At 42.4% G+C, this 53,628-nt stretch overlaps 3 protein-coding genes, 1 long non-coding RNA gene and 1 pseudogene across 5 annotated transcripts; 1 reads left to right on the forward strand and 4 right to left on the reverse strand.

The window, feature by feature from the left end:
* The first annotated feature begins 5,735 nt into the window (after positions 1-5,735).
* On the forward strand, positions 5,736-29,234 carry LOC106571704 (uncharacterized). Of its 2 annotated transcripts, none has more exons than XM_014145122.2 (4): positions 5,736-5,870; positions 6,300-6,389; positions 8,514-8,685; positions 17,456-20,017. In XM_014145122.2, exons 1-4 carry the CDS (start codon positions 5,841-5,843, stop codon positions 18,973-18,975), a joined length of 1,812 nt encoding a protein of 603 aa, XP_014000597.1. In that variant the 5' UTR covers positions 5,736-5,840; the 3' UTR covers positions 18,976-20,017. The 2 variants fall into 2 exon arrangements, with proteins under 2 accessions (XP_014000597.1, XP_014000662.1); XM_014145187.2 differs by lacking the exon at positions 17,456-20,017 and adding an exon at positions 28,994-29,234 and having other exon boundaries at positions 5,745-5,870.
* adf1 (Transcription factor Adf-1) lies at positions 26,042-28,425 on the reverse strand. Its single transcript, NM_001146419.1, is given in 2 exon segments — positions 26,042-27,276; positions 28,240-28,425. Coding segments are annotated over 2 exon segments (600 nt in total). The 5' UTR covers positions 28,373-28,425; the 3' UTR covers positions 26,042-26,809.
* On the reverse strand, positions 29,219-36,882 carry heatr4 (HEAT repeat containing 4). The gene is made up of 17 exons (XM_045714858.2): positions 36,417-36,882; positions 35,374-36,154; positions 34,992-35,179; positions 34,738-34,896; positions 34,462-34,665; positions 34,110-34,253; positions 32,150-32,326; positions 31,737-31,906; positions 31,480-31,584; positions 31,236-31,354; positions 30,969-31,149; positions 30,730-30,799; positions 30,365-30,554; positions 30,074-30,152; positions 29,832-29,985; positions 29,593-29,654; positions 29,219-29,347 (listed from the first exon to the last, which is right to left on the reverse strand). Exons 2-17 carry the CDS (start codon positions 36,135-36,137, stop codon positions 29,219-29,221), a joined length of 2,895 nt encoding a protein of 964 aa, XP_045570814.1. The 5' UTR covers positions 36,138-36,154; positions 36,417-36,882.
* Positions 36,883-37,178: 296 nt separating this feature from the next.
* Positions 37,179-41,033, reverse strand: LOC123741655 (transmembrane protein 151B pseudogene; annotated as a pseudogene).
* A 413-nt stretch (positions 41,034-41,446) lies between these two features.
* LOC145864384 (uncharacterized) lies at positions 41,447-44,975 on the reverse strand. The gene is made up of 2 exons (XR_014382950.1): positions 43,710-44,975; positions 41,447-41,626 (listed from the first exon to the last, which is right to left on the reverse strand). It is a non-coding gene; the product is annotated as an uncharacterized LOC145864384 (long non-coding RNA).
* Between the last annotated feature and the right edge of the window lie 8,653 nt (positions 44,976-53,628).

Raw genomic sequence — 53,628 nt, forward strand, 5'->3', positions numbered from 1 at the left:
CTTTATTCTAAACGTTCCCTCATCAATCTACACACAATACCCCATAATGACAAAGCAAAAACTGTTTTTTTATTTTTTTTTTGTTGCAAAAAAAAACCCAACAAAAACCGGATACCTTATTTACATAAGTATTCAGACCCTTTGCGATGAGACTCAAAATTGAGCTCGGGTGCATCCTGTTTCCCTTGATCATCCTTGAGATGTTTCTACAACTTGATTGGAGTCCACCTGTGGTAAATTCAATTGATTGGACATGATTTGGAAAGGCACACACCTGCCTATATAAGGTCCCACAGATTGGATTTACTATGGATCCCCATTAGCTGCTGCCAAGGAGGCAGCTACTCTTCCTGGGGTCCAGCAAAATTAAGGCAGTTTAAAAACATTACAAAACATTCACAGTTTTCACAACACACTGTTCCCTCAGGCACCTACACCACTACCCCATATTTACAGTACAAAATCCATGTGTACGTGTGTGTATGGTGCGTATGTTATCGTGTGTGTGTGTGTGTATGCATGTCTGTGCCTATGTTTGTGTTGCTTCACAATCCCTGCTGTTCCATAAGGTGTATTTTTATGTTTTTAAAATCAAATTTGACTGCTTTCATCAGTTACTTGATGTGGAATTGAGTTCCATGTAGCCATGGCTCTATGTAGTACTGTGTGCCTCCCATAGTCTCTTCTGGACTTGGGGACTGTGAAGAGACTTCTTATGGCATGTCTTGTGGGGTATGCATGCGTGTCCGAGCTGTAGTTTAAACAGACAGCTCAGTGCATTCAACATGTCAACACCTCTCATAAATACAAGTAGTGATGAAGTCAATCTCTCCTCTACTTTGAGCCAGGAGAGATTGACATGCATATTATTTATATTAGTTCTCTGTGTACATCTGAGGGCCAGCCGTGCTGCCCTGTTCTGAGCCTATTGCAAATTTCCTAAGTCCCTTTTTGTGGCACCTGACCACACGCCTGAACAGTAGTACAGGTGCGACAAAAATAGGGCCTGTAGGACCTGCCTTGTTGACAGTGCTCTCAAGAAGGTAGAGCAGCGCCTTATCATGGACATACTTCTCTCCATCTTAGCTACTGTTGTATCAATATGTTTTGACCATGACCGTTTACAATCCAGGGTTACTCCAAGCAGTTTAGTCACCTCAACTTGCTCAATTTCCACATTATTTATTACAGGACTTAGTTGGGGTTTAGTGAATGATTTGTCCCAGATACAATGCTTTTAGTTTTAGAAATATTTAGGACTAACTTATTCCTTAAACTCTGAAACTAACTGCAGCTCTTTATGGGTTTCAGTCATTTCAGTCACTGTAGTAGCTGACATGTATGGTGTTGAGTCATACCAATGCATAGACATACTGGCTTCGCTCAAAGTCAGTGGCATGTCATTAGTAAAGATTGAAAAAAGTAAGGGGCCTAGACAGCTTCCCTGGGGAATTCCTGATTCTAACTGGGTTATGTTGGAGAGGCTTTCATTAAAGAACACACTCTGTGTTCTGTTAGACAGGTAGCTCTTTATCCACAATATAGCAGGGTGTGTAAAGCCATAACACATATGTTTTTCCAGCAGCAGACTATGATTAATAATGTCAAAAGCCGCACTGAAGTCTAACAAAACATCCCCCCCAATATTTTTATCATCAATTTCTTTCAACCAATCAGTCATTTGTGTAAGTGCTGTGCTTGTTGAATGCTGGAAGTTTATACATTTGTTTACTGTAAAATAGCATTGTATCTGGTCAATCACAATTTAAACATTTTTTTTTTACTAAGGGTTGGTAACAGGCTGATTGGTCTGATGACTTTTTCTTCCCTCCAAGCCTGGGGGCACACACTTTCTAGTAGGCTTAAATTGAAAATATGGCAAATAGGAGTTGCAATATTATCCTCAGTAATTTTCCCTCCAAATTGTCAGGCTCCAGTGGCTTGTCATTGTTGATAGACAACAATCATTTTTTCACCTCTTCCACACACACTTTACGGAATTCTAAATTTCAATGCTTGTCTTTAATAATTTGGTCAGATATACTTGGATGTGTAGTGTCAGTGTTTGTTCCTGGCATGTCATGCCTAAGTTTGCTTATCTTGCCAATGAAAAAATCATTAAAGTAGTTTGCAATATCAGTTGGTTTTGTGATGAATGAGCCATTTGATTCAATGAATGATGGAGCTGAGTTTGCCTTTTTTCCCAAAATGTCATTTAAGGTGCTCCAAAGCTTTTTACTATCATTCTTGTCATTTATCTTTGTTTCATAGTGTCGTTTCTTTTTATTCAGTTTAATCACAGGATTTCTCAATTTGCAATACGTTTGCCAATCGGTTGTGCTCCCAGACTTATTTGCCATTCCTTGTGCCTCATCCCTCTCAACCATAACATTGTTAAATTCCTCTTCAATCCACTGGGATTTAACAGGTTTTTATAGTCATTTTCTTAATGGGTGTGTGCTTATTAGTAACTGGAATAAGCCATTTCTTAAAATGTGTCAAGTGCAGCATCTGTTTACTCCTCATTACACACCATGGACCAACAAATATTCTTTACATGAACAAAATAGGAATCACTAAAAAACTTATTGTATGACCTCTCATACACTATATTAGGCCTAGCCTTTGGAACTTTGGTTTTCCTAGGTATAGCTCCTATATTGTGATCACTACATCCGATGGATCTGGATACTGCTTCCAAGCTCATTTCTGTAGCATTAGTAAAGATGTGATCAATACATGTTGATGATTTCATTCCTGTGTTGTTTGTAACTACCCTGGTAGGTTGACTGATAACCTGAACCATGATGCAGGCACTGGTTAGTTTGAAGCTTTTTCTTGAGTGGGCAGCTTGATGAAAGCCAGGCAATATTTAAATCACCCAGAAAATCTACCTCTCTGTTGATATCGCATACATTATCAAGCATTTCACACGTTATCCAGATACTGACTGTTAGCAGTTGGTGGTCTCTTGCAGCTTCCCACCAGAATGGGCTTTAGGTGAGGCAGATGAACCTGTAGCCATATTAATTCAACAGTATTTAACATGAGATCATCTCAAATCTTTATATTTTTAATATATACTGCTCAAAAAAATAAAGGGAACACTAAAATAACACACCCTAGATCTGAATGAATGAAATAATCTTATTAAATACTTTTTTCTTTACATAGTTGAATGTGCTGACAACAAAATCACACAAAAATAATCAATGGAAATCCAATTTATCAACACATGGAGGTCTGGATTTGGAGTCACACTCAAAATTAAAGTGGAAAACCACACTACAGGCTGATCCAACTTTGATGTAATGTCCTTAAAACAAGTCAAAATGAGGCTCAGTAGTGTGTGTGGCCTCCACGTGCCTGTATGACCTCCCTACAACGCCTGGGCATGCTCCTGATGAGGTCGCGGATGGTCTCCTGAGGGATCTCCTCCCAGACCTGGACTAAAGCATCCGCCAACTCCTGAGCAGTCTGTGGTGCAACGTGGCGTTGGTGGATGGAGCGAGACATGATGTCCCAGATGTGCTCAATTGGATTCAGGTCTGGGGAACGGGCGGGCCAGTCCATAGCATCAATGCCTTCCTCGTGCAGGAACTGCTGACACACTCCAGCCACATGAGGTCTAGCATTGTCTTGCATTGGGAGGAACCCAGGGCCAACCGCACCAGCTTATGGTCTCACAAGGGGTCTGAGGATCTCATCTCGGTACCTAATGGCAGTCAGGCTACCTCTGGCGAGCACATGGAGGGCTGTGCGGCCCCCCAAAGAAATGCCACCCCACACCATGACTGACCCACCGCCAAACCGGTCATGCTGGAGGATGTTGCAGGCAGCAGAACGTTCTCCACGGCGTCTCCAGACTCTGTCACGTCTGTCACATGTGCTCAGTGTGAACCTGCTTTCATCTGTGAAGAGCACAGGGCGCCAGTGGCGAATCTGCCAATCTTGGTGTTCTCTGGCAAATGCCAAACGTCCTGCACGGTGTTGGGCTGTAAGCACAACCCCCACCTGTGGACGTTGGGCCCTCATACCACCCTCATGAAGTCTGTTTCTGACCGTTTGAACAGACACATGCACATTTGTGGCCTGCTGGAGGTCATTTTGCAGGGCTCTGGCAGTGCTCCTCCTGCTCCTCCTTGCACAAAGGCGGAGGTAGCGGTCCTGCTGCTGGGTTGTTGCCCTCCTACGGCCTCCTCCACGTCTCCTGATGTACTGGCCTGTCTCCTGGTAGCGCCTCCATGCTCTGGACACTACGCTGACAGACACAGCAAACCTTCTTGCCACAGCTCGCATTGATGTGCCATCCTGGATGAGCTGCACTACCTGAGCCACTTGTGTGGGTTGTAGACTCCGTCTCATGCTACCACTAGAGTGAAAGCACCGCCAGCATTCAAAAGTGACCAAAACATCAGCCAAGAAGCATAGGAACTGAGAAGTGGTCTGTGGTCACCACCTGGCGAACCACTCCTTTATTTGGGGTGTCTTGCTAATTGCCTATAATTTCCACCTGTTGTCTATTCCATTTGCACAATAGCATGTGAAATGTATTGTCAATCAGTGTTGCTTCCTAAGTGGACAGTTTGATTTCACAGAAGTGTGATTGACTTGGAGTTACATTGTGTTGTTTAAGTGTTCCCTTTATTTTTTTGAGCAGTGTATTTAACCTTTATTTAACTAGGCAAGTCAGTGAAGAACAAATTCTTATTTACAATGACTGCCTACACCAGCCAAACCCGGACGACGCTGGGTAAATTATGCGCCGCCCTATGGGACTTCCAATCACGGCTGGTTGTGATACAGCCTGGAATTGAACCAGGGTGTCTGTAGTGACGCCTCAAGCACTGAGATGCAGTGCCTTAGACTGTTGCACAACTCGGGAGCCCCTTCACAGGAATGTGGTTCTGATTATGAACAGCAACACCTCCACCATTGGTACTTCATGTAAATGTTATAACCTTGTATTGCTACAACTGTATCATCAAAGGTATTATCTAAGTGAGTTTCAGATATAGTCAGATTATTAATGTCATCTGTAACTAGCAAATGATTGATTTCATGAACCTTGTTTTTAGGGGGTAGAATTTGTAAAGTATATAATAAGTATGTTTTACCTATTAGTGATCTGAGGGTCTCTCTCTGTTCCTGAACCTTCATCAGTCTCTGTTTTGCACTCTCTTCCTCTAGCTTCTATCTTCTCTAGTCTCTTTCTCTTTATCTAATAATGGCCTCCTCTGTTTCCTGACACCGTTTCCTCTATCTTCTCCAGCAGCTCTGTGACATCATTTTTCAACAAGACACTGGAGGACCTTCCCTTCACTCTCAATGTGCTGCTCAATGATTGTGTCTCCCAAGTGGTGAACAGCACTACAGTATAGTGTGACTCCAGACTCTCTCATTAAGAAGCTCCAGGTGTCCCTCTCTGGGGTATTGTGTGTAGATTGATGAGGAAATAAAAATATATATTTTTTAAGAGTAAGGCTGTAACGTAACAAAATGTGGAAAAATCTAAGTGGTCTGAATACTTTCCGAAGGCACTGTATGTTTAAAATGCATGATTATCATGTTGCTATCTGAATGTTTAAAAACGTTTGTCGTATCCCACTTTGATTTTGTTGGATCACATGATTTTCTGTGAATAATTCGGGATGAGTTTGGCCTAAAATTGTGTAGCATGACCACTTCATGAGGATAATAGAATCTCTTAGGAAATGTATTTTGTGACTCCCAGATGTCATTATACTCCCGTGCGGACAGAGGGCGATATTGCGTTGCACCAGTAACTCACTGCACACACTAGCAAAGAGAGAGGATGAGAAGCTTCTGTTCGTGCTACGATGGCGTCAGAAGTGAAACCTGTTTTTGAGGTACGTTTCCACTCAGCAAACTTTAAAGATAAAATCAGTTAGAATTTATATATAAAAAATGTACATAAAAATGATCAGAATAAAATATTGCGTAGTGTATGAACGCTCGTGCATGATTACTAACTAATTGTGTTTGTTGTGGAATGCAGCTAGCCACGCGGCTGTAATTTCATCTGGCTGGCTGTTGGCTTCTTGTATATGTTCAGTGTGCAATTGGTTGCGTATTGCAGAAGTGCATAATTGTATCGATTTATGTCAGAATTATTTCATTTTTCAACAAAAAAACTCATTTGTCTTTTTATAATTCTAAATTGAGATGTCCTATCATCAGTGAGGGTTTGATCGTGCTACTCTGTTGCACTTTTGATGGTTTCCTTTGTCTTGTTTGTTGTTATGATGCTTTTAACTAATAAATGTTTTCTGCAACAGGAGAACACTGCACTAGGATTCCTGTATAGGCTGATGAATGGAGCGTTTCAGGACAGAGACTCCAAAGATTGCGTTCTCTCCAAGGCTAATGTAAGCACTGCTAATCACATCAGCGTTGCGTCGGCAACACTAAAAAAGTAATTCCGGGTTACGGAATTTCAGAAATTGCCCAAATATAAGTCCCCCACGTAATAGTAGAAAATTATAATTAACCTGCATTTATTTATGATACATGTAAAGTAATTGTCTAAACATGAACCATTATTAATATTTGTTCATATTTAAGTGACATTTGCATTACATTTGGGGTTTAGAACATCTTCCATGGTCAAATAAATGCCCCCAATGCTAATCATTGTATATGGAATACATATTGGCTTATGCCTGCCCATACCATAACCCCACTGCCACCACGGGGCACTCTGTTCACAACGTTGACGTCAGCAAACCTCTAGTCTGCCATCTGCCCGGTACAGTTGAAACCGGGATTCATCTGTGAAGAGCACACTTCTCCAGAATGCCAGTGGCCATCGAAGGTGAACATTTGCTCACTGAAGCCGGTTACGACGCCAAACTGCAGTCAGGTCAAGAACCTGGTGAGGACGATGAGTATGCAGATGCGCTTCCCTGAGACGTTTTCTGACAGTTTGTTCAGAAATTCAATGGTTGTCCAAACCCACAGTTTCATCAGCTGTCCGGGTGGCTGGTCTCCGACTATCCTGCAGGTGAAGGAGCCGGATGTTGAGGTCCTGGACTGGCTTGGTTATACGTGGTCTGAGGTTATGCGGCCGGTTGGACTTGTTGGAGGTGGCTTATGGTAGATAAATTAACATAAAATTCTCTGGCAACAGCTCTGGTGGACATTCCTGTAGTCTGCATGTCAATTGCACACTCCTTCAAAACATCTATGGCATTGTGTGACAAAACTGCACATTTTTGTGGCCTTTTATTGTCCCCAGCACAAGGTGCACCTGTGCAATGATCATGCTGGTTACTCAGCTTCTTGATTTGCCACACCTGTCAGGTGGATGGATTATCTTGGCAAAGGAGAAATGCTCACTAACGGATGTAAACAGATTTGTTTACAATCTGAGAGAACTAAGCTTTTTGTGTGTATGGAACATGTCACAGATGTTTTATTTCAGCTCATGAAACGTGGGACCAACATTTTACATGTTAAGTTTATAGTTTTGTTCAGTGTATATGGTCATTATATATATATATATGGTCATTTCATGGGGCTCTGAATAATAGGCAGTGATTACATAAATGCTTCAAAATTTAAAACAAGTGATGTTAGCTGATGAAGATGATCACATAGAACAAAATGTTAACTTATGAAGATGATCTCATACATCACTTGTTTTACATTTTGAAGCATTTATGTAATCATAAAGGTCATGTTAACAGACTGATATTATCTCATAGAACAAAAAGGTATAAGAGATTTTAATCCTCTGTTAACCTCAGATTGCTTTTGCTGTTTATCCCAAAACCCTCCCCATAGGCTTTGTCCAATGAACCATGGCGGAGTTAGTGCCTACAAAAAGACACTATTACTATTGCTCTCTATTGAGGGCTTCCACCGTTTTAATGTAGTCGACTGGGTGGGACTTCCAACCTCTATTGGCTGATCCCTGTTGGAGTCATGTCTAACCTACCCTGTTGGTCGTCAACAACCAGGTGTTCCGGTTTTCAGGGAAATGGAAGAGACCCTGTGACGTGACTTCTGTTTTTGGACTTTAACAAGGCGACAATATTAACTCCTCCACATTTACTGGATTGGTTGAACAATGCAGAAGAGAACATTCTCGTCAAGACCAGAATGTGGGGGATCTAGTTTCAGGCATTTCTTTTACGCCTGTTAAGTTAGGATGTCTAACCAGGTCATCAGAAGGGATCAGCCAATTGTGAAGAAAATGTACTACTTTAAAATGGAGATGGCCTTAATGGGGCTGCCCATGCTGTCACAGATGCCATAATGGCACGGACACAATGAGGCATCTTTCCATCTGCATGGTTAGCCCTGACATCTCATCTGAATGAATATAATCCTCTTTGAATGATACTTTCACAGTAAGTTTATGTAAAGTATGAAATATACCTGCTGTGCTTTTGGTGTCTCCATTCTCTACAGGAGTATACAGCCCAAATTATTATGGAGAGCGCTGTAGATTACTTACAGTAAATGTTTTTTTCCGCCCTTCACTCCAGGATTGTAAGGACAACTTCAGCATATCTCCGCCCCATCACGCAAAAGACAAACCGCCCCTGCCGACTCTTAGAAAGGTTTCAGTGATACTGGAGGACTGCAGGAAATTACTGGGAGACCGTTTCAGACAATGTGAAAGAGAGGAGAATGGATTTGAGGCTTCAATTCCTCTTGGTAAGTGTATTTGTTATGAAGTAGTGTAAAAAGCAGCCTATTCAATGTGCCAAACTGGGTCAAAATATATATATTTTTGGGGTATTCTGTTTATGTTGTGTTCTTTATAATAACAATTCTGAGATAAAAGTGCTTGGAAAGTATTTGTGCGCCTTAATTTTAGAAGATATAATAAGAGTTAACAAATTTCATTGAATTATTCCATTGTTTTGAATTGAAGCCATTATCGTTTTTTATATGGCGTGACTACTTTTGCGGATTTTTCTGGAACCCGAAGGTTCCGTGGTTAAAGATACTGAGATTTCTGTGCATGTGCAGGGTTGAATTTTTTTAACGTAGCTGCTGCCTACTCCGCTACCTACGTGGCTGTTGCTCGGGACTGCTCGTGCTTTGCTGCCGCTTCCTCCCCCTCCTTGATCGACGATGAATGTTGTCCACAAAAGACATGTCGACGTGTTCCAACTATGCACGTTTAATCGCCTCAGGCTATTAAGCATAAGTTGATTGCATGTTATTTTTTTCCAAGAGGAGTTGCACGCTGACTACACCGGCCATGCGCGTGTCATTGTGCACATGTTGATTTTGTCTGTCCCTATCAGACGCGATCATGACTAGAGGTCGATCGATTATGATTTTTCGACGCCAATACCGATTATTGGAGGACTAAAAAAAGCCGCTTAACTGGCCGATTTTTATATATATATATATATATATAAAAAATAAAAGTGTTCATTCACTACTGTTGTAATTGTCATTATTACAAATATATATATATATATATATATATATATTTGTAATGATGACAATTACAACAATACTGAATGAACACTTATTTTAACTTAATATAATACATCAATAAAATCAATTTAGTCTCAAATAAATAATGAAACATGTTCAATTTGGTTTAAATAATGCAAAAACAAAGTGTTGGAGAAGAAAGTAAAAGTGCAATATGTGCCATGTAAGAAAGCTAAGGTTTAAGTTCCTTGCTCAGAACATGAGAACATATGAAAGCTGGTGGTTCCTTTTAACATGAGTCTTCAATATTCCCAGGTAAGAAGTTTTAGGTTGTAGTTATTATAGGACTATTTCTCTCTATACCATTTGTATTTCATATACCTTTGACTATTGGATATTCTAATAGGTACTTTAGTATTGCCAGCCTAATCTCGGGAGTTGATAGGCTTGAAGTCAAACAAGAGCTGCTGGCAAACGCAGGAAAGTGCTGTTTGAATGAATGCTTACGAGCCTGCTGCTGCCTACCACTGCTCAGTCAGACTGCTCTATCAAATCATAGACTTAATTATAATATAATAACACACAGAAATACGAGCCTTAGGTCATTAATATGGTCAAATCCGGAAACTATCATTGTTAAAAAAATAAACGTTTATTCTTTCAGTGAAATACAGAACCGTTCCGTATTTTATCTAAGGGGTGGCATCCATAAGTCTAAATATTGCTGTTACATTGCACAAGCTTCAATGTTATGTCATGTGTTATGTCATTCTGGCAAATTAGTTCACAACGAGCCAGGCGGCCCAAACTATTGCATATACCCTGACTCTGCGTGCAATGAACGCAAGAGAAGTGACACAATTTCCCTAGTTTAATATTGCCTGCTAACCTGAATGTCTTTTAGCTAAATATGCAGGTTTAAAAAAATATACTTCTGCGTATTGATTTTAAGAAAGGCATTGATGTTTATGGTTAGGTGCATTTGTGCAAAGATTGTGCTTTTTTCGCAAATGCGCTTTTGTTAAATCATCCCGTTTGGCGAAGTTGGCTGTCTTTGTTAGGAAGAAATGGTCTTCACACAGTTCGCAACGAGCCAGGCGGCCCAAACGCAAGAGAAGTGACATAATTTCCCTAGTTAAAAGAAATTCATGTTAGCAGGCAATATTAACTAAATATACAGGTTTAAAAATATATACTTGTGTATTGATTTTAAGAAAGGCGTTGATGTTTATGGTTAGGTACACATTGGTGCAACGGCAGTGCTTTTTTCGCGAATGCGCTTGTTTGGCGTTTGGCGAAGTACGCTGTGATTCAATGATAAATTAACAGGCCCCGCATCGATTATATGCAACGCAGGACAAGCTAGATAAACTAGTAATATCATCAACCATGTGTAGTTAACTAGTGATTAACTTAAGATTGATTGTTTTTTATAAGATATGTTTAATGCTAGCTAGCGCCTTATCTTGGCTGCTTGCTGCACTCGCATAACAGGTAGTCAGCCTGCCACGCAGTCTCCTCGTGGAGTGCAATGTAATCGGCCATGATCGGTGTCCAAAAATGCAGATTACCGATTGTTATGAAAACTTGAAATCGGCCCTAATTAATCGGCCATTCCGATTAATCGGTCGACCTCTAATCATGATACGCAGGTTAAAATACCAAAATCGATTGTGAATCAAATATATTAATTTAGGGGCAGATCGATACAGCTGTTTCTAAAATCTGCAGTCCAACAGTGCAGTTCAAGAAGAGTTAAGGAATATTGGGTTGTTATTTTATCTGGCATATGGTCCACTTATTAGCTGGTTCTTTGTAGAGTTTTTACCAGGAGTCACACAAAAGTGTGTTTCTCTACTCTGATAATTAATCCACAGATAAAAAGGCAAACCTAGTTTTTAGTTAGTTAAACCCATGCGGGTTTGTATCTTCCTGATATCCAGACAGGAAGGGACTTGTGGAGCATCTGCAATAGAACCAAGCTATGGCTATGAAGATGCTTGTTAATGCATGTGAGCAGTGTGTGTAAAATGATTGAATAACATGTATGTGCACATTTATTTAGCAACTCTCGCGGACGCAACGTGGCCAGTGTGGGTTGCGTGTTAGGCTAGATGCAGCTATACACAAAATACATGATCAACCAGGGCTGTAGCTACATATGAGGAAACCGATGTCCGGACCGCAGTCATTTTTCAGAATTAAAAATCGAATAAATAGTTTTGGGGGAACTAGCTGTAAATCTGCATCAACAAATCTGTAAAGCAAACTTATTTGTTCACCTTTCGTTAAAGTATTTCTCTGGTAACAGAAAGCATTTTAGAGTTTTTAAATTGTATAGAAATGCAGTAAATGAGCTTTAACTTAAAAAACATCTATATTTGGACCTCACTAAAACTCAGACCCTGGCTACGGCCCTGTGATCAACATGTTCGTACAAGCTTTGGTGTCGTAACAGTATTGCAAACATAAGCATGTTTGAAGATTCTAAAGAACATGTTATGAGAATAGGCCTATATGTGATAACACGTACAGCAAAAAAAACAAGCAAGTCATCAGATATTGAATGACCTTGTATTCAGATGAACTCCTTTTGGATTTAGAAGATAATTATTTGCCGCTGTGTAGACAAACCGACTGTATTGTTGAATACTTCACAACTGGATTGAAAAACCTTGTAGGATGTAATCATTTAGCTTTATCCACTTTAATTGAATCGCTGCAGTAAAACTGTCATTCTGATTTTGGAATGTTGTGATCACAGCATGTAAGTGTGTATAATTTGCATATCCACACTCAACTCCAAGACACCATTGCTAGAATGTTACAATGTTCAGCCCCCAGGTAGCTGGGTTTGTATTGTAGTGATCCCTTGACATGTGATACGCTTGATGTTTGAGTTTGACAGCTGTCAAACTCCGATAATGCCCATACATCACGGGCTGTTATCATTGGACAAATTCGTTTTGCATCGCCCCCTGCCTCATGCAGGTGGAGTATGCCCATTTTAGACCATTCCATTGGACCTGAAGTGAGTTCTCCACCCACCCAGGGCATTGGGCAACGCAAAATGAACTCGTGCATTTTCAGTCTGGTTACCGGTCGGGATACGTACTCGGCTTCCTAGATCGTTCAATAGGCTACAGTGGTTCCTCCTTTAAAAGTTGCGAGCTTACACCGCAGGACTTAGAGGTTTCCAACATCACAGCTTCATTGCTCCAGGCATCACAGCTTCATTGCTCCAGGCCACCACAAGGGCAGTTAGAGCACTCATTATGCATTTGGGTCCCAAGGTTTTTATATGACCAATAAAATCGAGTGGTTCCAATTATGAATTTGACGCTAGCCACCAGTCCATGGTGACTTTCTTCAGTAAAGATAGCTGACAAAACATTACGGTGGAAGCAAATGTATGTAATTATAACGTCATAACGAGTCAAGCAAAACATGTACAATTGAGAGGAATATGTTAGTTAATGTAGAGACACATGATTGTGCATATTTTTTGTCAAAGTTAATTTATGAAAATCGCTATTTAGCAAGTTTTTTTCAGTCATATCCAATACCAGGTGTATCAAACTCCATTCTTTGAATGATGCTGTGTCTGCATGCATGTATTACAATTATATACTTCAGTGTTTACCACTCCTGGGACATCAATGATTACACATTGTAACTATGCAATAGACTAGAAACATGATTTAAGTAAAGGCTGATTTGTAATTCATATATACAGAAAAAAAACTGTACACTACACTTCCTATGCATATCTAACTCCCTTCATCTGCATTAATCTGAGGTTCTCACAGCCATGTGGACGATTGAAAACAGGGCAGCAAAGTTTGTTACCAGAGCAGTGTAGAGCATATTACTATTTGCCTGTGAATAACCAGACCTTCATACAAACTTGCTATGCTGAATTCTAGACGCACAACCGAAGATTCTGCCATATCCTGCCAGCACACCCACAAGCAAGCCACTCAGACAGAGAATGGCGTGTGGAAGAGGGCAAGGAAGGAGATGGAGTAACAATCCAGGCTATTTGCTCTGAGACCGGCATAATAATGTAATGAAACAAGCAGGGAGCAGGTTTCAAACTCTCAACATTCTAGCCCGAAGTCCAGCACGCTATCGACTGTGCCCAAATGTATTAATTGGGGTTGTGGCCGATTGTGGCTAAAAACACTTATCAATTAGAATCTTTAACATGTGGAAAGGGGAAAAAGTATTACTCGTTTTTCACAAGCGTAGCAGGATGGGCTAATAACTGAACAATAGACTTTTATTCAACCTTTACTAAAGAATTGTCTAATAGCTGAACCTGGTGTGACCCCTCCCCAACTTGAGCTAGGTGTAAACCCCCCCTTCCCCAACAAATCATTTGTATCTACCTTTCCACATCTACCTACACATGGTTAATGTTCTGGGGGGGGGGAAATATATATATATATATATCTATCTATCTATCTCGGTACAAGATATATATATATATATATATCTCGGTACAAGAGGCTTTACTACAGTCCCTGGTTCGAATACAGGGTGTATCACATCCGACCGTGATTGGGAGTGGCATAAGGCGGCGAACAATTGGCCCAGCGTCATCCGGGTTTGGCCGGGGTAGACCGTTGTAAATAAGAATTTGTTCTTACCTGACTTGCCTAGTTTAAACAAAGGTTAAATAAAAAATATAAAAAAACAACTGGCGCTAACCGCAGCGCAATCAATAGGGGAGCAGTGGCTGGTGCCGTTATGCTCTTCTGCTATTCCAAGGATGTGTAACCGAAGAGAGAGACCACGAGTGGGCACAGAATACAAACTGGGATGGATCCCGAGGCAAATGTGGCTTACCAGTGAACCTCCGGGTGTTCATTAATACTGTCTCAGAAGTTTCTGTCCATGACTGGCATTAAAGACAGAGTTAATGAGTACTTGAGGTCACCAAGAAAGTCTGGACATGGCCTGCTCCCCCTTATGTAAAGAATTAGGCACTTTCCCATGTGTACTACAGTATGTACTGTTGTCTGTTTACTTGTCAGACTGCACAGTAGCCTAATAAACAAATGCAGGTGGCTTATCTTCAAAATGCTTCCAAATGTAAAAGCATATACTGTACAGTACTGTATTTCTTCATCAGCTTCTTTATGATTTCGTTAATAAAATAATTATATAAATACTCTTTCAAAATGCAGATGTTGATTTAGTTATGGATCCATAATGAATTACTATGGTAATAAATATAACTGATTTACAGAAATATTGGAACAAAGTTGTCTAATGATGGCAAACAATTTAGAATCCTCTTATGCTGTAGCCTACTCCCGACCGTCACGTTGTAGAGCACCATATTTTCCATTCCATCCTAACTGAAACCCTGAGGGTTTTGTTTTTCTCGGAATAGAAACACCATAATATGAATCAAATTAATTCAGCCAAATTTCTTAATCCCATATACAGTTGAAGTCGGAAGTTTACATACACTTAGGTTGGAGTCATTAAAACTTATTTTTCAACCACTCCACAAATTTCTGGTTAACAAACTATAGTTTTGGCAAGTCGGTTAGGACATCTACTTTGTGCGTGACACAAGTAATTTTTCCAACAATTGTTTACAGACAGATTATTTCACTTTTAATTCACTGTATCAGAATTCCAGTGGGTCAGAAGTTTACATACACTAAGTTGACTGTGCCTTTAAACAGCTTGGAAAATTCCAGAAAATGTCATGGCTTTAGAAGCTTCTGACAGGCTAATTGACATAATTTGCGTCAATTGGAGGTGTACCTGTGGATGTATTTCATGGCCTACCTTCAAACCCAGTGCCTCTTTGCTTGACATCATGGGAAAATCAAAAGAAATCAGCCAAGACCTCCACAAGTCTGGTTCATCCTTGGGAGCAATTTCCAAATGCCTGAAGGTACCACGTTCATCTGTACAAACAATAGTACTCAAGTATAAACACCATAGGACCACGCGGCCGTCATACCGCTCAGGAAGGAGATGCGTTCTGTCTCCTAGAGATGAATGTATTTTGGTGCGAAAAGTGCGCAAAAAGTGCAAATCAAGCCAGACTACAGTTTGCAACTGCACATGGGGACAAAGATCATACTTTTTGGAGAAATGTCCTCTGGTCTGATGAAACAAAAATGGAACTGTTTGGCCATAATGACCATCGTTATGTTTGGAGGAAAAAGGGGGAGGCTTGCAAGTCGAAGAACACCATCCCAACCGTGAAGCACGGGGGTGGCAGCATCATGTTGTGGGGATGCTTTGCTGTAGGAGGGACTGGTGCACTTCACAAAATAGATGTCATCATGAGGAGGAAATTTATGTCGATATATTGAAGCAACATCTCAAGACATCAGTCAGGAAGTTAAAGCTTGGAAGCAAATGGGTCTTCCAAATGGACAATAACCCCAAGCATACTTCCAAAGTTGTGGCAAAATGGCTTAAGGACAACAAAGTCAAGGTATTGGAGTGGCCATCAAAAAGCCCTGACCTCAATCCCATAGAAAATTTGTGGGCAGAACTGAGAAAGCGTGTGCGAGCAAGAAGGCCTAAAAACCTGACTCAGTTACACCAGCTATGTCAGGAGGAATGGGCCAAAATTCACACAACTTATTGTGGGAAACTTATGGAAGGCTACCTGAAACATTTGATCCATGTTAAACAATTTAAAGGCAATGCTACCAAATACTAATTGAGTGTATGTAAACTTCTGACCCACTGGGAATGTGATGAAAGAAATAAAAGCTGAAATCAATAATTATCTTTACTATTATTCTGACATTTCACATTCTTAAAATAGTGGTGATCCTAACTGACCTAAGACGGAATGTTTACTAGGATTAAATGTCAGGAATGAAAAACAGAGTTTAAATGCACTTGGCTAAGGTGTATGTGAACTTCTGACTTCAACTGTACTATGTTATTACAAAAAAGGTTTTAAGATGTTGATCAAAGGAAATTGGATGCACCTGAGCTCAGTTTGGAGTGTCATGGCAAAGGGGTGTGACTCTTTATATAAATTATATATTTCTGTATTTCATTTTCAATCAATTTGCAAATATTTTTTAACATTTGTTCACGAAGAGAAAGAGCGAAGAGATGACTCAAGTAGCGAAGTAAACTATAAAAATGTATATTACACATGGCGTATCACATTTAACAAACCAAACATTCAAATACCGGTATAGAAGGTAATGTAAAAACCCAAACCGGTCCCTGTATCAATACAGCATCATAAAATACGGTATACCGCCCAGCCCTAATATGAAGTAACATGTTTTTGCAACAAATTGTTGGTCACTGTAGGCCTCTTTCATGGACACAGATTAAAGGGCAGAGCCTCCACTATTTAACCTGCTTTAGTCAATTCCAGCACCAAAACAATGTCTACATATGAGAAAGGTGTTTGTGGTTAAAAAGACAATCCTTGGTTCCTGCTTGTGCTTGGTAAAGATATGGGGGGGCGTCATGACCACCTCCTTAGGACCATCTTGCAGAATGCACAGAATATGTTCTTTAAGTTAAGATAGGAGATGGAGCTAGTCACATGTAAGAACCAATCCAATAAATCATGTTTGTTTTTATTTTTTATGTAGCCGTATATAGGGAACGCCTTTGGAGAGCTCACTTCAGAACGGGACTTTATGTATCGGAGTTTGACTGACCTCGCTAGCATTCCAATAAACAATTATTAATTTAAGATTGGCTTTGAGTGTCCCTAGGTAGAATTTCCACAACAGTGTTTTAACCTTTGATGGTCACCGGGGTAGAACTTCTCTACAAAACTTACAACTGTGCTGTTTTCACATATGTTAACACTGGTATTGTGCTGGAGATAATGAAGATAACGTTGAAAACCAGTTTCCCTTTATTCCTGGACTAAATACTGTCAGATTTAAATATCCTAATACAGTTTTGGATTAATTGACATGGCTTGATTTTCTTGATTAATCTGTCTTTGATTAAACTTCCTAAGACATTGATCTGTTCTTTTATCTAACCCAAGACTGTTTCAATCACACAGGACGGAGCCCTAGCCGCAAACAGCCGAAGAACAGAAAGAGCTCCTCTACATCAGTAAAGCCTAAACACCAACAAACATTTTTCACGATAAAGATGCACCACTGTAAACAGTGTGGGAAGAGTTTTAGTAATTATAAAGATCTAAGGAATCATCAGAAAGTGCACAAAGGGAAGTCCTACCACTGCTCTGACTGTGGAAAGTACTTTTCTATCTTAAGTGCTTTGAGAGTACATCGGACAGTTCATACTGGAGAGAAACCTTACTCGTGCTCTGAATGTGGGAAGAATTTTAAGCACATGGCAAGCCTACGAGAACATCAGCTAAGACACATCGGAGAAAAACCCTTTAGCTGTCCTGACTGTGAAAAGAACTTTATAACACAACGTTATCTGAATAAACATCGGCGAACTCATACCGCTGAGAAGCGATACCCCTGTCCTGACTGTGGGAGAGGCTTCACTACGGCAGGACTTGTGAAAAGACACAGAAGAATCCATACTGGTGAGAAGCCATACCAGTGCTCTGACTGTGGGCAAGGCTTTGCCAGATCCGAGGCATTGAAATCTCACCAGCTTACTCATAATGGAGAAAAACCTTATTCTTGCCCTGATTGTGAGATGAATTTCAGCTCATCAGCGGGCCTGAAGTATCATCAAATGAATCATACTGGAGAGAAGCCCTACCACTGTGCAGCCTGTAATAAGAGATTCAAGTCAGCTACAAGTTTAAAGTCTCATCAGAGGACGCACACTGGAGAGAAACCTTACCAGTGTCGTGACTGTGGGACAACATTCTCCAGTCTCAGTAATTTTAAAATACACCAGCGCATTCATTCTGGAGAGAAGCCTTACTCTTGCCCTGACTGTGGAAAAAGATTTTCTGCAGCATCCTCTGTTAAAGCGCACCAGCGGTCACATACTGGTGAAAGACCTTTTCCATGCTCTCATTGTGGGAAGGGCTTTACCATAAAGGCACATCTTGTGGTACACATGCGCATACACACTGGAGAGAGGCCCTACCACTGCACTGTCTGTGATGCAACCTTCTCCTCTTCAGGTCCCTTGGTGAGACACATGCGAATACACACTGGGGAGAAACCTTATAACTGCATTCATTGTGACAAGAGCTTCAAAACCTTGCATGAAATTACTGGTCATACAAGGGTGCATACAGGAGAGAGACCTTACCACTGCTCTAAGTGTGAGAAGAAGTTCAAGGGCCTGGGAGACTTGAGAAAACATGAGCACACGCATACTGGAGAAAGAGTAGCATGTGGTCAGTGTAAGAAGACCTTTGCCTCCAATGGAGGATTAAGGTTACACAAAATGTCACACACAGGAGAGAAGCCCCACCACTGCACTGTCTGTGGGAAGAGATTTATATCAACGTTTCTTCTGAAAACACACCATAGAGTGCACAGTGGAGAGAAGCCTTACAGTTGCTCTGACTGTGGGAAAATGTTTTCCCAACTGGCTAACTTATGGACCCACCAGCGCATACATACTAGAGAGAATTTGTAATGCTGCTCTGAATGTTGAATGTTATTTATTTCAAAATCTCGCTTGAAGGTGGACGTGGTATTCCATAGAGACGATCAGCCTTATTCCTGTGGCCGGTTTGGAAAACCAAACACACACCCAAGCCTATTGGTGAAAAACGGTCCCATTGCTCCAACTGTGGTAAAAATGTCACCACATCAGGCCTGAAGTCACAAGTATTTGCATACTGGAGAGAAGTCTGAAATGTCTTGGTTGTGGAAAGGGTTTTGCATTATCACGTCAGTTGAAAATGCATTACAGGGTTCACAGTGGTGAGAAGCCTTACATGTGTAAAGACTGTGGGAAGTGTTTTCCCCAGCCCTTTAATTTGAAGTGTCATCAGATACAACACACTGGAATAAAACCACACCGCTGCTCTGACTGTGGCAAAGCATTCACCTTAAGCAACCTAGTGCAACATTGGTGTGTGCAGACTGAAGAGAAGTCCTACCACTACCTTGAATGTTGAAATATCTTTTCAGTATTAAAAGAACACAAGCGTGTTCACTCTGGAGAAAAGGTTTACTGTTGCTCGGACTGCAAGGAGGACTTTGCACGACTTTGTAACTTAAAAGAAACACCAGGAAACATCACAAGCAACATGCAGTAGTCAAAGCTAAAAAGTAGATGACAGTAGGGCCAAGAGCTTCTCTTTGCTCCAAATGGTAGCGCTTAAATAATCAATGTACACCTCTACATAAGTGTTTTAAAAAAAAATTAACTGTGGGAATAAATGTGGATTGTACCAGTATGGGGAAAACATTTGAACCAATTCAATGTTAGCGATGTAGAGTTATTATAGCTAAACATTGTTACGCTTAAACTTTTATGCTATATGAAACTGATTTGGCTTAACAGATGTGTAATTTTCTATTAATGACAGTTTAATGGAACATTCCATGTGGTTATAATATAAACGTAGTATATGATTTCCTATGCAGTTCAATAGTAATCTACTATGAATAATTTGTATGGTTTTAGTACCAAACATTCACAAAATGATTAAATGCTCTTTAACCCTGAATGTATTTTTCTTCGCTTTTGTCCCTCTGGTCTTGACAGTATCCCTAAAAGCTGATTTGTGTGTGTGTGTGATACATTTAATTTTGTGAGCTTTGATTACATTATTGTAACAAGTGCTGTTTCCTTTGCAAGAAATTCCAGGTTGCGGGCAGAGGTGGTGCAGAAACGTACACGTTCATTTGAATTTCAACCAATGTCGGAAGAAGTGCAATTTCTAAGAAGTCTTCACAAAAGCAGTCTTAACTAGTGTATGTGGGTGTTAAAGCTGGAATCCTTAAAAGCCCCATGCAGTTTTTGTAATTTTATTTTTAAATCACCACTGTATGTTGAATAGATCAGTGTTAATTTAATGAAAACTCATGTTTAATTTATTTCCCTGAGCCTCCTTTGGTGTTTGAAATGTTCAGGCTGATCTTGTGGGTGTTAGGAAATGAGAAGATATTTATATACATAGATTGGCTGATAGGATGGTCTAGAGCCCTTACCCATATGAACAGTCATTGGTCTATTATAATCAGATCGCATTGTGACTTGTGGGCCAAAAGGTCTATCCTACTGGAAAAGGCTGAAATTCCAGACAATTTCTTCAAAGGACTCTTGTACAAAAAGGGCATTATCACAATTTCAGTGTTATATCGACCTCACAGTGGTGGGAAAAGTACCCAATAGACATACTTGAGTAAAAGTAAAGATACTTTAAAAGAAAATGACAAGTAAAAATGAAAGTCGCCCAGTACAATACTACTTCAGTAAAAGTCTAAAAGTATTTGGTTTTAAATGTACTTAAGTATCAAAAGTAAATGTAATCGCAAAAAACTACTTTAACAAAATTAAGTACCGTAATTTCCGGACTATTGAGCGCACCTGAATATAAGCCGCACCCACTGAATTTAATTTTTTTATTTTTATTTTGAACATAAATAAGCCGCACTTGTCTATAAGCCGCAGGTGCCTACCGGTACATTGAAACAAATGAACTTTACACAGGCTTTAACGAAACACGGCTTGTAACAAAAATAAATAGGCTTTAACGAAACATGGCTTGTAACAAAAATAAATAGGCTTTAACGAAACACGGCTTGTAACAAAAAATGTAAAATTAGCAGTAAACAGTAGCCTACCAAGAAAGTCATTGGTCACTATCTTCCTCCTCCTGTGCACTGAAACCACTGAAGTCATCTCCTATATTAGCCGCGTCATTGTTTAAGCCGTGAGGTTCAAAGCGTGGGAAAAAAGTTGCGGCTTATAGTCCGGAAATTACGGTATACTTTTCTAATTCCTTTAATTAAGCAAACCAGACGGCATGATATTAGTTTTTTTTTTATTATTTTTTTTACAGATAGCCAGGAGCACACTTCAACACTCAGACATCCTTTACAAACGAAGCATTTGTGTTTAGTGAGTCTGCCAGATCAGAGGCAGTAGGGATGACCGGGATGTTCTCTTGATAAGTGCATGAATTAGACAATTTTCCTGTCCTGCTAAGCATTCAAAATGTAATTAGTACTTTTGGGTGTCAGGGAACATGTAAGGAGTAAAAAGTACATTATTTTCTTTAGGAATGTAGTGGAGTAAAAGTAAAAGTTGTCAAATACAAATAAAGTACAGATACCCCCAAAAACTACTTAAGAGGTACTTTAAAGTATTTTTACTTAAGTACTTTACACCACTGCGACCTCAATGTGGAAATGTCATTAATAAAAATGGGGAAATCACGTTAGCAGAACTGCCGCTTTAATGGTGAAACTGCCACATCAGTTTCACCCCCCAACCTACCCCCGGGGACGACATTCCACGGGCGATAGAACAGCAGATCATTTCAGCAATAAGGCCCGAGGAGGTGTGATATATGGCCAATATACCACAGCTAAGGGATGATCTTATGCACAACTCAATGCAGAGTGCCTGGATACAGCCCTTAGCCATGGTATATTGGCCATATACAACAAACCCCAGAGGTGCCTTATTGCTATTAGAAACTGGATACCAACGTAATTAGAGCAGTAAAAATGCATACAGTTGAAGTCGGAAGTTTACATACACGTTGGCCAAATACATTTCAACTCAGTTTTTCACAATTTCTGATATTTAATCCTAGTAAAAATTCCTGTTTTAGGATCACCACTTTATTTTAAGAATGTGAAATGTCAGAATAATAGTAGAGAGTGATTTATTTCAGCTTTAATTTCTTTCATCACATTCCCAGTGGGTCAGAAGTTTACATTCACTGAATTAGTATTTGGTAGCATTGCCTTTAAATTGTTTAACTTGAGTCAAACGTTTCAGGTAGCCTTCCACAAGCTTCCCACAATAAATTGGGTGAATTTTGGCCCATTCCTCCTGACAGAGCTGGTGTAACTGAGCCAGGTTTGTAGGCCTCCTTGCTCGCACAAGCTTTTTCAGGTCTGCCCATACATTTTCTTTAGGATTGAGGTCAGGGCTTTGTGATGGCGACTCCAATACCTTGACTTTGTTGTCCTTAAGGCATTTTGCCACAACTTTGGATGTATGCTTGGGGTTATTGTCCATTTGGAAGACCCATTTGCGACCAAGCTTTAACTTCCTGACTGATGTCTTGAGATGTTCCTTCAATATATCCACATAATTTTCCATCCTCATGACGCCATGTATTTTGTGAAGTGCACCAGTCCCTCCTGCAGCAAACACCCCCACAACATGATGCTGCCACCCCGTGCTTCACGGTCGGGATGGTGTTCTTCGGCTTGCAAGCATCCCCCTTTTTCCTCCAAACATAACGATGGTCATTATGGCCAAACAGTTCTATTTTTGTTTCATCAGACCATAGGACATTTCTCCAAAAAGTATGATCTTTGTCCCCATGTGCAGTTGCAAACCATAGTCTGGCTTTTTTAATGGAGATTTTGGAGCAGTGGCATCTTCCTTGCTGAGCGGCCTTTCAGGTTATGTCGATATAGGACTCGTTTTACTGTGGATATAGATACTTTTGTACCTGTTTCCTCCAGCATCTTCACAAGGTCCTTTGCTGCTGTTCTGGGATTGATTTGCACTTTTCGCACCAAAGTACGTTCATCTCTAGGAGACAGAACGCATCTCCTTCCTGAGCGGTATGACGGCTGCGTGGTCCCATGGTGTTTATACTTGCGTACTATTGTTTGTACAGATGAACATGGTACCTTCAGGCGTTTGGAAATTGCTCCCAAGGATGAACCAGACTTGTGGAGGTCTTGGCTGATTTCTTTTGATTTTTCCCATGTCAAGCAAGGAGGCACTGAGTTTGAAGGTAGGCCTTGAAATACATCCACAGATACATCTCCAATTTACTCAAATGGTGTCAATCAGATGCTTCTAAAGCCATGACATTTTCTGGAATTTTCCAAGCTGTTTAAAGGCACAGTCAACTTAGTGTATGTAAACTTCTGATCCACTAGAATTGTGATACAGTGAAATAATCTGTAAACAATTGTTGGAAAAATTACTTGTCATGCACAAAGTAGATGTCCTAACCGACTTGCCAAAACTATAGTTTGTTAACAAGAAATTTGTGGAGTGGTTTAAAAACAAGTTTTAATGACTCCAGTCTAAGTGTATGTAAACGACTTCAGCTGTATGTGTGTATGCATAGAGTACCAGTCAAATGTTTGGACACCTACTCATTCAGTGTTTTTTCTTTATTTTTTTACTATTTCCTACATTGTATAATTATAGTGAAGACATCAAAACTATTAAATGTAGTAACCAAAAAAGTGTTAAACAGATTCTTCAAAGTAGCCACCCTTTGCCTTAATGACAGTTTTGTACACTTGCAATTCTCTCAACCAGCTTCACCTGGAATGCTTTTCCAACAGTCTTGAAGGAGTTCCCACATATGCTGAGCACTTGTTGGTTGCTTTTCCTTCACTCTGCGGTCTAACTCATCCCAAACCATCTCAATTGGGTTGAGGTCGGGTGATTGTGGAGGCCAGGTCATATGATGCAGCACTCCATCACTCTTCTTCTTGGTCCAATAATCATTACACAGCCTGGAGGTGTGTTGGGTCATTGTCTTGATGACAAAAAATGATAGTCCTACTAAGCGCAAACTAGATGGATGGGTTATCACTGCAGAATGCTGTAGTAGCCATGCTGGTTAAGTGTGCCTTGAATTCTAAATAAATCAGTGTCACCAGAAAAGCACCATCACACCCCCACCTCCATGCGTCACGGTGGGAACCACACAGCTGCAGATCATCCGTTCACCTACTCTGCATCTCACACGGTTGGAACCAAAAATCTCAAATTTGGACTCATCAGACCAAAGGACAGATTTCCACCAGTCTAATGTCCATTGCTTGTATTTCTTGGCCCAAGCAATTCTCTTCTTATTATTGGTGTCCTTTAGTGGTTTCTTTGCAGCAATTCGACCATGAAGACCTGATTCACACAGTCTCTTCTGAACAGTTGATGTTGAGAGGGTCTGTTACTTGGACATTTATTTGGGCTGCAGTTAACTCTAAGAACTTAACCTCTGTGGCGGTCCATCATAGCGCTTGATGGTTTTTGCGACTGCACCTGAAGAAGCATTCAAAGTTAATGTCTTAAAGTAATGATGGACTGTTGTTTTTCTTTGCTTATTTGAGCTGTTCTTGCCATAATATGGACTTAGCCCTATTTGGTAAAAGACCATCTTCTGTATTCCCCTCCTACACAACTGATTGGCTCAACCACATTAAGAAATTCCACAAATTAACTTAAGGCACACCTGTTAATTGAAATGCATTCTAGGTGACCACCTCATGAACCTTGTTGATTGAAGGCTAGGAGCGTGCAAAGCTGGCAAAGGGTGGCTACTTTGAAGAATCTTAAATATAAAATATTTTTTTTACTTTTTTTTGGTTACTACATGAATCCCTGTGTTATTTCATATTTTGTCTTCATTATTATTATTACTATACAATAGAGGAAATAGTCAAATAAAGAAAAACCCTAGAATGAGTAGGTGTCCAAACTTTTGACTGGTACTGTACATATACATTGCACAAGAATGATATTTCTGGATTTTAAGACATTTTTCTTTTTAGTCAACCCAATATTTTATGACTCTAAACCCACCGGGGATTTGAACCAGCAAACCTTTGTTTACTGGCACAACACTCTTAACCCCTAGGCTGCCAGACTGTATATTGTGTGGTGTGCAAAACACAAATGGAACGATATTGAGAACAGAGGGATGGTGAGATGTGTAGAAAAATTGACAGAAGGAAAACATTCTCATATCTTATGGATCAGGCAAGTGGAACAAGTGCCAGTCTTTGAAACCAAATATTAGTTTAAATTAGCACAGCAGGGAAGAGAAACATCCCATTGTTTGACATTGCTTGTGTCAAACAATTTTTCAAACAGGCACTAACTAGTTAGCGTCAATGGAAAAGTCATGGGGGCCACACTCATAAAAGTTGGAACTAAGAGTATTTTGATATGACATTTAAGTACAACTGGAGCCAGCATAATTATCCTTTAAACAACTAATTCGCAGTGACATGATTAGTACCTAGTTTTGATTTGCAAAAGGCTATGTGGAACATGACATGCTCTGCTGTGGCAGTGGATCAAAACCATTACTGCTTATTCATTTGCAGGTAGTTAAAAGTTAGTAAAATGCTTAATGACTACGAGGATTAAAATACTCCAAGAGCTGAAGTTACGTGGTGGCTGAATGCCCTCAAAACACTTGCCTTTATTTTGTCAGTTACCTGTAGCATATGGGCAATTGCACATTGATGCGGACACTCCAATTTTTCACTTTATAATGCGTGTGATACAAAAAAACAATGATTGCAAAGTTAAACCACAACTCTATGCACAAGGACTACTTAATGTCCACTGAAAATGTTACAAAAACGCATGTAACAGAATGACAGCACAGTCATTCTCTTAATGTTTTTGTAACATTCAGTGGAAATTGTTATGTTTAATGATTTTTATTTGACAGACATAAGTTAAAATTGCATACATAACTTGCTTGACATACAGAATCAACACCATAGTGAAATGAATAGAGCTGAGTGAAGTGGGGCAGCATTTAACCACAACTTTTATTAAGCTCAAAAACATTCTAAAATGTATGAATGAAATAGCCAACTTCAAAAGACAAAATATAAAATTGTCAAGAGCAACTATTGCACTAGCATGGAGAACATTTACTCAACTTCTTATTTTTACAACCAGACTAGAGTATTACAGGAGCAAACAAAATGCATACCTGTATGCATAGCTGCGGGAAGTAGGGGCGCTGAAGCACCCCCTAAAATAATAAAAGTAGTGCACTGGGCCTTTACTAGTCCTGTATTAGAGGTCTTATTTTTCTGCAAGCCCTCACCCCCAAACATCATCCCTTGGCTATGCCTGTATGAATGTGACTAGAGGGTAAGGTGACACTAAACAGACCAACATTGTTAGAATATTTTTTCCAAATAAAATTCTAAGTAACAAACCATCTCCATGTGTTCATATATATAATACATGTATAAAGGGTCTTCGCTAAGAGCAGCCCTCTCCACAAATATTAGGAGAAAGAAAACATTTTAAACAAAAAAAAAATGTTTCTAGCTTAGTCCGGTTAATAACTACAGCCCCTTCCTGTCTATCACTACCACACTGAAATATCACCAGTGGGCTCAAACTTGGAAGGTTTGTGTGTGTGTGTGGGAGGGGTTCCAAAGAAGCACTCTTGGACACTTTCTCAAGGTAACTAAATTAAAATTGATAAAATGTATTTCCAACAAAATGTTCTGTCCTAAGAAAGTCCCAACTCGTTGATACAAAATATATTAGGCTAGTCGGTGTCCTCAAATTCAGCATCGTGGAGAAGTTGGTGAAATTTCAGCTTAATTGCACACTTTTTCCTGTAAGGTAACCGCTTGAGGTGAGGGAGTAGGCTCATGAAAAACATCTCATCCTCATTGTCTCCTTGTCCAGCTGTTTGCCAGGAATCTTTCCATGTCATCTCATGCAAGTTGTTGTCCAAAGGTGGTGACATCTTGGTATCAACCACACTTCCATCTAGATCAATCAGGACGTCAGAGGTGCTAGTTGTCTCATCTTTTCCATCATCAAACTCCTCTGTGCTATTGCTGCCGCCGGTTCCTCTACCTCGCTGTATGTATGGGATCAGAAATGCCATTAACTCACTATATCTCCATTTTTTTAGGGCCTTCCCCGTGGCACCACGGATCCGATCTGCTTTCACTTTCCTTGTGAACACATCCCTCAGGTTTCGCCATTTCTTTCGGGCATCTTCCTCTGGAACATAAAAAGAGGATATCCAAGTTGACAGTAGTCTCTGTTCTGTTTTTAAACTTTCCCTTATGGCTATACCAGTGCTTTATGCATGGTCATTTGGATGAGCCATGTGTTTCCACAAACGTAGTCTTCCAATTTGTTCACCACCTAGTCTAAGTATTTGGTTAGTTGAAACAACAGTATTTTGTTCAGCCCAACTGCAACCTTACACATAGGCCCAGGTCTAGCTTGGATATGGGCTAAAGCTTAGGGATGGTGTAGGACTAACCACGGAAATTCATAAACAGAGCTGGGATGCGTAAAAGCCCCCGTTTCTATAGTGTAGAATTGTCACTGGATAAAATGGCTTGCACTGCTCTAGCTAAGAGTCTTACTCCAATGTTGACATATTGTTAAATCATTGGATTATATTCTTATACTAACACTGACCTAATCATCGTTAAACTGCTGGTGTAGCAGCCAACATTTTTGTTTGCGAAACACTGGTGGTGCAAATCACGAGTGCCCACTCAACTGGTTCACCTCAGGTAGAAAGTTAATGAGTTAGCCAACCTTAACTAGTAAACAAACCGTGACACACTGCCCCCTGTGGTTAGCTAACTTTACACGGTATATTGACCAAGGAAATCAGCATTACTAATCAATCAACAACGTAGCCAACTATTCTAATGCAATTAACAAAACAATAAAGAGCGATGGACAGTTAAGGGTCGCAAACAATAAACTAACCAGGCAAAGCAGTAGCTAGCTAGCATAGACCTGGAAGTTAAACCCAGTGTGAACGACGTTCGCTAGAAAATATAGCAAGCTAATCTATACAATAGTCAGATATGTCAAACTTAATAACTAACGTTAGCGAAGAACAAGTTTAGCTAGCAACGTTAAAATTGTTACTCATTACTCACGTTAACTTAGCTAGCCAAAATGTATGCTAATGTTCTTAGCTAGTTAATCAGACCATACCTTTCAGTCCCAATTGTTTACCCACAGCTTTCCATGCATCCGATTTTTTTATCGGGTCTCTATATGAAGTCAAAGTTGAGTTATATAATTCTGGGTAGTTTGAAACCGCTGATATGATTCTTTCTGCAGCCATCCCAAGACTAGCTAGTTGTCTAGCTAACCAGGGGCAGGTAGCCAGACCACTGTGAAGCCAGCAAGAATAACTAAGCACTTCCGGGTCGGGGTCACGGATTTTTGGAATCCTTTAGAATGAGTCCTGTCCATGCACAATAATCGATGGGCTATATACTATATTAAAATCTAGAGTTTACACACCGAGAGTCGTTGCTTCTATTATTGTGGCCCTTAATCTGTGGAATACCGGTCAGACGCGAATAGAACAAACATATTGCACGCGTACATTATTTAAATGTTACTAGACAAGTCAGTTAAGAACAAATTGTTATTTTCAATGACGGCCTAGGAACAGTGGGTTAACTACCTTGTTCAGGGGTAGAACGACAGATTTGTACCTTGTCAGTTCGGGGATTTGAACGCTCTAACCACTGGCTACGCTGCTGCCCAAATTGTGTTGCAGTCTTTGTGGTGTCCATTCTACTAAGGATCACTATACTGTATATCCTCCAGTCTACATACACAAGCTCATCACAATTATTTGTGTGGCCCTGTAATGTGCAATATGCATGTTCCAATATGCATATCAGAGTCATCTAACCTACAGTATTTCCCACATATATGTTGTTCTCTCTTTCAGAACAATGGTGTAGCTCCGCTCCTGGCCTGGGTGACAGGCGGAACAACTGCAAACAGGTTCTGCAGTGGAGGAGCTAGCAGCACAGCTCCATCAATAACATCACTACCTGACAGTAAATCAACCCCTTCACAATCCCTTACAACTACATAATCCCCCAGTACTACTAAAGCAAACATACATTTCTTAGTCAACAAATACTGTATTTATTTTATGCGGTCATGGTTATTAAATATTATCTTCATTTTCTTGGAGTGCTGAAGTTTCTCCACTGCCACATGGAGTGTTGATGATCTTGATAGGCAGATGAGAGGATTTGTTTACAGGGCTTGATTCAAACGTGCATTTAGAGGAAGACTACAGAGAAAGGGGGAGTTCTGTTAATTTACAACATCCACCTTAATGGTTTGTTTTTATCCTGGTTATGATTTTACTCATGTCATATTTGTAAAATACATATTTGTTTTGTAAGTAATTGCTTGTATTAATAGTAGCTGTTCGTTTTATATAATAAATCAATTTAGCTTAAAATAAAGTGTACATTTCAAACTGGTTTGTTCTCTAGTTCTGCAACAAGACGAGGAACTCAGGACAGGCAATACCTGAGTCACAGAGGAATCTGAGGAGTGAGTCGGCCTTACTGTGGAAGGGCAATGTTTCATTCCTAGAAAAAGACAATGCCCACAATGGTTTCATGTTACCTTCCTCAAATTATATTCGTCACAGTCAACAAACTGCATATACTGTAACTGCGGGAAATAAGACGGCTCTAATTCACTGCACATCAATAAATAAATTAGATATTAAACTCAGCTTAACACCGTAGTAGTCCGTCACTCACTGTTGTAGCGTTCCTGCAGCAGCTGTGATATTGGTGTAGTGTCCGGCTGGCTCTCATTTACCAGATACTTCCTCTGTTGCTGGTACATGTCCTCCAGCTTCTCCAACAACAGCACTTTGTCTGTGATAATGCTCTTGGTGCATAGCCTCTGAACCTGCAAACCAGGATGACGGAACTGATGGCCCTCAGTTTGCAACAAAAACACAAGTGCCTTTCCATGGCTAACCTTGAAACACATTTACCTGATCTTTGATTTTGTGGACCATGCCCCTGTCTCCTTCAATACTGTAGCCATAGTTTTTCAGGAGCCCCTGTATATGCCTTGTAGACAAATATATATATATTTTAATGTTATGGACATGGATACATGGATAAACACTCATACCGGTAAAACTAACAGATGTGGCATGACATTATATCCCACTGGGCAAACACTGATTAAATCAACTTTGTGACGTGGCACCAACGTGGAATAGACATTGAATTGATGTCTGTGCCCAGTGGGATGGATTTTGATCTGAACTCTGACTCACCTATGGACCTGGGGGTGGGGTTCCAGTACAAACCGCTCCTGTAGGAGGTGCTGCAGCTCTGGTCCCTTCACTTTAAGGATCTTTAGGGCCTTGCAGGCGGCGATGCGTACCTGGGGTTTCTCCTCATGATGTAACGCCCAGAGGAGGTGGTCCTGGAGGGTGGGCGTGAGGCAGCCTATCTTCCCTAAAGCTAACAAACAATTGCAGTGCCTCGACACGTTCACACATCTGCTTTATGACACTAGACTTATATTGTGTATTTAGATACACTATCACAGAAAGTTGCATATCTAGTGCAGTTGCAGCTTCACACTGTCATTACAAAATCCACTCTGTTGGCCAGTGGTCATCACCATGCTGCTTACCAATGATTGCAACAACTTTAACCTCCCATGCTGGGTCATTCTGCGTCAGCTGAATCAGCCGATCCAAGACCTAAAACCAAAAAGTAAAGACGAGGAATTCTTTCACCTGAAGTCCATCATCTATCTATATTGAAGTGATATTGCCAAAGAAGACGTGGTTTATTGGATATATTGGCATGAGTACGAAATCGAGACAAACATTGTCTGCAAACTGCTGCCTCTCCTCAACCCTTTCTCACCATGCTGTAGTTCATAATTAGAGCTGCAGCAGTCAGACAGGCCTGTTTCCTCACAGCCACAAAGTTGTCATCGAAACATTTCAGGAAGGGTGGCAGCAGCTTGGCGGTCATGATCTGCAGATGAGCTATGAGGATGAGAGCCTCCACCCTCCAGGAGGCGGGACCTTCCTCTAGCTTCATTCTGAAACAGCCAATGGGTGAGGTTTTAGGAAGAGTGAGATGCTCTCTAATCAGCTCATTAGTGATCACCAAATGCCAGTCTGGTACCTCAGCTCGTTGTGCACATCTCTTCCCATTCCTAGTTTCCCCAGGGCCTGGGCTGCAGCCTGCTTTACGTTACCACTCCAGTCATTCCACATCAGGTAGATCAACTTGTTTGCTAGGTCCTACAAAATATAATTTCTAATGAGTACATAATCACATATCAATATCATAATTTTGGTTTGATTTGAGACACCAAATAAATCACAGAATTAGGAACGCAAGAAATCTATGAGATTGCAAGAGACACCTTATTAATTGGTCCTTTCAATTGGGAGATAGTGTTGCAAGCCAAGAGTCTGGTCCTCCAGTTGGCACAATTCAACTCCTCAGCCAGCAGAGAGCGAACTAGCGTCTAAAGAAAAATGTTAAGCCCAGAAAAAGGACATTTCAGATATCGTGGATTTGCGATTAAACAGAAAAACACAGGCTAAAAGTGCTTGCCCTAATGACTGGGTATATCATTTAGTTGAAGCAATTTAAGGGGAACAAATTTGAGTTACGCACTGTCTTGCTACTGATGCTGGCAAGTAGAGCGGCTGACTGTTCATTATCTGTGTGAACCTCACTGACGAAGTGCTGGGAGAGAAGTCTCTGAATGACTGGCCAACTGTGATCCCCCTCCACGGCCAGGCACTGTGCTGCCACCCAGCTGTCTGCACCTACACCTGCAGAGTCTGACACAAAACACTACGCCATTCATTTGATGTCAGTGAAATGCAATTCATCCTGAATAATAAACCCATACCCAAGTTATTTACTTAAAGTATTGGCGTTACATTTACAGTTTATATTCCGCTCAGATGTGAGTATTCACACAGACAATATGGGTCTTGGTGTTAGAACATAGTTGCACCTCATGTCTTTCCCTAAGGTATATGTCGTTACAATGTACTCAAATCAATACAACCTGACCTAACCTTGATGTAGTGCATTGCGGAGAATAACGCGGGCTCGGGAGTCTGGCGTCCCCATGGCGTACTGGCACACTGCTGCTGCCATCTGAACTCTCTTCACAGGGTCGTCCAGAGCCAGGAGAAGAAGAGGCTGGAGCTCCTGGGGAACTGGCTGGATGTCCCACACACGGCCATACTGACCTGGGGGGAGTTTCCCAAAAACAAGTGCTATGTATGTTTTGTCTTTGTCCACTATATGTGTACATACAGTTGAAGTTGGAAGTTTACATACACTTAGGTTGGAGTAATTAAAACTCGTTTTTCAACCACTCCACAAATTTCTCGTTAACAAACTATAGTTTTGGCAAGTCGGTTAGGACATCTACTTTGTGCATGACCCATGTCATTTTTCCAAAAATAGTTTAGACAGATTATTTCACTTATAATTCACTGTATCACAACTCCAGTGGGTCAGAAGTTTACATACACTAAGTTGACTGTGCCTTTAAACAGCTTGGAAAATTCCAGAAAATGATGTAATGGCTTTAGAAGCTTCTGACAGGCTAATTGACATAATTCCAGTCAATTGGAGATGTACCTGTGGATGTATTTCAAGGCCTACCTTCAAACTCAGTGCCTCTTTGCTTGACCTAATGGGGGGAAAAAAAATCAAAAGAAATCAGCAAAGACCCCAGAAAAAGAATTGTAAACCTCCACAAGTCTGGTTCATCCTTGGGAGCAATTTTCAAACGCCTGAAGGTACCACGTTCATCTGTACAAACAATAGTACACAAGTATAAACACCATGGGACCACGCAGCCGTCATACCGCTCAGGAAGGAGACGCGTTCTGTCTCCTAAAGTTGAACGTACTTTGGTGCGAAAAGTGCAAATCAATCCCAGAACAACAGCAAAGGACCTTGTGAAGATGCTGGAGGAAACAGGTACAAAAGTATCTATATCCACAGTAAAATGAGTCCTATATCGACATAACCTGAAAGGCCGCTCAGCAAGGAAGATGCCACTGCTCCAAAACCGCCATAAAAAAGCCAGACTACGGTTTGCAACTGCACATGGGGACAAAGATCATACTTTTTGGAGAAATGTCCTCTGGTCTGATGAAACAAAAATATAACTGTTTGGCCATAATGACCACTGTTATGTTTGGAGGAGAAAGGGGGAGGCTTGCAAGCCGAAGAACACCATCCCAACCGTGAAGCACGGGGGTGGCAGCATCATGTTCTGGGGGTGCTTTGCTGCAGGAGGGACTGGTGCACTTCTCAAAATAGATGACATCATGAGGAGAAAAATTATGTAGATATATTGAAGCAACATCCCAAGACATCAGTAAGGAAGTTAAAGCTTGGTCGCAAATGGGTCTTCCAAATGGACAATGACCCCCAAGCATACTTCAAAGTTGTGGCAAAATGGCTTAAGGACAACAAAGTCAAGGTATTGGAGTGGCCATCACAAAGCCCTGACCTCAATCCCATAGAAAATGTGTGGGCAGAACTGAAAAAGTGTGTGCGAGCAACGAGGCCTGCAAACCTGACTCAGTTACACCAGCTCTGTCAGGAGGAATGGGCCAAAATTCACCCAATTTATTGTGGGAAGCTTGTGGAAGGCTACCTGAAACGTTTGAACAAAAGTTAAACAATTTAAAGGCAATGCTACCAAATACTAATTGAGTGTATGTAAACTTCTGACCAACTGGGAATGTAATGAAAGAAATAAAAGCTGAAAGAAATAATTCTCTCTACTATTATTCTGACATTTCACATTCTTAAAATAAAGTGGTGATCCTAACTGACCTAACACAGAGAATTTTTACTAGGATTAAATGTCAGGAATTGTGAAAAACGGAGTTTAAATGTAGTTGGCTAAGGTGTACGTAAACTTCCGACTTCAACTGTACTCACACACAATTACCAAAACAATTTGAAAAAGATGAGTTGAGAGATATGACACAATCTATTACATCTCACCTGCATCTGTGGGATGTTGCTTTTCCCTCGGTCTGTTCACTGCCCCTGATGCACAAGTGGCTATAGCTGACAGGCGAACGTGGTAGTGAAGGTCTTCAAGGGCCCTCTTCAGCCCTTCAATAGTCACACTCTGCCAGGTGATCTCTAGAACAGGAAGGAACAGCCTCCTCAGGTTAAAGACAAACTTGAAGTAGTTTTAATGAAGTGCTTGTCTTCCGTAACAATATACAGTAACTTTGGAGTATATCCGGGCATGCTGTAGTGTAATGATGTGAAATAAATTAGGCTTAACAGCACAGTGATATTGACAAATGCTTAGAGAACATCAATATTTAATGACAAGGAGACCTACTGATCTTCCAGGCACTCCTCCATCCCTCCACTGCATAACGTAAGGAGGAGAGCTCAGCCATAGGGTTGTAGTGGGGTTGCTGTCTGGGCACCTCTGTGTCCTTCCCGCTGTAGTCAGGAGGTCTCAGACCCACCTCTGTGGCGTAGTCAGCAGTGGTAGGCAGGTCCACCCACCGCCAAGTACCTTTCTCCACCCGTCGCATTCCTACCCAATGGAATTTGAATTAGTAAAACCATGCTATAACAGAGGTTGTATTTATTTGGTTAAAGTCCCAACCTTGTGTCTCATTGTGCATGGTTGCTGCTGAAGCCTTCGTCCACTTATCTGGACCACAGGGGAAAAAGTCTTGAAGGTTCTTTTGGTATTCTGAATTGTTGTCCATGATGATGCGATCGTGGTTCCGTGGATCTCGCTGATGTACCTGTTTGGCTATTCCTGCAACATGCAAAGTCAAGGAAATATGATGTAGATCAATAACCAATATAGAAAATATTTTTTCAGTTGCATGTGTATTGAGAGAGAGGGTGTACCAGAAAATAGCTCCTGTTCAAAGTTATTCTCTGTGTGCAAGACATGGCTTCCAGCACGGGGGTTGAGGCTATCCTGAAGATGAGGAGGTTGAGGGGTTTCAATGTGCTTGACTGCTACAGTGTTGGCAGTCTGGTTCATACCCCCAGGCTCATCAGAACATGCAGGGGGAAGAGAGTAGCCCTGCACCCTGCAGCAGGTATGTCAAGTGAAAATAGAGATCAGTGATATAAAACTGAATACAAATTCTGATGGTCTACACATTATAGAAACTCACATAAAACATCAACTTTAGTGCATTGGACACTATTTGTTTGAGGCGTAAAACTGACTGGGGACTCAATAATTCAACATTAAATATTACAAAAGGTTTTGTCTCCTTGCCTGTAGTATACTGGAAGAGGTGTCTCAGCCTTGCTGCTCTGAAGAGCCTGCTGCTTCTCAGTCTGCTTGTGGAGATCTTGGTAGCTGCAGAAATCCTCCTCACACATGGGCTCCTCATTGACTAGATCTGTGGCGCTGGCTGAACCATACTGACTCCTCAGCAGTGACTGCAGCCGAGTCTTATTCTGGCACTGGTTTGGAATCTGTTGACTCACTATCCACTGGGCTGTGGTCTTGGTCAGCTTCTTTAGCACAAACTCATCCCAGTGGCAGCTCTTTAAACGGTCCTCCCTGCCTCCTGTAGATGCTTCCTTGAGACAGTTGTAAACATTAGAAACTCCTCGTAGTCCTGTCCTTTTAAAGGAATCCAAGAGCCCCCCCTGGTGACTAGGGAGTGTAAAGGAGTCTTTGGCAGTCAATGGAGCAAGATGTGATATTTGTAATTCAGGGAGCATAGAGGGAGGGTCTCTGAAACCTCTGTTCTTGGCAGGATCCTGAGATGAAGGATGAAGGGGGATACCTTTCAATGATTTTATCCCTGTGCTCTTTGGCTTGGGACTTGGTGCCAGAGGTCCAGAGGTATTGAAAAGCCAGTGGAAGTCAGCTTGACTGTAAGGTATACCGTCTGACCCCATCTCCCATATAACATCTTTGGAGAAGGTGAGACCGCAGGTGGCATTGTTGAGGAGTTGTCTGTAGAGCTGTTGGCCTTTCAGATTTTGTAGGCGGCCCACCTTTGATTTGGTGCGTTTTATCAAATCCATGTTGCTTAATGAATCCTCTTGGGGAACAAACCATTCATAAAAAAATGTAACAGAAATAAATTGTGTGAAATTCAAAAAGCCTCACATTGCTAAGTTCATATGTTGCTGAGTGGATAAAATACCATAAAAGGATGCATAAAATCTCTTTAAAAGGAATGATAATGTAAATCGCTAGAACATTGTATCTTGAGCCTGCTAATCAGCCCATTTAAATGTATAAGTATAAGATGCATGTTTCAAACCATAACATTTCAAACCATAAAAAGCCTAAACACTTACCTGCATATTTTGTTGTCTGTCCGTATACCTGTTGTAGTAAACAGAATACTAGTTCTAAAAGATATTTATATATATTACATATATAATGTTATCTTCAATTTAGACATAATCCAGGAAGAACCACCTTAAATGCTGCTAACATGTATCAGCTGTTGGCCATTAGTTGTCATGGCAACAAATCAGTTGAGAGTTTGCCAGGGATAGCTTTGTTGCTGTCTTTGTGAATGTAGCAACAATGGAGCAACAACCAACAGATATTTTATGCTTACACAAAACACAGATGATTTTGTTAGATGCCTTTCTTTTTTTTTTTTTACAGTCACTGCCATTTAAAACGGCACTCAAGATACTTAACTAGTTAAATAAAAATTAAAACGGCACAATTTCTTTATTGCTCTCTGTATGCTTTTAAAATGTTGACAATAACTTTGTTCAAACTCCATATTTAATCCAATCAAGTTATTTTGCAATATAATGGTAATTTATAAAGCAAAATTATCTCATCATGATTTCTATTAAAATAATCTGTATCAATAATTTAACTGCTTTGGACTCACAAATAGACTACAATTCATCTTTTGAAACGAACTTTGAGAATTGTTGTAAGTATCTCAACATGCACCCGTGAGAAGATAGGTATGTAGGCTCATGTTAACTTTTGAACATGGCTTGCATTCGTTGTAACAAATTATTGATATTATGAATTTATTATTATTATTAATAATATTATTCAAACTCTCACATAAATAGATGTGTGTAACGAGTGTGCTGAGAGTCAGGAAGCAAGTTCAGGGAGTGAGTGTTTTAATAAATAAAATAAACAATAAACAATAAACATGAAACACAAGCAATGCACCGACATGAAAACAGAGTCAATAACACCTGAGGAAAGAACCAAGGGGCGTGACAGATATAGGGAAGATAATCAAGGAGGTGATGAGTCCAGGTGAGTGTCATGAGGTGCAGGTGCGCGAGACGATGGTGACAGGTTTGCGGGATAATCAGCAGCCTGATGACCTAGAGGCTGGAGAGGGAGTATATGTGACAGTACCCCCTCCCCGACGCGCCGCTCCAGTCGCAGGACACCGTCAAAGGGGACGAACCCGGGGAACAGGAGTGAACCAGTCACCTTTGCAGAGGCGCAGGAAACCTGTCAATCCGGCTGAGATGCAGAAGCAGGGCAGGAGAGAGCATACCTGACGGTACCCCCTCCCCGGCGCATTCAGCTCCAGCCGCAGGATGCCAACCCAAGGGACGATCCCGGGGGATCAGGAGTGGACCGGTGACCCCTGCTGATGCGCGGGAACCTGTCGCCGGCTGGGACGTGGGAAACTGACAGACCAGCTGAGGCCGGGGAGCCTGGTGATCCGGTGAAGACATGAAAGCCCGATGGGCCGGTGGAAGCAGGGGAGCCTGGTGATCCGGTGAAGACATGAAAGCCCGATGGGCCGGTGGAAGCAGGGGAGCCTGGTGATCTGGTGAAGGCATGAAAGCCCGACGAGCAGGCGGAGGCAGGGGAGCCTGGTGATCTGGCTGAGGCATGAAAGCCTCTAGCGGCTCCCAGACCCAACGTCATTCCACCTGACACAAAAAAAAACACTCCCTGATGCTTCCCTTAGGTTAGGTGTTATTCTGTAACGATGTGCGCTGAGAGTCGGGAAGCAAGTTCAGGGAGTGAATGTTTAATTAAATAAACACAACAAGAACCATGAACAACGCACAGACTTAACACTGGAACAGAAACAATTACGCCTGGGAAGGACCCAAAGGGAGTGACATATATAGGGAAGGTAATCGGGGAGGTGGTGGAGTCCAGGTGAGCCTGATGACGTGCAGCTGCACGTAACGATGGTGACAGGTGTGCGCCATAATGAGCAGCCTGGCGACCTAGAGGCCGGAGAGGGAGCACACAGTATGACTTCAATAGTGTTGTTTTTTAACATTTGAAAAGGTACATGTAATATCTGGAATTTTCACAGCAGACCAAAACATTTGAAATCTACTGACTATGCACAGGGAGACAAAACGTCATTCAATTAATGGTGATTCAAGTGTCATAATTCAAGTATCACTAAAAGCAATGCAACATCCAGAGGTCCGAATGGAAAATGATCTTTGTGATTGGAAGAAAGTCAAAAACTCGGTCAGCGACTTAGACATCAGTTTTACAAGAACCTTTGAAATACAGTCAATGCTTACCAATGACAATATAACTTATAAAACATGTTGAACCTTTCATCTATAGTGAATAACACACTTTCAGTGCTGTCAAAAGAACAGTGTCTTTGAATGCTCTTGCACTCTCACAACCTCCTTATTTGGAATATATTGTAACCGAATCAGTCAAATGTCTCTTGGTCCCTCAGAGTGAGGTCTCCAGACAGGTGGACCCCTGGCGGACAAAGTAGCGCCGCAACTCTGTGGTGGAGTCACCACTACCGCAGCACTCGGGCCGGTGCACAATGAGGACGGGGTAGAAGCGTGCATACCGGTAGGTGGAAGACGGAGGCATGAAGTTAGAAGACGGAGGAACAGCTGGAGCTGGTGGTGGCCCACCTCTGTTCAACCTCGCTCTGAAGCTGGCAGCAGTGCTCACAGTCCTGCACCAGCATGCCATAGCTCTGGGCTGGGTGGCTGTCCAGCAGGAAGCAGTTAGAGGACCTGGTATCTTCAGCTGTACCAGTACCAGAGTCTAAAGACGCCAGGTTAATCAGCATAGCCTCTGAGTAGCTGGGGATCAACTGGCGGTTGGAGAGGATGTGCCACTCCAGCTCAGTGCTACCCACTGTATCTACCCGAGGGAGACCTCTCCTGATGGAAACCTCCTCTATTGGAGAGGGGCTGTTGTGGCTGTCCTCCAGCCCAAAGAGCTTCTCAACATGGTAGTGCACAAAGGCTGTACGATACTCTATAAGCACCCTCAGGGGCCAGGACAGCATGAGAAGAGCAGTGAACCAGAACGGCACCTGGGAAGTATACCAGGGCAACCGGTCAGGGTCCACGTAGGCTATCAGATGCTCTTTAAAGTTTACGTTTTTCAGTTGCAACCCTTCTCGAGCCTCCATGTAGTCATCTAAACCCTCAATCTCTGAGAAGAACCTGCCACGTTGGTTGAGGTAATTATTTTCTGGTCCAGCCCCAGCAAAACTGAAGCACTTGGTGAAACAAAGTTTTGTTGCCGGGTGGCTCTCCAGTCCACGTAGATCCCGTGAGACGTCCCGCATACTACAGCGACTGTATTCAAACTCTCCCTCACCCTTGTGTGTGTTGACCTGCTCATGGTAGACCTGGGTGGTGGTGTAGGCTTTTCCGGTCCGGTAGCGGGTCACCTGTCTGGTCCTCAGAACAAAATGGTAACTTATGGCCTTCTACCAAACACACGGACGGGCTTGTCGCATCCTCAATAGGCGCTCATACACGCTATCCACATCAGCCTTACACTGTAGCTCACTGCGAGCCCAGCAGTGCCAACACTCTACCAGGTAGACAACATAGAGCATGAACAGGAAGGCAAGAGGGATGTACACATAGCCACCAGAGCAGGGGCTGTCATGGTAAATCATAGCGCCTCCTCCCATGCCAACCTCCTTGATTGAGGAAAAGGAGGTCAGGGAGGTGACGGATGAGTCGAAGCTGAGTGTCATGACGTTGGCCTCTTTTGGTACAGGGAGGACAGTTGACCCCCCCTCCCTTTTGCACCACCACCCCCTACCTTCCCCCCAATCCACCCTGTGTGTAAAGGGTCGTAAAAACTCTAAAATTCCAGGAGAGTCTCTGGCCACATGGCCCATAGAGAGACACAGGAAATTCTTCCAACTCATAGAATTGGAGAGCCAAGCGACATTTTGTGTTCTGGAGAAGGTATGGAAGATTGGTGAAGAATCCAGCTACGAACTGATCCGCTTGGTACAATTTTGTGATACTCAGAAGAGACAATATAGCCATATTACCATAAAACTGTTTATATAATAGACTCAGCTTAAGACTTGCATCATATGGGTGTATGGAATGTATTAATAAGGATAAAGCTTTTGTAAGACATTGAGATGCTATTGTACTGATGTAATGTGATAGAATTGTATTTCTGTAACCAAATCTAACTCAGTCATAGGCACGCCCCCAGGGACCCATACAGGACCAGGCGTCATTTGACAAGCCTGTTCTATGGGCACTATAAAACACCCCCTGATTTACATTTCTTCAGACCAGGCCTACACTCCGTTGGCTAATAGGTTTTACCTTCCAATTCCTCTACTGAAAGTGAACCATACCACGTGGTTAACTTTTAGAATATCGATACTGCCAGAATAAGAACAAGTCTTTGATATTAATTATTAGTCTGCAGCTAAGTAAATTATATCATTGAACGCGAAGACCAACGAAACAACCATTCGATGACGACATTAATGAATGTCGCTCTGAAAGATCCATTCTAACCGAGAGAGAGAGAGAGAGAGAACGCGGACAAAACTCCCCAACAGAACAGAACTCTCGAACAAGGATCACGACGACACATGAGCGTAAATATATATTGATTGCAATTGTTCCTGAATGAGTGAGCCTTCAATTGTTAATATTAATGAACTCTGTGTAACTTCTCAGTTGACCGTTTATGACCCATTGTTCAACAGGCCGACCTGCCTGTTTAGCCCACAAGGGCACATTCCTCTACCAATCCTTTGTGACGATAATTACTGTTTTGTATGTTTTCTGTTAATTACTTAGTGTAGTAAATAAATGATTTTAAGACAATTGATGTATGGATGATTTTAGTAAAGACTGGGTTCGTGCAGATACAACAATTTACGACGTTTGGAATGAGACTGGACTCGAGGTAAAATACACCATTTAAACCACAAGATAATCGGCCTATACTATAATAGAATATAATATTATAGTACAGGAAAGTTATATTAGGAAAATTATAGCTTTGTAATCTGAATATTCTCCTTGGTGCCCCGATCTCCTAGTTAATTACAATTAAACGATTAATCAGTTTAATCGCGTGATAATAATTACAGGGAGCTAACTGATAAACATATCTTCCGTTTAATGGTACCCCAAAGACACGACATGAGCTTGGTGACTCGGGTGAGCTGGCACCAAGCCACAGCGCCCAGGCAGCTGTACATCGGCAGGGAGAGCAGAAGGCACCGACAGTGGGACTCTGGACACATACAGGCACTCAAGGACTGCTTCGCAGGTGGCTGCTGCAGAAAAAGAGGAGGAAAAAGAGAAACAGTGTGAGAAAAAAGCTTACATACAATACTCTAACTTTGAAAAGATAGATGTGTATGACAAAAGGCTGCATTTAAATAGCTTTTAGCAGTGTGATTAAAAGGAGAACATGGTTTGAAGAACTTACAGAATTCACTAGGGAATCTAATAAAAGTACAACAGTTTATTTACGTTTCTTCTTTCCTGTGTCACTATGTCTGATGAATCAGTTCGATGATATGGCTGTGTTTAAGGCGTGCTGGATCACAATGTAGTCTATTTGATATTTACCTATACAGGTTGAAAGGTTTTTAACGGGGCAGAAAGCAACAGTGCCACATGAATAATAGATCTACAGTACCACATGAAAGAGAATGGTAAAACATGATGAAGAGTGAGTCCACACGCCAATGAGCCTAAAAAATGGCACTGATCCAATTTTGCTGTGGGTAAATTAACATGACAGGGCTGTGCTGAGCGTTTCCAAACTCAGAGTACAGTAAATGAGGTTGGAGCGATAGCATGTAGCTCACGTGAATGTAATTAGGTTAGGCTATGCTGAAATGGGAACAACTGCTAATCACATTAGGTCAATGTACAACTAACATTCCCCCCAAAATCCTCCCTCACAACTGTATTTTCAGTCCCCCTATGTTTCTGCTAACATTTCAAGCATCTTTGCATGGGTTACAGCAAGCATGCACCATGTCCAACAGGGTATGTGTATCCTCAATCCCCCAGTGACTCGTTAAATAATCTATGACCTCAGACGGCTGCTAAAATTAACGTTGACTTTCTATACTAAACTTGACCACAACAGAATCAAACACACAAGTCATCGGATTACACATTCTGTGTGCCCTATATCTGCTGTGTGTCAAGTGAAAAGTTCAGCGCAGCAACCCGTCTTCGAAAGTGCTCACATTTGCAATTCTGACTGCCAACGAAATGTCTCCTCTTCAGCGGAGGCATTCTCACAAAGCTGTTCTATTTTGTTCCAGTACAATGAGTCAGACCTAAGGCAACTGACCAGAAAACATTACAAATAGGCAGGGTTAACTTAGTTATACTTTGTCTTGTTGTATTCAGCTAATTAAGGTCCTTCAGGTGTCTTTAGCTATTCACCCATGAAGATCCATTGACAACATAGTGGAAGTGTCATTGTGGTCTTTTCAGCTCTCAGAATTAGTTTTGCTTCATGCAAGAAACGTCTCATTAACTGATAAGTGCTCAAAGGAAAGCTCTTGGAGCATCCTGGGAGAGGGCAACACAGCATCATAGGTCAAGACCTCTGGGACATGGACATACTGTCGGTTTGAGGTAAAAACAACTTGTTGTAATTTTATGGTCTCTCATAGAAGCTATATTTCACGGTAAGCTGCACACAACCAATTCCCCAGATGGAATAAGTATTATTACAGACTGGAGGTAAAGCTCTCGCATTCCGAGTACACATCATTAAAGGGTACAAAATCCAGGTTCTCAGAATTACTGTATTGAGCCTTGCATACATCTATCATTACTAGGCTCTGTCTTCTATGACTTGTATTTCTTAGGGAAATTACATTGTTTAATGTGTTATACATAACACAGTACTTTTGAATGTAGAATTACATTCATGTAGATATGATGGTAGGGATGGACATCATACAGGCCTCATGCTGCTCTTGGCTATTGCATTTCTGTAAAATCTGAGAAACTATTAAATGAAATAGTATTTTGCTGGTGAATTAATAGTGATTATTAGACTCCAGTGAACAGATAAAGGATGTTGTGGTTACCAATTGCACTCAGCATAGAATTTCTTCCATCTGAGCAGAGGACTGAAATAGACATGACATGAATAGCAACAATCAATATATGATATGGGCTACATGTATAGGCCCACAGATATTGAGTGTGTGCCTTTTATTATGAGACTGCGTGTAGAAGGCTATCTATCATGACATTTTAATTCATAAAAAAGGCAACACCATTATGTGCTTTTTCAGGATGATGCTGTCATTCCTATCATGTAATCTGCATTTAAATGCTTAGCCTTCTGCATTTGAATAAAAATGTTACATTAACTCTCACCTCTTCCATTACATCAATGCTGGCCGGTGCATTGTCTCCATCATTGGGGGTCTTGGGCGCTGTGTCTTCCGCAGTGGTATCAACTTCCAAATTGGGAGAGAACATGCTGCTGTCTGGACTTGATAGCATCAAGTCCAAGCTTCCCGTAGCCAAGCCACCTCTCCTTTCTGGTCCTCAACAGAGCTTCAGATCATCTGGACTGGAGCCAAGGCAAATGGGGATCCCGCTTTAGGAGCTCCCATCGCTTGAACCCGGTGGGCGGGGACAATTTGATCGCAGAGGCTTTGCTAATACAGTCAAACAGAAACCGTAATGTGAAACACCAAAACAAAAGTGATGAAAGTGATACGCTGTCACACATGAGCGCGCAATAAATGGCCTGATCACTGATTGAAAGTCTGATCACTGATCCGATATCTAAAATGAATGGAAAAACATCCTAATGTAGGCTTGCACAGAGAAAGTGCACAGAGAAAGTGATGTCATTTCGCTTTTTACAAGCAGGAAAAAGCTAAGAGAATTTTACATTTCAAAATAATTGATGCGCACCAACGATGTGTGTAGGCTATATGCATCAGCATCTGTAGCCCATTAAAGAAGAAGAAGACGAGCCTGTTCAATTACTACATTACATCACATTAAATACTGTAGGTAAGGCTGAGCAATCCATGACACCACTTGTTGTCTGCAGCCAGATAGCCTCATTCCAAAAAGTGAGATTTTTCCTAAATTATGCACCCACAGTAAATATCTTCAGTAGCTTTGATTGGACTGATCACGTCAACGTCATACTTTCAAAATCTTAGCTAGTGGTCATCATCAAGAATCAAGTCGACAATCTACTGGCAAATCCTTTTCAACCCTTGTCATATGAAGAGAAATAATGAATAGAAATTATAGATCAAATGTATCGGTGCTCATCGGCCATTGAACATAAACATTACACAACAAGTTGGAAATCGCTAATTCAACAATGAGTGGTTTGGAAGGAATCAGTGGCTACCTGCAAGCATTGCAAAGCAATCACAAGCCTGCTATTCAGTGGAGTGGGTGTGTGGTCCCAAGTATGGGTTTAAGAGCTTAAAAGGATAAACATTAAACATTGGCCACGCTGTCAATCCAGCATGACTTCTGCCGCGCTCAAAACAACTGTAAACTCAGAACTGGGAAATCTGATTTTAGTGACTTCAAAACAACTGGGAACTTGAAAAAAATGAGCTCCAACTGGGAAAATAGGTTTTGAAGGTCATCCAACTCTAAATGCAAGTAGAGCTCCGACCTGATGATCACTGACGTCATCATGATTCGACCTTGTTTTTTCAGAGTTCCCAGTAGTCTTGAAAGCACCATAAATCCAGAGAATGCCAGACTTTGATGACAAAGTTTAGTGAGGAAATTTGCCCCCGAAGGACTGCTGCGTCACCTTCCTGCTCAAGTGAGCATAGCACAACAAGATGAGTCCAAAAATGTATTGTATGCTGTTGCATAAATGATGTAATATGCCAGGGAGTCTGTAGCTAAGAAAGTAATACTAAGTGTATGTTGTGTAGTAAGCTGTTAGTAGCCAATGTGCCTCACCCTAATCATTTGGACCCTTTTCCGCTCATAATTCCGCTCATAACAGATACTGCGTTTTGGAAGTGTCAATGGGGGAATGATATTTGGTTTTCATTTGGTACTAATCGGTCAGCAGGTGTCGCTATTTTAAAAGGCAACTTTAAGGGTCATATATTGAGTCATGAAGCAGATAATACAGGGAGATGGATTATACTATTGGTAGATTCAATTCATTGTTGTAAATACTTATGCTACCAATAACAAGTCAAGTAACTGTATTTTATTTAGAAACATTGAGAGGAAAATAATTAAAATGATGTCAAAATTTCCATTGGCAAAAGTAATATGGGGTGGAGATTTTAATACAGTATTACATGATAATGTAGATAGATGGCCTCCTAAGGATAGCAATTATGTTTGTGAGATAAGAAATATATGTCTAAGGTTAGGTGTTCTAGATATTTGGAGACATAAGAACCCAGATAAGATTATGTTTACATGGAGTACCAAAGATTTATGTATACAATCGCGTATTGATTTCTGGCTGAAGATATGGCTGACAAGGTAGATACAGTCTCGATTGAACCGTCGATTTTAACAGACCACAAAGGGTACTCAATAAAGATAAATATGCATGGCTTGTCAACAAAAAAAGTTAGTAAAGGTTACTGGAAAATGAATAAGACTTTACTAGAGAATGAAGTATTTAAGAAGGAAGTAGCAGGAATTATTGATAAATACTGGAATTGTGCCTGTGTTATGAATATGTTTGCTATACACCAAGTCACTTGGCTCTGTCATATCCTCACATGGTCTCTCCTATCATTGCTATGCAGACGACACACAATTAATCTTCTCCTTTCCCCCTTCTGATAACCAGGTGGCGAATCGCATCTCTGCATGTCTGGCAGACATATCAGTGTGGATGACGGATCACCACCTCAAGCTAAACCTCGGCAAGACGGAGCTGCTCTTCCTCCCGGGGAAGGACTGCCCGTTCCATGATCTCGCCATCACGGTTGACAACTCCCTTGTGTCCTCCTCCCAGAGTGCTAAGAACCTTGGCGTGACCCTGGACAACACCCTGTCGTTCTCCACTAACATCAAGGCGGTGACCTGATCCTGTAGGTTCATGCTCTACAACATTCGCAGAGTACGACCCTGCCTCACACAGGAAGCGGCGCAGGTCCTAATCCAGGCACTTGTCATCTCCCGTCTGGATTACTGCAACTCGCTGTTGGCTGGGCTCCCTGCCTGTGCCATTAAACCCCTACAACTCATCCAGAACGCCGCAGCCCGTCTGGTGTTCAACCTTCCCAAGTTCTCTCATGTCACCCCGCTCCTCCGCTCTCTCCACTGGCTTCCAGTTGAAGCTCGCATCCGCTACAAGACCTTGGTGCTTGCCTACGGAGCTGTGAGGGGAACGGCACCTCCGTACCTTCTGGTTCTGATCAGGCCCTACACCCAAACAAGGGCACTGCGTTCATCCACCTCTGGCCTGCTCGCCTCCCTACCTCTGAGGAAGCACAGTTCCCGCTCAGCCCAGTCAAAACTGTTCGCTGCTCTGGCACCCCAATGGTGGAACAAGCTCCCTCACGACGCCAGGACAGCGGAGTCAATCACCACCTTCCGGAGACAGCTGAAACCCCACCTCTTTAAGGAATACCTAGGATAGGATAAAGTAATCCTTCTAACCCCCCCCCTTAAAAGATTTAGACGCACTATTGTAAAGTGGTTGTTCCACTGGATATCATAAGGTGAATGCACCAATTTGTAAGTCGCTCTGGATAAGAGCGTCTGCTAAATGACTTAAATGTAAATGTAAATGTTACTGGAAGCTAATGAAATTTGATATAAGGCTTTTGGCTATTTCAATGGGGAAAGAAATTGCTTGTGCCAAGAGAGAAAGAATATGACATCATAAAGGGAATAATGGATTATATTTAAAAAAAGTGAACTAACTAATCAGGAATTATTGGAGCTATCATCATTGCAAATGCAGTCAGACTGTATCTACAAGGAATAGGTCCGGGGAGCATTTGTAAGATAAAGACGAAAATGGATGGAAGAGGGAGAGAAAAATACAAAATATTTCTTTAATTTAGAAAAAAGGGCAGGCGAAAAGACTTCCATATGTAAATTAATGATCAGTAATACTCTCAATGAAAATCCAAAAGAAATCTCCCAGCATGTTGCCCAGTTTTATCAGAATCTGTATACATCACCCCAGTCCATTTCCAATATGGATATTTTCTTAGACAATGTAGCAAACATTGGTAAGAAGATAGATAATGATTTCAGTGATTTTTGTGATGATGAGTTATCTGAAATTGAGATTAAAGACTGTATTAAAAGCCTTAAGGACAATAGGTCCCCTGGAAATGATGGTTTTAATAAGCGAGTTTTATAAAGCATTCAATGATAAATTGATTCCTTTCATTCTAGCTAGGTTCCAAGAATCAATAGAAAAAGGGGAGTTACCGGCTTCCTTAAAGCAAGGTGTAATTACCTTGATTCCCAGACCTAATAAGGATAGTCTTTATATTGACAACTGGAGACCCATTAGCCTGTTGAATAATTATGCGTAAGTATTTGCCCTTGTATTTCATAAGAGGTTGAAACAAGGCTTGAATCTTATAATTGATGAAGAACAATCTGGTTTTATGCATGGTCGACACATTAGTAATAACATCAAGTTGATCTTAGATATGATTGACCATAATGACCTCATCCTTGATGATAGTTTTCTTATGTTTGTTGATTTTTTATAAAGCTTTTGACACTGTAGAACAGTTTATGTTCAAAGCAATATGTTTTTTGAGGTTTGGTGCCTTTTTTTTATAGAGCAGTCCAAACTTTATATAGTGGTTGTACGAGCTCTGTAAAATTACCTCAAGGGACATCCCAAAAATGTGATATTGGGCATGGCATTAGGCAGGGCTTCCCAATTAGTCCATTTTTATTTTTATTGGTTACTCAAATTATGGCTCTTCATATAAAAAAATGACATTTTCAAGGTGTTTCAGCACTTGGCAATGAATTTAAACTATGTCAACTGGCTGATGATACCACCATATTTTTGAGAGACAGCAATGAGGTTTCTAAAGCAGTTTCCTGTATTGAAGACTTTTCCTTAGTTTCGGGTTTGAAAATTAATATCAATAAGTCAGTCTTATTTCCACTCAAGGATTGTGTTTTACAGGAAGTATATGGTATCCCAATTAAAGATAAGGTTACTTATCTTGGAATTGTTATTCGCAAGGATGAAAAACAAAGGAGTGAATTAAACTTTAACCCCATTATTGAGAAAACAAAGAAGAAATTGAACCTCTGGTTGCTGAGAGATATCTCATTATATAGTCGGGTTTTATTGTCCAAAGCTGAAGGGTTATCCAGATCGGTTTATGTCTCGTTATCACTTGAATTATCCCCTAAAATTGTAAAGGACTTAGATAAGATTCTTTATAATTATATTTGGAGGAACAAGCCTCACTATCTACGGAAAGATATTCTCAGTAATACCCATGAACAAGGAGGTCTTGAGGTTTTAGATTTTAATACTCTAAATAATACTTAATTAATTGGATTATGAAGTATGTTAAGAACCAGAACAGTATTTGGAATGTTTTCCCTAAGTATTTATTTCACTCTGTTGGTGGTTTAGAATTTTTGCTTCGATGTAATTTTGATGTTGATAAAATCCCAGTAAAATTGGCCAAATTCCATAAGCAGGCAATTTTAGCTTGGATGTTAGCGTATAAACACACCTTTTCCCCTCACAGATACTTTATATGGAACAACAAAGTTATACGATTTAAAATAAGTCTCTTTTTTTTCGTAACTGGTTTGAAAATAAAATTATTGATTGGTCAGTTACTGAATGAGGATGGATATCTACTCTCATATGGGGAATTTCTTGATGTCACGACTTCCTCCGAAGTCGGTCCCTCTCCTTGTTCGAGCGACGTTCGGCAGTCGACGTCACTGGTCTTCTAGCCATCGCTGATCCACCTTTCATTTTCCATTTGTTTTGTCTTGTCTTCCAACACACCTGGTTTCAATTCCATCATTACATGTTGTGGATTTAACCCTCTGTTCCCCCCCATGTCCTTGTCTGGAATTGTTTATTGTAGTGCTTGTGCACGTTATGCTGGTGTGTGACGGGTTTTACCCATTGATTATTTGTACTATTAAGGGTGGTTTTATTTATTAAACTGTGCCGTTGTAAATCAGTTTTGCTCTCCCGCGTCTGACTTCTCTGCCGCCAGTACGCACCTCTTACAGAATTCCGGACCGAACTTATGGAGTCAGCATGAGCAGGTACCCCAGGTATAGGGGTGGAGGAGCGCGTCCAGGAGCACACAGCAATGCTCCACCATCTTGGCACCGCCATGGACCGCTGGGAGAGACAGGGAGTTCTCCCAGTGCCTCCACCAGCACAGCCGGGGTCTCCACTACGCGCCCCTCCTTCTCCTGGTTCCAGTGGGATTCGTCTCTCCCTTCCCCAGGAATACGATGGGACGGCTGCGAACTGCCAGGGGTTCCTCTTGCAGTTGGACTTATACCTGGCAACCGTCCACCCAGCTCCTTCGGGCCGTGAGAGGGAGTCCGCCCTCGTCTCATGCCTCACCGGGAAAGCCCTGGAGTGGGCCAACACCGTGTGGAGAGAGGGAGATGCGGCATTGGACCAGTTTGAGAAGTTCACCCGCCGCTTCTGGCAGTCTTCAACCACCCGCCCGAGGGTAGAGCGGCGGGTGAACGCCTCTTCCATCTGAGGCAGGGGACGAGGAGCGCCTAGGAGATCGCACTGGAGTTTCGGACCCTGGCTGCCGAAGCGGGATGGGACGACAGGGCCCTGATCGATCATTATCGCTGCAGTCTGCGCGAGGACGTCTGTCGGGAGTTGGCCTGCAGAGACACCACCCTCACATTCAACTAGCTGGTTGACCTGTCCATCCGGCTGGATAACCTGATGGCTACCCGCGGACGTTCAGATCGGGGTATGTTGGTTCCATCCCCCCGCACCCCCTCTCCGATACTCATGGAGTTGGGAGGGGTGGTGCGCAGGGAGACCGGAGGGGGTTCCAGCTCGTGCACCATCTGTGGCCGCAGAGGTCACACTGCCGGTCGGTGCCGGGTTGGTTCCTCTGGGTATCGAGGCAGCAGGCAGGGTGCTCTGGCGTCACCCCAGGTGAGCCGGCACCATTCTCACCCAGAGCCCTCTGTTGCACATCTGTGTGTGTATGTCACTTTTCCTGAGTTTTCTCCGCATTCCCAGCATAAGGCGCTCGTCAATTCAGGCGTGGCTGGGAATTTTATAGATAGATCGTTCGCCCATAGTTTAGGGATCCCCATTGTTTCCGTGGCTGTGCCCTTTCCCGTTCACGCCTTAGATAGTCAACCATTAGGGTCAGGGTTGATTAAGGAGTGCACCGCTCCTCTGGGCATGGTGACGCAGGGGGGTCACAAGGAGAGAATTAGTCTCTTCCTTATTGACTCTTCTGCGTTTCCCATGGTGCTAGGCCTACCCTGGTTAGCTTGTCATGACCCCACTGTTTCTTGGCCACAGAGGGCTCTCCTGAGGTGGTCGCGAGAGTGCTCGGGGAGGTGTTTAGGGGTTTCCGTTGGTGCTACTACGGTGGAGAGTCCAGATCAGGTCTCCACCGTGCGCATTCCCCCTGAATATGCCGATTTGGCTCTCGCCTTCTCCAAAAAGAAGGCGACTCAATTACCACCCCATCGACGGGGCGATTGCGCGATAAATCTCCTGGTAGACGCTGCACTTCCCAGGAGTCACGTGTATCCCCTCTCACAGGTGGAGACGGAGGCTATGGAAACATATGTCTCCGAATCCCTGCATCAGGGGTACATTCGGTCCTCCACTTCACCCGCCTCCTTGAGTTTCTTTTTTGTGAAGAAGAAGGAGGGAGGTCTGTGCCCGTGTATTGACTATCGGGGTCTGAACCAGATCACCGTGAGGTATAGTTACCCGCTACCGCTCATAGCCACAGCGATTGAGTCAATGCACGGGGCGCGCTTCTTCACCAAACTAGATCTCAGGAGCGCTTACAACCTGGTGCGTATCTGGGAGGGAGACGAGTGGAAGACGGCTTTCAGTACCACCTCAGGGCACTATGAGTACCTCGTCATGCCGTACGGGTTGATGAATTCGCCATCAGTCTTCCAGGCCTTTGTAGACGAGAATTTCAGGGATCTGCACGGGCAGGGTGTAGTTGTGTATATTGATGACATTCTGATATACTCCGCTACACGCCCGGAGCATGTGTCCCTGGTGCGCAGGGTGCTTGGTCGCCTGTTGGAGCATGACCTGTACGTCAAGGCTGAGAAGGGTCTGTTCTTCCAGCAGTCCGTCTCCTTCCTAGGGTACCGCATTTCCACCTCGGGGGTGGAGATGGAGAGTGACCGCATTTCAGCTGTGCGTAATTGGCCGACTCCCACCACGGTAAAGGAGGTGCAGCGGTTCTTAGGGTTTGCCAACTACTACCGGAGGTTTATCCAGGGTTTTGGTCAGGTAGCGACTCCCATTACCTCACTGCTGAAGGGGTGTCTGGTGTGTTTGCAGTGGTCGGCTGAGGCGGACAAGGCTTTTGGTCACCTGAGGGCTCTGTTTACCTCGGCTCCCGTGCTGGGCCATCCGGATCCTTCTTTGGTGTTCATAGTGGAGGTGGACGTGTCCGAGGCTGGGATAGGAGTTGTGCTCTCTCAGCGCTCGGGTACACCACCGAAGCTCCACCCCTGTGCCTTCTTCTCGAAGAAGCTCAGCCCGGCGGAGCGAAACTATGATGTAGGGGACCGGGAGCTGTTGGTTGTCGTCAAGGCTTTGAAGGCATGGAGACATTGGCTTGAGGGGGCTAAACACCCTTTCCTCATCTGGACTGACCACCGCAATCTGGAGTACATCCGGGCAGCGAGGAGATTGAACCCTCGCCAGGCAAGGTGGGCCATGTTTTTCACCCATTTTGTGTTTACCCTTTCCTACAGACCAGGCTCCCAGAACGTGAAGGCAGACGCATTGTCCCGGCTGTATGGCACAGAGGAGCGGCCCATGGATCCCACTCCCATACTCCCCGCCTCCTGCCTGGTGGCGCCGGTAGTGTGGGAGCTGGACACGGACATTGAGCAGGCGTTACGTGCAGAGCCCGCTCCCGTCCAGTGTCCTGCTGGGCGTCTGTACGTCCCGTCTGCTGTTCGTGACCAGTTGATCTATTGGGCCCACACGTCATCCTCCTCTGGTCATCCTGGGATCGGTCGGACAGTGCGCTGTTTGAGCGGGAGGTACTGGTGGCCTACCTTGGCTAAGGACGTGAGGGTTTATGTTTCCTCCTGCTCGGTGTACGCCCAGTGTAAGGCTCCTAAGCACCTGCCCAGAGGGAAGCTACACCCCTTACCCGTTCCACAACGGCCTTGGTCGCACCTGTCGGTGGATTTTCTAACCGATCTCCCCCCTCACAGGGTAACACCGCGATCCTGGTCGTTGTGGATCGGTTCTCGAAGTCCTGTTGTCTCCTCCCTCTGCCCGGTCTTCCTACGGCCCTACAGACTGCGGAGGCCTTGTTTACGCACGTCTTCTGGCACTACGGGGTGCCTGAGGATATAGTGTCTGATCGAGGTCCCCAATTCACGTCTAGGGTCTGGAAGGCGTTCATGGAACGTTTGGGGGTCTCAATCAGCCTTACTTCAGGGTTTCACCCCGAGAGTAATGGGCAGGTGGAGAGAGTAAACCAGGATGTGGGCAGGTTTCTGTGGTCCTATTGCCAGGACCGGCCGGGAGAGTGGGCGGCGTTCGTGCCCTGGGCCGAGATGGCACAGAACTCGCTTCGTCACTCCTCCACTAACCTCTCTCCCTTCCAGTGCGTACTGGGGTACCAGCCGGTTCTGGCACCTTGGCATCAGAGTCAGACCGAGGCTCCTGCGGTAGACGACTGGTTCAGGCGCGCGGAGGAGACATGGGAAGCTGTCCGTGTTCACCTTCAGCGGGCCGTTCTGCGCCAAAAAGAGAACACAGACCGCCACCACAGTGAGGCCCCGGTGTTTGCACCGGTGTTTGCACCTGCCCCTCCGCCTGCCCTGCCGGAAGCTGGGTCCGCGGTTTGTGGGGCCATTTAAAGTCCTGAGGAGAGTGAACGAGGTTTGTTATAGGTTACAGCTTCCACCCGATTACCGTATTAACCCCTCATTCCATGTGTCTCTCCTCAGGCTGGTGGTGGCTGGCCCGCTCCAGGAGTCTGAGGTGCGGGAGGTATCTCCGCCCCCTCTGGACATCGAGGGGGCCCCGGCGTACTCCGTTCGCTCCATACTGGATTTGAGGCATCGGGCGAGGAGCCTTCAGTATCTTGTGGAG

This window comes from Salmo salar, chromosome 01 (genome assembly GCF_965601325.2).
Source record: "Salmo salar chromosome 01, fSalSal1, whole genome shotgun sequence".
In the NCBI taxonomy this organism is placed as follows: Eukaryota; Metazoa; Chordata; class Actinopteri; order Salmoniformes; family Salmonidae; genus Salmo; species Salmo salar.

Coding starts and splice junctions, on each gene's coding strand:
- heatr4 (XM_045714858.2), bottom strand. CDS start 36,137: ATGGATTTGATAAAACGCACCAAATCAAAGGTGGGCCGCCTACAAAAT. Junction 30,555..30,729: donor TAAAGTTGTTGCAATCATTG/GTAAGCAGCATG, acceptor ATTGTTTGTTAG/CTTTAGGGAAGATAGGCTGC. Junction 29,655..29,831: donor GCTGCAGGAACGCTACAACA/GTGAGTGACGGA, acceptor GTCTTTTTCTAG/GAATGAAACATTGCCCTTCC.
- LOC106571704 (XM_014145122.2), top strand. CDS start 5,841: ATGGCGTCAGAAGTGAAACCTGTTTTTGAG. Junction 5,871..6,299: donor AAGTGAAACCTGTTTTTGAG/GTACGTTTCCAC, acceptor TTTCTGCAACAG/GAGAACACTGCACTAGGATT. Junction 8,686..17,455: donor TGAGGCTTCAATTCCTCTTG/GTAAGTGTATTT, acceptor TCAATCACACAG/GACGGAGCCCTAGCCGCAAA.